Genomic DNA, 60,948 nt, shown 5'->3' on the forward strand with positions numbered 1-60,948 from the left:
CAAGCATAGTGAATGGCCAATGATTATGGGAGCTGCAGTTCATCAACATCTGGTGGACCAAAAGTTCCCCACATACCTGATTTACTGTATTCCACAGAGCCATAATTCTCATATCTGTTTGTGTGTGTTTCTGCCCATTAGAGTCCTGTCTAGTCTCTCCAGCACCTCCTTGGGCTCCCTCACATCCATCAGCAGCAATTGGTCTTTGTCCTCATCAAGCGATGATGCAATAAGCCTCCCAGACACGCCCCTCACCTCCTCACCATCTGCCCCAGAAGAAGATGGCCGGTACTCACCACTGCTTCACAGACCCTGTGGAGCTGGCCTCGAGGAACTCCACAGAGACCCCATGTCAGACCACCAGCCTGTTCAGTTCAACATCTGCCAAAAGGTGCTTCAGGAGTTGTGGGGGGAGCCCATGACCCACTGGGAGTCCCTGAACGAACTGGTCTCTGGTGCACCAAACCTCCAGCAAGCATCTGAGGTCACCAGCGAAGCTGACTTTGACGGCATCTCCAGCAGAAGAAGCAGAGAGGAAGCTTTGAGCAAGTGGGAGAGACATCAGCCTCTGAGCGATCAGGAAGAAGTTCAGTGTAGCAGCTCCTGGGAAATGATCGCTGTTGTACCCAGACCCTCAAGCTGTGAGTAACAGGCCCCATTCTCACCCCCATTCTCACTCTTTTGCCCATCAAGGAGGAAGGTTGTAGATCTTCCAAGCATCTCTGCCTTCTACACAAATGGAACTTTCATGGATAGGGGAACAAGCCATGTTGTAAGCTCTCGCCCTCCCCCTGTCGTTCTAAGAGAAAACTGCTTCCCAAAGGAGTGAGACTTTAACCCAGAACCCTCTGGCCTGAATCACAAGTTGCTGTTGATGGTGGCGGCGGCAATTGCCCTTGTTCATTGCTTACGACATAAAATGTCTCAAAGCAATTGTACAATTCAAAACCCATGCAAATATGAAATTTTAAATTAAACATCAAACAACATTATTTTCTGAAACTGCTCATTTGGGGCATGGTGAGTGATGACCATAGAGACAAATTTGCACATGCCAATTTATTTATTCATCTCCATTTGTGAATCACTTCCCATGAAGCAATTCAACGCAATGCAAAAGGTACATTCTGATTGGAAATATGTTGTTTCCCCACAGATTCTACTCCACATCAGTTTTATTTGCTTTCCATTGTCTCCATTCATTACCCCCCGAAAAAATTTACAAGCCAACCCAAATTAATGTAAAATAAAAAAAATTCCTTCAGTAGCACCTTAAAGACCAACTAAGTTCTTCTGAATAAGTGTGCATGCACACGAAAGCTCATACCAAAATAAAAACTTAGTTGGTCTTTAAGGTGCTACTGAAGGATTTTTTTTTTATTTTGCTTCGACTCAGACCAACATGGCTACCTACCTGTAACCCAAATTAATGTGTTACCCTAAATTAAATCTTACCCACTAAACCCAGATCACTGCCCCCGCAATTCAATTTCCCCCAAATTCATTGCCCAACTTGGGGCACTTAGGGGGGAGATTTAGGTTGGTTCCTCTTAGTTCCCCTCCATAGGGGTCAGTGGAGAGAGGAAACAAAATTTGTCTGCCTTCCCATCACCAGTGTCACTGTAACTAACCAGGAGGAAGAGATGTGAGACAATGTGGAGGTTGATGCAGTGCGAATGCACCAGCAGAGTCAATCCAGCTGCCCCTGCTGGTGTGTTTTCATCACTCTGCCTTCTCTGCTGGCTGCCTCCCTCCTTCCCTTCTTGTTCCTGGTGACACTTGTGACAGGGGATCAGGTAAACAGTTACACTCCTCCCCCAACAACTGCTGCTGAAATGCTCTAACAGGTCAGGGTTACCCTGGTTCCTGAATCCTCACCTTGACAATCTATCTGAGATGTTGTGACATTCTGGAGAAAGAACTAGTCCGTTTCTGAGTGCTTCCACTTCTCTCTCTCAGGTCCAAACTGCAACCCCCAAACCTCCCGAGTGCCTTCTGGTCAACTTTTGACTCTGCCCACATCTGATGGCCTCCGGGACAGGCTCTCACCTTCAGGGAACACCCAACAAGCTCATGTGAAAGCCATGGCCCAGCTTTTGGAGGAGATGGTGTCGGAGGGAGACGTTTCCCGGGAGGAGAGGCCTGCCTTGCCCAAACACCCTTCCCAAAGGGGTCAGCTTCGTCACCGTAGATCCTGCACATCACTTGGGTTGGATGCCACCCAGCGCTTGGACTTCAATGTGAAGAAGAAGATGATCCCAGAGCTCTGGGGGGAGCCCACCCCCTCGACTAAGTCCCTGGCCAAACTGACATGCCAGGCTCCCCCCTCCCCTTCCCCGGTCCGCTCCCCAAGCCCCCCACAGAGGGCTGAGATGGAGAGAAGCAGGCAGTCTGGGCCAATGGGCATCAGTCAAACTAGTGTGAAAACAAAGGCCCAGCTTCTAGAGGCAATACTCTTAAGGGGAGGGACATCTTGGAAGGAGAAGCCTGCCTTGCCCAAACCTCATTCCCACAAGGCCCACCAAGCTCCCCGTTGTCCCAGCACAGCCATCAGCCCAGATACTGCTCAGCACTTGGAGTTCAACATAAAGAAGAAACAGATGCACAATCTCTGGGGGGAGCCCAATCCCTTGACTCACTCCCTGGCCTGCCAGATCATGCGCTCCCCATCACCTGCGCACTCCTGTAGCCCCCCACAGAGGGAGGAGGACGAGGACGACGAGGAGGAGGAGCTGTCTGAGCCAGCCAGGGCCCCCTCAGGGGGTCTTGCATCCCAATCTGTGGGGGGCTGTTCCCCCCAGCCCATTCCCTTTACATCTTCCCAAAAGGGGAGCGCTGTCCTTCAGGTGGCACCCAAGAAAAGAGCAGAGGATGGAAATGAATTCAGGGTGGTGAAAAGGGTCGCCCTGCCTCCCACAAGACCAGGCTTTTCAGAGAGTTCTCTAAGGGGCAGATTTGTAACCAGAGGTAGATCTAGGCGCCCCAGGAGCAGCCACCTCACCAGCAAAAGCAGTACGGAGATCCTTAGTGCCCCAGAGAAGAAAGTGAAGGCTTCAGGCATGAGGGGTCGAGCTGAGAGCCTTGAAAGTAAGGAAGCCCAAAGACGTCAAGCTGGGAACGAGCGTCGGAGGCAGCCCTCCAAGAGCATCAGGAAGGGGAAGGCTATTTCACACCAAGGTGCATCCCATCTAAAAGAGCACGGGATCTCTCCCAAGGAACCTGTGCCCGTAGCAAAGCCTGGCAGTGCCCAGCTGGCGCTTGGAGTCATGCCCCCTTTGCACCCAAGACAAGATGCGTTGCAACAGTTAGAAGTCAGGCTGGCAGAGAAAATGATGATCCCCACAGAGGAATCTGCACCTCAAGCCTCAAGGGCACCCCATTTTTCTTCCAAGGAGGAAATCAAGTTGTCAGAAAAAATGAAGGCCCCCATGCAAGAATTCACACCCCAAACCTCAATGGATGAGTGCCACCAACCTGCACCCCTCCCTTTCTCCAGCTCTGTCCAACGCAAACTAGAAAGCAGTGCAGGCAGAGAGAGAAAGAGTCTTGTTCAAAAAGCAGAAGACAGTCCCTGCTCTGCAAGGCCTGACACTCCTGTGGACAATGTAAGAAAGAGCCTTCCAACTGGGGGTGAGCCTCACAACCCCACAGGTAACAGACTCATCAGCCACGGCGGCATCCTGGAGAACCAAAGCAAGGGTGCCCCTTTCCATGTGATGGGCTCAGCTGAGAGTCCTTGGGAATTAGGAAGCTGCCAAGCAGGAGGAGAAAACCCCCTGGACGACATGCACAGGAGAAAGGAAATGTCCCATGAAGATCCACCCCAATTGATGGGCCACACAGTGAGTTTGGAGGACGACCTCCCCAAGGAACCTTTTGCTATAGCAAAGGCCAGTGCTCCTGGGCAGGTGCCGATTGCCACAGATCCTGGGCACAAATGCCAAGGTGCTTTGCAACAAGATGGGGAAGGAGGGCCACCCATTGCAAAGCCACCCTTGTCCTCTGAGAAGGGCAGCAGGACATCAAAGCAAACAAAGTCCTCCTCACAGAGACTTGCCCCGCAGATTTCAGGAGAGGAGGTCCCCTATGCAACGCCCTCCATTTCCGAGGAGAGTGAAAGCACAGCCCGAGCCATGCTGAAGCCCGAAGCTAGGGAGGGGAGGGAACCCAGGCCAGCTGCCAAGTTACCGGCCAGCCCACTGCCCACGAGCCAAGCAGCAGCTCCGAAAGCAGTGCTGCAGTTTCAAGGCAACAGAGGTGGAACAACTGTGGCCAAGCTGTCCCCAAGCAGCCAGGCACCCCCTGAGCTGCCCTCCCGCCAGCAGCTAAGCCGCTCCATCCTTGCCTCCCTGAGTGTGGAGCAGACAGTGGAGGACCTGCGGCTCAGCCTGGCACAAGGCCTAGAGATGGGCCACGGGGAGCTGCGGGCAGAGTACCCCGTGTGCCGGCAGTGCGGGAGCTGCAGCGCCATGTGCCCTCACCCCCGCACTCAGCAGGACCCCCTCCTGCACATCTTCCCACGGCTGACGGTGCGCAACGGGAATGTGCTGATGGGCCTGGACTTCCACCTGAAGATCAACAAGATCCACGCCAGGAAGTGGGGACTGCCAGAGACAGCAGAAGAGGGCAAGGCGCAGGAGCAGCCCCCAGAGCGATGTGGCGGTGGCAGCATAAAAGATGGCACCCCCAGGGCCCCTTCCAAGCCTTCTGGGGTGATGGTGCAACATCTGCAAATGGGGACCCAAATCGAGGCCACCTCCTCCTCGGTCCAGGTTAGCCTTGGCAAGAAGCTGGCGGGAAAGGGCAAGTGCCTCCCACCACCCAGCTTGGAGCGCCAACTCCAGCAGGGCCCCCCGCAAGCAGGACACCATCCGGGCAGGGGCCCAAAGGAAGTACCCACGGCGGAAAAGCCCTCGAGGAACCCTGTGAAAAGGATGCTGCATGTCATCAAGCAGGCCTGGACCCGCATTCGAGGAAACAAGGAGAAATTGGCACAGCCTCCCGAAAAGCGGGCCGCAGCTGGCACTCGTAGAAGACTGGGGACCGCGCCAGTCAAGGGTTCATCCCGGAAGCGCTCTACACGGGCCACTTCAGCCACTGCAGCTGCCCCTCCTGGGCAGGCTCCCCCTGTCTGCCATGTGAGGCCTAGCAGCTCAGGAAATGTCAAGGGTTCTCTTCCTGTGCTGCCCCCAAGACCTTCCAGGCAACCTTCCTCCCAGTTGGGAGTTGCCCCTAGGAAGGGGGCAACCTCCAGGAACCCCGCAGCCTGCCCCACCGCACCAGCCTTCGGGGGCCCCCAGAAATCAGGGCTCGTTGTCAACCAAAAACCCTCTTTCGTACCCCCCGTGAATGTGGGGATGGCCCCAACGAAGCAGGTCGTCCCCCTGGCATCCCTCAAGAGTACTGGGGAAACAGGAAAAGCCCGCCCCAAGAAGGAATCTCCTGGGACCACCAGGGAAGCAGGGGGTCACCTTCCCAGAAGGGCATCCACTAAGAAAGTGTGGTTCCTTGCCAGCAAATGAGCAGCTGCACCTTTTCTCCCAACCTGCTATTGCTTTGCTGGAGCACCTTAAATGACTCAGTGGAGGCCAACCTCCCTGGTGCGTATCAAGGAATACTTATGTCACAAGGGGGCAGCATGTTCATATTTATAAAATAAATATGTTGCATTTCAGGCTCTGGAAAGGTATGTCTTACAAGTAGGGAGGAATGAATCTGTCCGTTTTTGGTTTCTCTTGGTTTCCCGTTTGTCCTGCCTTAAGTCCACCTAAACATTAGGAAGAACTTCCTGACAGTAAGAGCTGTTTGGCAGCGGAATTTGCTACCAAGGGGTGTGGTGGAGTCTCCTTCTTTGGAGGTCTTTAAGCAGAGGCTTGACAGGCATATGTCAAGAATGCTTTGATGGTGTTTCCTGCTTGGCAGGGGGTTGGACTGGATGGCCCTTGTGGTCTCTTCCAACTCTATGATTCTATGATTCCAAGTTCAGCTCTCGACATTTGCACACGAAAATCCATCAAACTTTAATTACATTTTATCTCTCCAGTTTTGCCCAATACATGCAGTATTTTAGCATTTCCTTCTAATACACCTTTGTACATTCTTTTATACATGTTTGTACACATTACCTGGCTGGAGAAATGTTTTGCAAAATTCAGCGACAAGCGGATTTCAAGGGGTATCTGCATTTCAGTTGGCTGTATTGTTTCAGAAAGTGTGAGTTAGGTAAGTTTGCATTTGTATGCTAACTGAAGCAGATTTCTCCCCCAGTCCCTAATTATAATGCAAAAGGATTTCTTCCCCTGGTGTCAGGAGTGCTTCCCAGTCAACAGGCAGACAGTTAGCTCTCTATTTTCAAAGAGAACACAGTCACTTCTACAGCTCTGGATTACACACACACACACCAATCTAGTGTCTAGGCCAGGGTTTCCCAAACTTGAATCTCCAGCTGTTTTGGGACTATGGCTCCCATCACCCCTGGCCACTGATCCTGCTAGCTAGGGATGATGGGACTTGTAGTCCCAAAGCAGCTGGAAACCCAAGTTTGTGAAACACTGCCCCACAAGGAGAAGCGCCCAGCTATTCTCAATGGCTCAGGACTACAACACCCTCTCTCCATATGAACCTACCCAGACCCTGAGATCATCTTCTGAGGCCCTCTTTTGTGTGCCTCCTCCACGAGAGGTCCAGAGGGTGGCAACAAAAGAACGGGCCTTTTCTGCAGTGGCTCCCCATCTGTGGAATGCTCTCCCCAGGGAAGTTCACCTGGTGCCTTCATTATACACCTTGGGCGCCAGGCAGAAACATTCCACTTCAACCAGGCTTTTGGTTAACATCCTATATCTTTGTAAATGTGTTTGTGGAGGTGGGTATTGGTTTGTGGCTTTGTTTTTTTTCTTCTTGTTTTATTATGTATTTTGTGTTTTTATCTTGTATCTTTATGTTGTCAACTGCCCTGAGTTGAAGCTGAGTATACAGTATACAGATTAAATAAATGAAATGAACCCTGGTCACATTCCTAACCAAGAGTGACATTCAAATGAGAGCTGCTCCACTTCAGTACCTTCCAATATGGTTGTCTCTCTCTTTTTTAATGGCTCCAAGTTGTTGTTGTTTTTCTGCTCTGGAAAAAAAGCAAGGAAGCTGGTTGATGGGCATAGCTGCTGCAGGAGTTGAATCAGTTGCCTCTGTGGAAATGATGTTGTATCGCAAGCCGTGTGCAAAGGACATGGCTTTTTGCAATACAATCTTATCAGCCATCCTTAGGAGGTGCCCCTCAGGAGACGCACCCATTGTCCGAGTCCAAATCCAATCAGATTAGCGGAAGAATGAAAAAACCCATCTGTCTCCCTGCAAGAGAAAATCCTATCAGGATAAATTAAGAAAGCACACCGTTTGCCTGCAGTTTTTTCTTCTTCCACAGTAGCTAAAGTCTGTAAGTTCTTATGCCACAAAGACATCTGCCTTGCAGGCAGAATATCCTGAGTTCAGCCCCAAACATTTCCAGGGAGAAATCCCTGTCTGAAATATCGGAGAGCTACTGCCAGCCAGTGGGGGGCAGTACTGATGTAGATAGACTAAAGGTCTGGCTCTGTATCAGGCAACTTCCTATGTTCCTAATGTTGTAGGGGGAAAATCAGGGGTGGCTTTTGCTGCCCAACTCCCCAAGGGACATTGAGTCCCCTAAGTCCATGATTGGTCAGAGAAGAATGGATGGAGGCAGGATCCAGTGAAAAGCAAGGCGGATCTTTATTTTTCTGTTGCAGCAGAGTTCCTACCTTGCAAGGATGTAAGAGAGACCCATAGCAAAAGGTGTGCAAGCCCCTTTAAAGACTAGACATTGCCCAATCCCCTTAGACCAGAGTTCAGCAACATGTGGCCCATGGGCCAGAAGCGGCCCACGGAGGCTGATTAACCAGCCCACAAGCCGCCCCAGAACCGAGCTGTCTGCTCGGCGAGTCCCGGCGTGCTGCGCTAAACTGCCGCAGCGTGGCGCAGGGACTCGCTTCCGCGGCGCTGGAAATCACATCTGTGCACAGCCCACGGAGGGATCTCTGCAGGACTGATCCGGCCCAGGCAAGGTAAACCTTGCCGACCCCTGCCTTAGACAAAAACCACCCTAAAAGCATCATGCATACACCACAGAAGGAGGCGGTCTACAACAAAAAATTGAGAGTGGCTTCTCTCCTGTCTATCAAAGTGCCTGATAATGTTTTACTGATTGCATAACCCTGGGCAGGCTGGCCATTCTTTTGAGATGGTAAATACTTTAGCTCTTTTGAATCCAGGTCCACAAGCATACATACAAAATATGCCTTTAAGACAGGATCTGAAGGATTTGTAAGTGAAAAGAACTACTAGGGAAGGTTTCTCCAATATATTTCCTTCTGCAAAGGAATATTTAGAGTAATTAGGAGAGCCAAGATGGCTTTTGAGATTGTTCTGTAAATCTGTGTGCTAAAATAATGTGTAGTTTTTCTAAAGGGATATTTCCTAAAAGTTGAAGGGCGAAGGATTGTTTTTTTGTGGCCTGTGTGTTTGCTATGTGTGGGCACCCTAAACACAAATGAATCTAGTAGACCAGGCATGTCCAACAGGTAGATCATGATATACCAGTAGATCACTGGGTGTCTGTGGTAGATCACTGGCTTGCCCCAAAGAAACTCAACAATTTTTGCTCTCCTAAAAAAAGCTCAACAACTTTGCCCTGTCCTTCTAAAATGGGGTTTTCCTCCTCCTCAAAAAAAAGTTTAACAACATTGCCCTGCTGAACCCCTAAAAATGGGTCTTCCTCCTCCCTAAAAAAAATCAGCAACTTTGACCTGAATCCCCCAAAATGGGTCTTCCTCCTCCCTAAAAAAGCTTACCCCCCAAAGGGGGTTGATCGCTGTCAGTTTTTAACTCTATGGGTAGATCGCAGTCTCTTGGGAGTTGGCCACCCCTGTAGTAGACCAAGGAAATGCAACAGAGGGTAGCTGCAGCAGTTACCTGGAATGACCAAAAACAAAAGATCTCAACACCTCTTGCCATCATGACGCATGGAGATTTAAAATGACACATTTCCCATCACCACGATGAGCAAAAGTTTACTGAGCTTTCAGAATTCCCGTCCTCAGGGAAGCTTGTCTCTGCTTCCTTATCAACTGAGTCAAGAAACTCCACCCCATCCTGAAGCCCAGATGACATTGTAGGAAGATTAGTTCTTCTCCAGCTTCACATGTGACCTTCGTCTATTGTCATGTTTATATGACTTTTTCTGTTCAGCAGTGCTGTTCCCGTAGGCAGGTAAAATCTCCAGCTACAATCCAATCCCTTAAGCCACCAGGAAACAGCTAAACTGGTTCCCGTCCCTTTAAAAAGGCCCACAAGCACCAAGATACATTATTTTTCTCTCTCTCTCACACACACACACACACCACATTTTGAGCTGGGACTTGCTCCGCTGCTAAATCAACTGGCCACGAGGATCATGCCATCTCTTTACCTGATTGTGTTCTTGCTTCTCTGCACCTTGACCCCAGGTAGGTGGTAGCTATTGCTATTATTATTTTATGTTATTAAACTGCCATACCGCCCTTCATACGAGGATCAAATGCTGGGTTACAATCAAAGGTCCGATGCAGGGAATCGAGAATGCAGAAAGCACTGGAGGTTTTTAAGCAGAGGTTGGATGGCCACCTGTCATGGCTCCTTGAGCTAATCCTGCATTGCAGGGGGTTGGACTAGATGACCCTTGGGGTCCCTTCCAAATCTAAAATTATTTGATTCTATATAAGTGAGCACTGTCAGTTGACAGTGACTCCAGGTCAGGGCCGGATTTAGGTTTGATGAGGCCCTAAGCTACTGAAGGTAATGGGGCCCTTTATATGTCCATCTGTCCTTTGTCAACAACAAATTGTCACTGTTTTTTGTGTGTTGCATATATGCTATGTGGAAGGGGGATGATTAGAGTAGCCAACTGCTCTCTTATATTTTGTTTGTTGTTGTTGTTTAGTCGTATAGTCGTGTCCGACTCTTCGTGACCCCATGGACCAGACCACGCCAGGCACTCCTGTCTTCCACTGCCTCCCGCAGTTTGGTCAAACTCATGTTCGTAGCTTCGAGAACACTGTCCAACCATCTCGTCCTCTGTCGTCCCCTTCTCTTATATTTATATTATATAAATATCTTATATTTTGGAAATGTACATCCATTTGTTTTTTTCCTTTACATTTTTTTGGGGGCCCCAAGAGAGTGGGGTCCCTAGGCGATAGCTTGTTTACCTTATACGTAAATCTGGCACTGGTCCAGATGTTGTCAGGCTCCATCAACCCTAGGTAGCATGACCAGTGTTCGGTGGTTATTGGGGTTGTAATCCAGCATATTCTGGAGAGCCATGGGTCTCCCTCCTCTGACCAAGTGGGCCATAAGGGCCATTGACCTGATCCAGCAGGCTCGTCTTCTGCTCTTCGTTATAAACACGCTGCTTCGAAGGGCTGCTTTGCCTCTCATGCAGCTCATCCCTTCTGCCTGCCAGTGGGTGAACTGAAACCCTTTTGCGTATCTCTCCCTGCCTTAGGGCACAGCCATGCAAGAGACACCCTGAAGTGCCACGAAGACAGAGGGACCTGCCACCCCACTCTCTGCCCTGCACAGAAGATTGAGAAGGGGAGCTGCTACAGCGGCTTCCAGCTCTGTTGTGTCGGTGAGTTGGTACATAGAATCACAGAACTGTAGAGTAGGAAGGGACCCGAGGGTCATCTAGTCCAACAACCCCCCCCTCTGGAATGCAGGAATCTTTTTTGCCCAACGTGGGGCTCAAACCCATGACCCTGAGATTAAGAGGTCTCATGCTCTACTGACTGAACTCCTGCTTTGTATCACAGCTTCCTGTTTGTGTGTGGAGACCTTTTAGCCACCCCCAAAATAAATTCAGACAAGACTCAAATTTTTGGTTTGGTTTTTGGCAGAATTTAGGCCACAACTTTATTGATTACGATCAAGTGAGTGGTTGCATAGACTCTGGTTCGACTAGCTCCTTGCACCCTTGCAGGTAGTGCTGACTCCTGGGCACGAGCATAGGTCAGCCTAGGGTAAACACCTGGATAGGCGGAAAGGCAGGAATATTCTATGTCCACTACCCAGATGTCCCCCTGGACCCAGCACGGGCACAACCCCTCACAGGGAAGACCAACCATGAGTCCGTGGATTCCTTCTTAAAGGAATACCCAACACATAGGGATGGCTAGGCATCCTGCCACCCCTATTCACCTGAACCAGAGCCTATCCGCAACCTTACAAGTTGTGATGGTTTGCTTTGAAGCAGGCGAAACCCAAGTGGCACCAGCCAATAAGCCAGATGGGGAAAATTCCTGCCGTGCCCCTGTCCCAACGACAGGCGACACATGACAGCATAGCAAGGTCAAGCGCAAGCCCTAAAGATAGGGAGAGGTGGGTGGGTGTTCCGGTGCACTGAGCCCAAACGAGGAAGCTCAGGGACACGTGCATGGGCTTAAATTGAGGTTGAATCCTGACAAGACAGAAGTACCGTTCGTGGGGGACAGGAGGCGGGCAGGTGTGGAGGATTCCCTGGTTCTGAATGGGGTAACTGTGCCCCTGAAGGACCAGGTGCGCAGCCTGGGAGTCATTTTGGACTCACAGCTGTCCATGGAGGCGCAGGTCAATTCTGTGTCCAGGGCAGCTGTCTATCAGCTCCATCTGGTACGCAGGCTGAGACCCTACCTGCCTGCAGACTGTCCAGAGTGGTGCATGCTCTAGTTATCTCCCGCTTGGACTCCTGCAATGCGCTCTACATGGGGCTACCTTTGATGGTGACTCGGAAACTACAACTAATCCAGAATGCGGCAGTTAAAATATAAATAACTGAACTATATAATAAATAAAAACAGCAGGAATACGTGAAGCAACAGAAAAACCAAAACAGCATAAACTCAGAACACAGGTGGGGTGGTGATGGGGAAACTGCTGCCAAGCTGGGGCCAGAAATTGTTAAAAAGTCCGAGGCCATTCCTAGGAACCCAGAACCATGAGAAGGCCACTGAGCTACAGGCCTTCCCCTAAACACATTTATTGGGAAGGAATAAATGTGTTTATAGGAAGCTGGCATATAGGAAGCTGGCATATAATGAGGCTGGATCTACACTGACCTGCTAAATGCTTTTAAAAATAACGTTCCATAGTGCTTAATAGCAGTTTTCCATTGCCGGCGGCTCGTTGTTCTGCGGCGCCCTCTGGTGTCATATTGTAATAGCGCATTTTTAATGTTATATACGACAAGCGTAGATCTGCCCTGAGCCAGGTGGCCAGTTCAGTACTGTCAGCACTGGCTCTTGACAGTCCTCCAGGATCGTAGGGAAGGAGTTTCTCTTAGCCCTCCCCGCAGCTGCTGTGGATTGAACCCAGAACCGTCTGTGGGCAAAACACAGGCAGCAATTTGGGGGCTTGCTTGAACAAAAGAGCCCCCAGCTATACAACACCAGTTGTCATAGAATCATAGAGTAAAACAGGTGCTAGTCAGAAGGGAGGTGGCAGGGGGTGCCAGGGCTATCAGACTTTGAAAATCTGGTTTCACTGGATGAAGCCCATCAGTTTGGTTGAATGAATTAACCAAATAGTTTTAATTGCATTTGGGGGAAAGGTGTAATTTGTTGTTCCTGTTTTGAATGTTATTTATCTTCCTTAGTTGGTCGTTGAAGCCACTGCTGTTGTTGTTGCTGCTGCTGCTGCTGCTGTTTTTGTTGTTGTTGTTGTTGTTGTTGTTGTTAAATTTCTAATCCAGTAATGCTTTTTATAGGGTAGGGAGCACAGCGGTTGAGCTTCCGGGCAGTAGCTCAAAAAAGTTAGGGAACCACCGGATTACACTATTGAAACTGGAAAAGCATAGCATCAATTTTCTTCTTTGCCTAGAAGGGATATTCGGTGCTTGCAAGGCCTTCTGCTCCTCTGATTCTCTCCCCCTCTCTCTTTCTTTCTCTAGATTGTCCTTCTCACTTCCTCTCCTATGAAGGCAACGGGGGGTTCTCTACACCCAGATTTGGCCTGTGTGCCTCTATCAAACTCCTCCTTAGCCTCTGCAGTGGAAAAAGTTTGGAAATGTTGTGAGGAGAAGACGGCAAGTTCTGAAGAGGCTGCAGGGCAGGAGACACCCATCTTCAAGAGCAGAAGACAATGTTGTCCTGCCACACTCCCAGGGTGCAGCCTGGGCAAACAGTGGAAAACCCACGGGCTTTTTTATATGTGTGGTGTGATCGATTTTAAAAGATATAAAGACTCCTGCGGGATCAGACCAAAGGCCTAGCTATCGTGAGCCAGTGTGGTGCAGCAATTAATGTGTTGGACTGAGGATCTGACAGACCAAGGTTCAAAACCCCATTTCGCATTGAAACTCACTGTGTTTGACCTTGGGCCAGTCACAGTCTCCCAGCCTAGTCTACCTCACAAGGTTGTTGTTACAGATAGGTAGCCGTGTTGGTCTGGCGTAGTCGAAACAAAATAAAAAAAATCCTTCCAGTAGACCAACTAAGTTTGTTACTGGTATGAGCTTTCGTGTGCATGCACACTTCTTCAGATACCTGAAGTAGTGTGCATGAAGAAGTGTGCATGGACACGAAAGCTCATACCAGTATCAAACTTAGTTGGTCTCTAAGGTGCTACTGGAAGGAGTTTTTTATTACTGGTATTTTGTTTCACAAGGTTGTTGTGAGGATTCAAATGAAGAGGGGAGAGAAAAGGCCGACTTGAGGCTCCTCAGAGGAAAGTTGGGATATGAATGCAATAAATAAATGCATAAATAAATGCATGAGAAATAAATGCATAAGAAATACATAAGAAACACCACGGACAGAATAATTGTCACACACAGGAAGAACAAGGTTATAGTTTGGAGTGCCTCACTTGTAGATTTATAAATTATTTAATGTGCCAACAGGAAAAGAAGTTATTAAAATAGCAGTTGTTGTATAACGGGATTATGATTATGACTGGAATGTGATTGAAATTAATAAGAGTTTGGAACTCAGAAATAAAGAAAACCATCACCCATCAATTCTAGCACATGGGGGGGCACTTTTTCTAAATTATATAATTCGGTATTTGAACGATTGGAATTTGTAATTGTATTATAAATTGGTATTGTTATAATGAGGCTATTATTGGATTGTAACGGAAAACTAATAAAAATTATTATTAAAAATAAATTGTCTAGCATCCTTTCCCCTCACAACCAGATGCCTCTGGAGAAGCCCAGAGACAGGGTGCTAAAGCAATAGCTGCCCCTGGATCGCTCAGTCAGTTAGAGCATGGTGCTGATAATGGCAAGGTTGCAAGTTCGATCCCCGTATGGGACAGCTGTATATTCCTGCATGGCAGGGGTTTGGGCTAGATAATCCGCAGGGTCCCTTCCAACTTTTCAATTCTATGATTCCTCACTGCTACCGCCTAGCAAACGGCACTGAACTTACATTCATATAGACATAAGAAGACTTGGCTGGATCGCGCCAACGGCCAAACTAGTCCAGCATCCTGTTCTCACAGTGGCTGTGCGAAATCCGCAAATCCAAGCACAAGAGCCCTCTCCCCTCCAGCAACTGGTGTTCAGAAACATTGATGCCTCCAACCGTGGAAGCAGAGCTCAACCATAATAGCTGGTAGCCCTCTAGTCCTCTTTAAAAAGTCATCCATGTGGGTGGCCTCATGTGGCAGGGAGTTCCATAGTTTAATGATGCACAGCATGAAGAAGCAAAGTGTTTTGAATGGTGCATACGCGGGACTGGGGAATTATATTCTCTGTGTGAGAAGTACCACTGATGGTCAGATGATGATTCAATTAAATTTGCATTTAATTGAATCCGTAGATCTCAGGGCAGTTCACAACATAAAATTGTAATAGATGGAGTAGAATAGACGGAACAGTATGTTCGTATGTCTTAAGGAAATGTTCCCCAGCATGGCACCCATGGGTGCAAAGACACCCAAGGAACTCTCTCCCATGGCACCCGTGTGGCTCTGTACTCCGTCTCCACCCCAATACCACTGGTGCTGGCAGTGGAGGTGGGTGACATCTTTGGGGTATCTTCTCAAGATGTCCCAATTTTTAAAAAAACAATAATGAAATGAACATTACATTTATTTGAAACAGCGAGTACCTGGAGATGGCTTGTGTGGTCAACAAACGGCCGATTCGAAGTGAACCATCCTCGGAGAAGAAAACAATGGAACATTCCAGATCTCTCACATGACCTGCTTCAGCCAATAGGGACACAGGACTTTAATTCTTGGGTCCGCTGGTGTGTTGGCTCCTTTCCACCGGGAGACCAATGGACTTTGTAGGTTATGTATGCTGATTATTATTATTTCACCCACCGCTACTCCCGTCTTGTTGGCCAAGCTGTTGACCTCATCTATGTTGATACATTTGTTCCAGTTCCTCAGAGATCACAGGTGACCCTCCAGCCATGAGGTTCCGTAATCTGTTGATCGTTGCCATTTTGGGTGCCTTCCTAGTCTCTTTAGGTAAGAGGAACAAGCTGGCTCGCTTATCACATGGGATCCCTCCTGAGACTTGATGGCCAGACCATGTTTGGTGGATTCCATGCCCTTCCCTCTGAAAATAAGAATGGGGAGGGGGATTCTTGGCAGCTCACCCAAAGGGAGACACCTGTGCAACTCTCATGCTCCACATAATGCTTCCATGTGGCCTGTTTCTTGAGCATTCGTCCACCCTGCTTGTGGGGAGGCCAGGCGACACCAGCTATTTCATGAGCATTCATCCTGATTTACTTGCAAGGAGGTCACGGGCCTGCATCAAAAACCAGTATTATCCCCACAGTGGTACCTTGGTTCTCAAACTTAATCCATTCTGGAAGTCTGTTCCAAAACCAAGGCGCGTTTTCGCATAGAAAGTAATGCAAAACGGATTAATCCATTCCACACTTTTAAAAACAACTCCTGAAACAGCAATTTAACATGGATTTTACTATCTAATGAGACCATTGATCCATAAAATGAAAGCAATAAACAATTTGCTGCAGTCACTGAACTGGGTTCCACACAGTCAAAAAAGCCACACACAAAAAACGCAAAATAAATAGCAAAAACAGATAGACCTCGCCGCAACACTCAAAACGGAGCATGTTCGGCTTCCGAAAAAAGTTCACAAACCAGAACACTTACTTCCAGGTTTGCACTGTTTGGGTTCTAAGATGTTTGAGTACCAAGACGTTTGAGAACCAAGGTACCACTGTTCCTCCCAGCACATTTTCACTTCACTTTCCTTATCCCAAAAAGCCTTCCTTTCAGGAGAGCGGGTTTCCCAATCATCTATAACTGTGCAACCTGAATTTGCCACTGTGCGACTTAAGCCCACCCCAAAATAGTGACAATGTGAGAGAACCCAGGGACACTCAACTGGCACGGTTGTGTCGAGTTCTCTGCTGCACTCATCTATAAGACCCTCTCCACATCATAATTATTATTTACTATTTAATTTTATTAGTCGCTTTTTTGCCATGGCAGCTTAGAGCAACTTACAAAATGACTTACAGAACAACAAAACATTTGTGCATCAAAACTGGGGGGGGGGGGTTTAATATACAGTAAAACATGGCACCCATTCTAAAAGGCTACAGACAGTTAAAAGCCAAAGGGCATGGTTTAAAAAAGAAGTTTTTTTGCCTGGTCCTGAAGATATATAACAATGGCCCCAGGCGAGCCTTCCTGGGGAGAGCATTCCACCAGCAGGAAGAAAAAGCCTGTTCTCATGTTGCTAACTTCTGGACCTCACATGGAGGGGGCAGAAGAAGAAGGGCCTCAGATGATGATTGCAGGGTTCAGGTCGGTTCATATGCACTTTGAATTGGGCCCAGAAACTATTTGGCAACCAGTGTGGTCAGGATAGGATTGGTGTTATAGATCAGACCTTCTTGCCCCAGGTTGCGAAATTCTGCACCTGTCAAAGTTTCCAAACTGTCTTCCAGGGCAGCTCTTCGTATAATGAGTTGCAGTAATCTAACCTAGAGGACTGTGCCTGTCCAAATAGAGGCACAAGTATATTTAATGCATAGAATGCCAAGCGGGGACATCCCTGCCATAATAATAATAATAATAATAATAATAATAATAATAATAATAATAATAATAATTTGTACCCCACCCATCTGGCTGTGTTTCCCAGCTACTCTGGGCGGCTTCCAACAAAGATTAAAACTACATTAAAACATCAGTCATTAAAAACTTGCCTAAACAGGGCTGCCTTCAGGTGTCTTCTAAACATCAGATACCGTAGTTGTTTATCTCTTTGACATCTGACGGGAGTGTGTTCCAGCCCCGACCATCCTTGTTCATATGGCACAAGGACAGAGGAGGCTGCCTTATACTAAGTCAGACCTTTGGTCCAACTTAGCACAGTGTTGTCTACATCACTCGTCTTCAGCTGGTGGATTATTATTATTATTATTATTATTATTATTATTATTATTATAGGTCTCAGGGCGGTTCACATAAAAGATCACAACATACATAATCAGAATAAAAACAACAAACCAATAACACCCTCCCCCCAGAAAAGAGCGACATTTTAAAAGGGCATAGGATGTCAAACAGATCAACCAAAGGCGTCGTTAAGAAGAAACGTTTTTGCCTGGCGCCTAAAGGTAACTTCATGATCCCTGGAATAGCTCAGTCGGTAGAGCGTGAGACTCTTAATCTCAGGGTTGTGGGTTCGAACCCCATGTTGGGCAAAAGATTCCTGCATTGCAGGAGGTTGGACTAGATGACCCTGGTGGTCCCTTCCAACAGTACAGTTCTATGATTCTATGATATACTGTAATGAAGGCACCAGGCGAACTTCCCTGGGGAGAGCATTCCACAAATGGGGAGAAACTACAGAGAAGGCCCCGTTCTTTTGTTGCCACCCTCCGGACCTCGCAAGGAGGAGGCACACAAAGGAGGGTCTCAGATGATGATCTCAGTGTCCGGGTAGGTTCATATGGAAAGAGGCAGTCCTTGAGGTATTGCAGTCCTGAGCTGTTTAAGGCTTACTAGCCGGACCCACAGCCTGATCCAAGGTGGGTAGCCACAGGAACACTACCATGCAAATATCTCTGGTGAACATTTAATAAATGGGTCCCCCAATGCAGGTTTTGGTTAAAGTTGTGTTCTGGGTCTGAAATGATGGCCAACCATCATTTCAGATGGGGGTCTTTCCGAACCCTACCCAGAGATGCCATGTCCCCTACCTGGGACCTTTGACATGCAAAGCAGGAGCTCTGCCATTAGGATACAGACCCTCCCCCATCCTAATTGCATCATTTTCCTTTGCTAAGGAGCCGGTTTGAACTTATTCGTCAGGCGCTGCTGGCGGAGAGCGGGGAAATGCCGAGGCAATCGGTGCTTCTACGATGAAATTGAGATCAGCACGTGCTACCACACGAAAATAAAATGTTGCCGGGAGAAGGACTGAGAGGCGGCGGTGCCGAGACTGTGACGGATGACCTGGGAACCTGGGCGAGAGTGTCCTGAGCGACCCGACGCCTGAAGTCTGCATGCTCTTTTTTAGGAAAGTGGTTTCTTCCAGCTCAACAATTCCACTGTGAAACGGAGAGGAAATCAGGACCGCTGCGTGACTGTGCGCATTTATGCACCCTCTGGCATTGTCTTTCTTTCCTCTTTTTTCCTTTTAAAGCACTCGCAGCTTTTCCAACCCATGGTGTCAAGCTGTAGTGCCAATCCCTCATTGCAAAAACAAATCATAGATTTATATAAGAAATAAATGATTCTTTTTTATATAATAATTTAAAAAATGAGACCTGTGTTGTTATAGGTGGCCAAGAATTGTGGGCAGGCACCTGGGTAGGGTGACTCAGAACATTGTTCTGGACTCCCCACTTCTCTGAGGACTAAGACATTTCAGAGTCAGCAACACTTAGCCCGGTTGGGCTTGATTTGGACGGAAAGCTCACTGGAAATTGGAGTGCTTTTCTTGCAATCCTTGGGTTTTACAGCATGAGTGCATCTTATGCGGGGGTTCAGCTCTGAGAATTCCACATATGCACAGAAGTCACATATACCCAAATCCTCAGAACCATAGATCATAGAATCATAGAGTTGGAAGAGACCACAAGGGCCATCCAGTTCAACCCCCTGGAATGCAGGAAACACCATCAAAGCATTCCTGACAGATGGCTGTCAAGCCTCTGCTTAAAGACCTCCAAAGAAGGACACTCCACCACACTCCTTGGCAGCAAGTTCCACTGTCGAACAGCTCTCCACACCCATGGTCAGTGGGAGAGAGAGAGAGAGTCCATAGTACAGTGGAGCCTATGTTTTTGAGCATCTTGGAAGCCAAACGATTTGGAATCCAAACGCCAAAAACCCGGAAGTAATTGCTTCCATATTCGAATGTGCCTCAGAAGCCGAACAGCTTCCGAGGCACATTTCTCTATTTTTTCCCAATGGATTTTGCCAACCACCCATTGATCCTTGGTTTTCGAACGTTTCAGAAGTCAAACGGTCTTCCAGAACGGACTACGTTCAAAAACCAAGGTTCCACTGTATCCCTGAAGCCAGAGTGCTGAGCAGACCTTGTCCCCCAAGCAAGGAGGAAAGCTTAAAACCTAGGCACTAGGTAACCCAGCTCCTGCCAACCTAGCAGTTCGAAAGAACACCAGTGCAAGTAGATAAATAGGTACCGCTCCGGTATACCTGAATCTGGTTTGCCAGAAGCAGCTTAGTCATGCTGTCCACATGACCCGGAAGCTGTCTGCAGACAAACGCCGGCTACCTTGGCCAGTAAAGTGAGATGAGCGCCGCAACCCCAGAGTCGTCTGTGACTGAACCTAACGGTCAGGGGTCCCTTCACCTTTACCTTTAACCCAAGTGAATGAGGTGCAAAAAGAGATTTTTAAGCTCTCTGCCTTGCTTGGGCATTAAGGTACACTCAACGCACCAGCTCTGGGAAGCTAGCGGTGCTTATGCAAGTTCTCACAGCCAGTAGGAAGAAGCTTTTGATGCCTCAGAGGCTCTGTGTGTTGAATTCTAAAGCTCAACTTGAAGAAAGCAAGCCTCAGCTTCAGGATCTGTCCTTCCAGTGAGCACTCAGGGCTGATTTCCTTAAGAACAGATAGGTTCTATCTATGTTCTTGCACATTTGGAAATCTCATAAACTGTCAGGGGTACCACAAGGTACCCATTTCACAGTAGGAAACTGACAACACTCAGAATGTAAACTGCCTCCAGCAAGCAAAATACTTATACCCCCTCCAAAAAACGAAAACAAAACGCACGCACACACACACACACACACACACACACACACACAATGCCGGCAAAGGAACAAAACAGGTAATATCTCCCAAATGAACAATAAGCAAACCTTTAAAAAGCAAATAACATTGTCTTACTGCACTGGCACATGAATAGGGAAGCTTGTGGTGCTATGAAATGATCCCATATGTTTGGGAGGCAGTGATATCATGCTTGACATTGGACTGAGCAAATACCACGTGAAGGTACCTATGTTCTAAAGCAAGTACTGTACAGTACTTTTGATATTACATTAGACTACCAAATCCTGCCGCCATAGGTGCTTTAAAAATAAGGCACACGTGCTGATGTGAGTCACGATATGAGTCATGTTGCCTAGTTTTAATTTACTGAGCTGTAAACCTGTTGGAAGTGTGCATTGGCTCTGTTTGAAATCCAAACTGGGATGCTTCACAGTGTTTTTATATTTCCCTGAGTTGGGTGGCAATGTTAACAAGGCACCCTGAGTCAGAGGAGCACTCTCACTCCCCAAAACTCTTGTGTTGCTCTGCTGACTCAGTCAAAGAAGCACACAAAATGCTGCAGACTCCTTTGTGTTGTTAAAAGAGAAACCAAGCGGACACATTTTAATGGACAGGTTTAGCTTTTAAACAGAAGGAATTATTTTACCAGTTTATTCAGTCACGGTGCTTTGGGGAAAGTAGAATACTGATGAAATTGTTGGTTTCACAAGCTTGCCTATTGCTATTTTGCAAGTTCTGCCTCTCCAGAGCAGGGTGCTTAGAAGAATGGATCAGAAAACACTTCAAGTCACAACAAGCAGAGCAACTACTTTAATTGTTTTATTTTTATGCTGGGGGTGGGCTCCTTGTTCTTTTTGAGTTTGCATTTGTGCTGAGTTTTAGTTCTAGAGAACTTACAATGTTTAGAGCACAGTGTTGTCACTCTTCATTCCTTCCTTCTGTGGCAGTGAAAAGTTCCTTTTAATTCTTGGTTTTGTAATGTCCTTAACTTCCCCACCCCACCCCAAGAGCAACCTTAAATAGACTCCTGGCGCTATAACCTATTTGTCTTCAGTGTGAAGTTTTCTTTCCCAGGAAACGTCATCCCAGCAATTTTCTGATTGATTTCCCATAAGAAACTCAGAGAGGTTAAGTGATTCCTGTTTTCCCATCCCAAATCTGTAAAGACTGCCTTCCGTCTGAAATTTGGCAGGATTCATGTCCTCAGACCATGGCAGCAAATTTCATCCATTCTCACCAAATACAAATAAAAAATAAAAAGAGATGCCTGAAAATTTTATCCACTTCTGTCAAAAAAGTCCCCCATAATAGTAAATGGTGGGAAACAGAGCTTTGTTTTTAACAAAGCTGCTTCAGACCCAAAACATGAGTTGAATCAGGCAGACAACAGAGCGACTTGGAACAAATTAAGCTGTTTCCCAAAGTAACATATACAAACCAAATTGGTGGTCGGTGCACACCCCTAAAACTTGTTCTAGACCTTAAAAACTAAAGACCAGTTGAAAAGTCAGGTCTCCTTTTCTGCCAATTGAAAAGGAGTCACAAACATATGCAACCTGATTGGCTAATATCACTCTAGAATGAAGCAGTCTTGAAACAAGAGGCTGCTAGACAAACAATGGCCTTGCTTTTCCAGCCTATGGGGAAAGAGAATTTCATTCTCTTATGTCATACTAGGTGTTCCAAGCATGAGGTGGTTAGAACCGCAGTGCGAGCAAAGCACCACAGGGCGTCGAGGGTAAGAACTGTCTGATGGCTGTTTCGTTGTCTGGTAGTTAATAGTATTTGTGATAGAACCTGTGTGTTGAAATGTAGAAATGATCTGTGTGGATCTTCCCCCAACACTGGCCCTTTCATCAACCATAAAAACTAGAGAGGGCCAAAGCTTTGGGTTGTGTTGCCTGTTCTTGAGGGTGTGTTGAGTGGCATTAACAAATTACGGTTACTCTAGTCACTGAGCCCACTTTCTGTGATGATCAAGAACCAGTAATTACCTTGTGGATTTTTGGAAGAACTGCACCTCAGGGGGGTGTTTTTCCCTTTTATCTGTGGAGACAGACAAAATAACAATCAGACCAACACCACTGGCGGTCAGAGGCGGTTTTAGGGTAGCACGAAGGGTTCATCCGCACTGAGGGCCACAGGGGGCACTACAACAATGGAGAATGGAGTGAGAGAGATGGGGGAGAAAACAATTTTTAACACCACACAGGGCACTGCTGGAATTTGACAGCCCAATGTCTGCCAATGGTCCTTGGTTGTCTTTCTGTAAAACTCTTGATGAATGAAGAATGTATTGGATTTATTTGACCTTCTTTTATACTATTTTTTCATGGTTGCTTCTGCTGCTACTAAAATTTCTTAACCACCTGAGCGGCAGGCCTTGGGCTCTCACATTTCAGTGGTGCCCTGTGTAACACCAAAATTTTCCTCCCTCCCCCCCCCAGTCACCTCTCACCTTCCATTCTACATCATAATTATGCCCCCCCCCCCGAGGCTCTGTGCCCAGTGTGACCGAACTGGTCACATTCCTCTAAATTCCTCTGTCCAGCCTTTACCATAAGGTCCCATTGTGGGTCATATCAATGCAAAAAAGAAAACATGAAGACCAGTTAAACAAATTTACAATTGACAGAATAAGGTGCACCCAGTTTATTTGCAGTGTTAGCTATATAAAGCATGGCGTATGATATCTCGCTAGATTTGTGACTTTGAATTCTCAGAAAGTTCACAGCAATGGAGACTTGCATATTGGACTAGGAAACCAAAATAGTCATAAAATAAGATATGCCTTTATAGAAACCTTTTGGCTTCTGCTCTCATCAGGAATTTGAAGCTGTTAAGTGTATAAGACAGGGAGGAGAAGGGGCTGTTTTTGAACAAGGAGGATGGAGAAATGTCCTCTGAAGGCGACACCTGCAAGAGTGCTCTGAAACCCTGTTGAAAGTTATGCGTTGCTTTCCAAACCAAAGCCACTAGATGCTTTTCAACAGAGCTAAACCTGTACCCTATCATGGTGAACATATATCTCTGTCCACCGTTGGTGGGAAACATTTGGATTGTTCATTAGAGACAGAGGTTGACTGGATGTGGGGAGAGGGCTGGTGGGGAGAAGGAAGGAAATAAGAAAAGAGGCAAAAAGGGGGAAGAAAGGGCACAATCCACCCCCAAAAAAGGTTCCATCTCTTTCCCTACATATATACTTTAACTTTCCCCTGTTTCAATTTCTGGATTTATAAGAGGGTGCTTGATTTTGACTGGGAAAAGGCAGGAGATGGAGAGAGGAAGATTCATCTGGCATTTATTTGACACTACCTAGTTGTTTATTTACTGACCCCCTTCCCCTTTTGCATAGTTGCTACTGCTAGCGGTTCATTTTATGGCACAGAAAAGGTTTACCGCTGCCCCAACTCCTTTTATTTCACCTTCCTAGTTACCCTGGAGAGTGACCCAGCCTGACCCAGCCATGAGGAGTTTCCACCTCCTGGTTGCCCTATTCCTTGCAGTGCTTCTGGTGAGCCCAGGTAAGATGCACAGAGATGGAAGTCACTAGCAAAATGCCTCTCTAGCTTATAAGTTACCTAAGGTAGACTCGGAAATCACAATTTAACGCAACAGGCTCAAGGTAATATGTGCTTTCAAATATTAAGCTTTGGTTTCAAATTCCAAAACAGAATGAGGCTTAATAAATCTATGCAGCAGGGAGTCCTTCCTTAGATTGGCACTTCAGGGTTCAGGATCCTGGCATGGTCCTGCCAAATATTGGTGGAGAAATCCATCAAGCTTCTCTTTTACACTTCCTTGCTCAAACTGAAGAGTGGCGGGTTAAGGACAAGCCATTCTGTGTAGTCCCTGCACCTCCTTCCTTTGATCAGCTGCCCTCCTGGTACAGCAAATTAGGAAGAGGCGCTTGATCCTTCCAGATTCTTGGATTTGAGCCCAGCAACAACACCTGACAAGAGAGTATTGGAAAGTGGAAAGGAGATCTCTCTGCAAATCATTCTTGAAACATCTGACTGTGGTGTTTTTCCCCTGATTTGGTAAATTGCATATGGAGTTTTTATTATCTGCTTATTTGATTTCTTACTCACCCTTTGCCCTAAGGTCCCAGGGTGAGTTAAAGCAACAGTGCATACAGTGGTAAGAACACATACAACCGTTCCACCTGGAATGGTTTGGCGTATTTCATCATTGTAATAGAACAATGCAAAAGCGGTGGGTCACACAAAAAGAGAATGCCATAATTGTCAAAGGATAAAGCAATGCATGGTCATCACAGGTCGAAAGAGAGGCAGTGTGGGCTAGCAGTTAGAGTGTCAGGCTAGGACCTGGGAAACCTGGGTTCAAATCTCCACTTGGCCATGAAGCTCCCAAGGCGATCTTGAGCCAGTCACAGAAGATGGTAGACAGACCTCTTTGAGAAAGGTCCCACACTTCTGAGGGGGGCAAAACTAGCACAAAAAAAAAGCCCCACCTGTGGATTTTAACAGTTGAGAAGGTCAGTGGGTCTCCCGTTTATAGAAGCAGCCTATCTCCAAATGCCAGATGTTGAGGATGAATAACCGAGAAGGCGTAGCCTGCCTGACCCAGCAAGCCTGCCTTCAAGACATTATGTTCTCTGCTTCCTTCTTGCACAGGAAATGGGGAGCGTGAGCCCCGCTATGTGAGCCACTGTCTCCGGAGAGGAGGGATCTGTCGATATGATGACTGCAGTGAGGGCGAGGAGCAGATCGGCACCTGCTACCACCACACCATGATCTGTTGCCGGGATGAAGTGGTTTAGTGGGGAGAGGCAAACTGAAGAGATCCCCCCAAAAAGAGAGGGTTCCTCTGCTCCCTTTTTCCAGTTATGAATTAACCTTGCCAAATGTTACACACACACCCTCCTAATTAAAATGTATTTTCTCTCTCTTGCATTTCTGTTTGCTACTCTCTGACAGTGGTTTGCACTTCAATCACCCTTGTTGTTCTAAAATGTTCAGGGACCAGCAGTGAGCTGGCTGCTTGAGAAGTAGAAACGGGGGAAAACAACCACCTTGGAATAAACCCTTCCACCACCCCATCCCCAAAATCATAAAACTTTGTGTTTTGGAGATGGCTGGTGAGTTTGTTGTTGTTGCTACCGTGTTGATTTGTTAACAAACAAACGATATTGCATACATTACGAGAAGAAGGAAGGCAAACAATAAATATATTAAGCCATAAAGAGTCACAGCCTAGGAGGACCATAGTGCAAAAATTAAGCACAGCTCCAAAGGGATAATAAAGTATTAGTTCAATCAAAGATTCCCTTTACAAATAATCAAGATTTATATAAGTATTCTCCACCTGTGAGTCGCAGCATCGTTGAGAATAAATCTTCTATATAGTCTTAAATGAGCCAGACATTTGTATATTGATGGCATTTGTATATAAGTGACCACATGCCTCAATATCTGTATAATATTTTTTTAATGCCATATATTCAAAAAAATGTCACTCGAGCTCTGCCCTTTAGATACTTTCGGTTTGTGAGATATCTTTTCAAGAAGGGCAAGCTATTATTCATTAACTGCTCTTCCACTAAAGCTCCCAGCACAGGTTTCAACATTGCAATGCAATGGTTGGCATTCACCTGTCTCAAGAGACAATGAAGGAGTGCACCTTTGGGGGTGAAGTCAAACTGTTGGAAGGTAGCAGCACCTGCTGTAGTTGTAGAGACAGATATGGGAGAGACATGTTTTGTTGCAGCCGGGGGCAGACGAAGATGTCCAGTTTTGCTGCTGCAGGTACACCATGGCATTTCTTCTCTCTGCATTCCTCCCAGCGGTCTTTCCTCTTCTGGTCACTGCTGTGGATACACAACCTGACTGTCTATCTACAGGCACTGTGGTCTTCTGCAAGCGATTCCCACAGGGCAGGGTTAATGATGCCAGCCTTCATGTCATGCTTGCAGACATCTTTGCAATGCAGAATTGGTCTCCAAATGGGCCTGGTGCCTCAAGCCAGCTCCCTGTACAGCCCATGGGTCCTACATCCTACTTATGAGTAAATACAAAGTTACTCTTTTAAAAAATAGCTTAGATGTGAAAGGGCTTAAGAACAACCAGAAAAGGAGAAAAGTGGTTGCAAAAGTCACTCAACATCTCCCATCCTTTCTGCTGCTCAGGGAAGAGTGAAACAAGAGGAACACCTGCCCAAACAGTTGGAAATCACTACTATTAATAATAATTATATTTGTTTGTTTGTTTGTTTGTTTGTTTGTTTGTTTGTTTGTTTGTTTGTACCCTCCCATCTGGCTGGGTTTCCCCAGCCACTCTGGGCAGCTTCCAACAGAAAAATAAAATAATCGATTAAACATTAAACATGTCCTCTAAAAGTCTAGTAGTTATTTTTCTTTTTGACATCTGCTGGGAGGGAGTTCCACAGGGCGGGCGCCACTACCGAGAAGGCCCTCTGTCTGGTTCCCTGCAACCTCACCTCTCGCAATGAGGGAACCGCCAGAAGGCCCTCGGTGCTGGAGCTCAGTGTCCGGGCAGAACGATGGGGGTGGAGACGCTCCTTCAAGTATACCGTGTTTCCCCTTTTTTAAGACACCGTCTTATATTCATTTTTCCTTTAAAAAACCCATTATGGCTTATTTTCAGGGGATGTCTTATTTTTTTATTAAGTATGGTACAGCAATCTACATTTATTCAATTATAATTGTGTGTTCGCTTATTCCCTAATTGGTAGCAGTCCTAAACATACCTTACTTACTTCAACTAAGACTCACTAAGCTCACAGTAAACATGCATAGGATCCATCTCAATTCTTGTCATCAGAAGCATTTCCCCCTTCCATTCTTTGGGAAACAAATAGAGCCTCAGTGCCTTGTTCTGCCCACAGCAGGGATGAGATGCAAGCAAGCAACAGCCGACCCACTATTTTAGGAGGGGCAGAAGACATTGAGATGGCATTATATATCTTGCCCAGAGAATCTAGGCGCTATGGCTAAACAAAGGGTTGAGGCTTCCAGCTGGAGCCCCACCACGTTCTAACCTTATTTAACGGAGGAAACTTTCCTAGGCTCCAACAAGGCAGTTCGTCCTGAACTCTTCTGTTTAAAACAAGAGGGACAGAAGCCAGGAAAGCTCCCTCAGTTTTGAATCACACATCTTAGGAACCGATTTATTTTTTAAAAAAACGCCCGGATCAGATGGCCCCAAAATATAAAGACGTGCCGCTTCTGCTGCTGCGTTTCCTTCTAAACGCGCAACAGAGGGGCTGCAGAGTCTCAGCCACTTGCAGCGCGATCCTATGGCTCCTAACTCAGAAGAAAGCCCTGTGGAGTTCAGCGGGGCTCTGACAGCCAGGGACCAGCTTTCGGCTGCGATCCTGCTGCTGCTGCTGCCGCCGCCACACACATTTCCCCTGGAGGTAAAGCGCGCCACTGAATGTGCAGGATGGCACTGTGCGCGAGCGAGGGGACGAAAGTTAACTGACCCAAACGGCAGATCCCCAAACCAAAACGCACAGTCGGATCAAACGCCTGCGCCTCCTTTTGTGCATTGCTTCCTCCCTCCAGCCCCGCAAGAGGGTTAAAGGCAATAGGGCAGCCCAATTCTATGCGGAGTGAACCTCCATCCGCCTGCGCTTCAGTGTGCTGGACCCGGGAGCGGGAGACGCTGTAGCGAGGAGAAGAGGCAGCGATGGCAAAGGGGGAGGAGGAGGCGGGGGAGGAGGAGGAGGAGGCGGTGGAAGTGGCTCCAGCTTCACCTCCTTTCCTCCCTCACAAGGCTTCTCAGGAGCCCCGGCGCTAGGCAGAACCTTGGGCCAATGATTATATACTGTAGGTGCAGAGTTGCAGCCGGACGCTGAGTGCCGCTTCCTGGCTCCCCCCCCCCTGCGGTTTCCCTGCGGTCTGCCTCGATCCGAGGCCAATCAGGCTCCCGCATTGCTTCGTTAGATCGCCTTGAAAAAAATCAAAGCGGGGCAATGGCGTGGGCGGCGGCCGCTTTTGCTCTTTTCATCCAGTTCCTCGTCTAAATGCTTTCTTCCTCGTTTTCACTCGGGTTCTTCAGCTTTCCTTTAATTGCTGCTGCTGCCGCCGCCATTGCTATTGTGCTTTTTACTGCAGAGTGGATCCGGCGGCCTGCCGGGTCGGCGCCGATCAGCGCTGCGCTGAGCACCGGATCGAGGAAGTGGCCTGCAGGGTCGGCGCCCAGCAGCGCCACACGGAACACCACCTCCTCAATCCAGCACGGCGCTGCTGGACGCTGACCCTGCAGACCGGCTCCTCGATCCGGCACTCTGCGCGGCGCTGCTGGGCGCCGACCCTGCAGGTAGACCTATGGCTTATTTTCGGGGTATGTTTTAAATTTTACAAAGTTTAAAAATCCTGCCCTGGCTTATATTATGACTACGGCTTAAAAAGGGGGAAACACGGTACTGGACCGAGGCCATTTAGGGCTTTAAAGGTCAGCACCAATACTTTGAATTGTGCTCGGAAACGTACTGGGAGCCAATGTAGGTCTTTCAAGACCGGTGTTATGTGGTCTCAGCGGCCGCTCCCAGTCACCAGTCTAGCTGCCGCATTCTGGATTAGTTGTAGTTTCCGGGTCACCTTCAAAGGTAGCCCCACATAGAGCGCATTGCAGTAGTCCAAGCAGGAGATAACCAGAGCATGCACCACTCTGGTGAGACAGTCTGCAGGCAGGTAGGGTCTCAGCCTGCGTACCAGATGAGTTTATGGACAACTCCAAACATCCTTTTTATTCCACATTCATGATGATTTGTGCTCACAATGCTATTGGGGCAGTCGCAAGTGATTCCCGCTTTCAATACTCTGGGTGCCTGCCAAAGTTTTGGAGCAGCCGCTCTGCTCGCAGAATCATAGAATCCTTATCAGTGCACAATCCAATAACTTCCTGCTGAAATCCCGATCTTTTTAATACCACAAATGCTCTGGTTTAATTTCATCCCCCTTTTGTTGCGCTGTAGCTCCTTTGGACATTGATAACCAGGCAGCATCGGGGAAGCATCACAGAACGAACGAAAACAGGATAGATCCAGCAAAGGTGCACTGATTGTACAGCCAGCTCAAGACATTTTGCTGCCTGAGGCAGAGGCAAGATAGCATCCTCCCTCAAGGTGCATATTGAAGCCAACTGGACTAGTGGTTAAATCTTACTCCAATACAGGTCAAAGGGTGGGACCTTCCACTGCACTAGCAGGCTAGTGTAGGCTGTCTGAGAAAACTGCTTCACTCTGCCTCATCATAGGGCCGGCCCTGACAGAGGGTGCCAAGAGCATGTTTCAGAATGCACTGTTATAGAAAATTATAAGGGGGGGAAGTATCAGGACACCATTATTAGTGAACAGAGAGGGGTGACCGAATTTGACAGCTGCAATACTCAGAATCCTGTTCAACGCCATCTTCCCCATCTCCGCTCCGCTTCAAAGACCCTAAACCCCTCCCGCTTGGACTCAACCCTGCCTTAAGGAAGGCTTAAGGATCAGCATATGCACTCATTTCCACATGACTAGCAACCCAGGTGGCGCTGTGGTTAAACCACTGAGCCTAGGGCTTGCTGATCAGAAGGTCGGCGGTTCGAATCCCTGTGACGGGGTGAGCTCCCGTTGCTTGTTCCCAGCTCCTGCCAACCTAGCAGTTCGAAAGCACGTCAAAATGCAAGTAGATAAATAGGAACCGCTACAGCGGGAAGGTAAACGGCGTTTCCATGTGCTGCTCTGGTTCGCTAGAAGTGGCTTTGGCATGCTGGCCACATGACCTGGAAGCTATACGCTGGCTCCCTCGGCCAATAATGCGAGATGAGCGCGCAACCCCAGAGTCGGTCACGACTGGACCTAATGGTCAGGGGTCCCTTTACCTTTACCTAGCAACTTGGGAGCCATAATTCCCCATCAATGGTATCTCATTCACAATGGAAGACTCCTCTGAACAAAAGACAGTGATCAACCCTTATGAAAATGTTAATTTCTCTTTGTGTTTAGGAATTCACACCTGGGAGGGGTGATAGGAGGACTAGGAGAGGTGTCAAAAGTGCTCAGATTTCTACCTCGAACCCTCCTTTTTTGTGAGGTATTGATTACATAGCTGTGATGTAGGAATGATGTATTGGGGGCGTTTCTTGGTGATGGGAAAACTGATAAAAGTGGAGGTTCTCTTTTGTTCTGGGTTCCTTCCTTGTTCTCCTGCGTGAGGGGAAGGACCCTGTTGCAACAGCAAATAAAGGCTTTGCTTCTCAAACTTCTCTGGTTGGCCTCTGTTATATATTCTCCGACCGATGGAGAACCCAATAAGGCTCTTGTGTACCCCATAAGGGAATAAGAGCAGATTTTTGCTTAGAGCAGCACCTACCACAAAACACCAGTTTGTGGTGACCCTCTCTTCCAACATAAAGATTATCCTGAAGCAGGCAGGCCACCTTAGGCCAGGTTTTGGTTCTGCGGCTTTTGAGACGCAGTTTGCCCCATTTCCTGGATACAATTGAAACCTGATGTAAAGGGAGAATAATTTCTCCCAGGCTCCCAGCCACAGGAACAAAGTGATCTCTGGCTATTGAAAGTGTCACCAAACACTTGGGCATCAGCCAGCCAGGTGGCTGCTGTTTGAAGCTAAGCTTTTGCCAGCCTTTCTCCAGAGTTTGAGGAATCCCCCCACCCACTCAGGGTCAAAATGACCCAGAAGGAGGGAGGAGCAGGGAAACAAGAGAACTTTTTCATCGATACTGCTCCTTCCCTCTCTCTCTCTCTCAAACACACACACAGCTTCTGGTAAGCATTTCTTAGTGAACCCAGACACCTGTTACTTTGGATTTCTCCCATGTCAGACGGCTGGGTTGCCATCGCAATGCAGACATCTGTATTCTTGCTGCTGCTGCTGCTTCATCATCATACCTCCATCACTCTGGCTGCTCCAGGTGAGATCTTCCAAAATGTCCTGGAGAGGTGACATAAATCAGGCTAAGACCAATCCTCTGAGCAGGGACATAGCAAGGGAGTGTGATGGGGGTGGGCCGACCCGGGTGCCACCCTGGGGGGTGTGACACTCAGTGTGTTCCTCCCTGGCCCGCCCCTTGCCTCCACCTGCACATGCACAGTCCGTACGGGCTGGCGCTGGCGCACGGCGGCCTCACGGGCTGCAGCTCTCGCACGGCACCCCGTTACAGGCCGCCATGCGCCAGCGGTGATCCGTTGGGCCACCGCACATCAGCAGCGCCCCTTGCAGACTGCACACGTGCGGCATCCCATGCGTGCGCACTCCGTACAGACTGCGCTTCTGCGGCACCCTGTGCGGAGTGCGCACGTGCGGGATGCCTCCGTATGGGGTGCCGCACAGGTGCCGCACCCGGTACCAGCTGGGCTAGGAACGCCACTGCCTCTAAGGATGTGCGATTGACACGTGTGATGCATATGTGCAGCTTTTGATTCCCTATCCCTCTGTGAGTGCATTCACACTTACGTTGATGGGAGGTGATAAAGCGGTCCCGTCTTTGACACTGGATAGGAACATAGTCACATGGGAAGCCCTGTGAGAGCCAGTGTGATGTAGTGGTTAAGAGTGGTAGACTCGCAATCTGGGGAGCCGGGTTTGTGTCTCTGCTCCTCCACATGCAGCTGCTGGGTGACCTTGGGCTAGTCACACTTCTCTGAAGTCTCTCAGCCCCACCCACCTCACAGGGTGTCTGTTGTGGGGGAGGAAGGGAAAGGAGAACGTTGGCCGCTTTGAGACTCCTTTGGGTAGTGATAAAGAGGGATATCAAATACAAACTCTTCTCTTCTTCTTCTTCTGTGCTCTCCTCTAGTGCTTTTTCTGTTGCAGAGCTAGCATATGCCTTATTCTGTGTCAGGCTATTGGACCAGTACTGGCTCTCTGACTGGCGATTCGGTCTCCTAGATCAGTTGAAGAATGCAATTTCCGTTGTGTGCCTGGACCCCATGAACGGTCTTAATGAATGGATTATGATGAAGTTATCCATGCATCTCGAAAAGTAGGCTATTGTCTACATTATCCACCCACCCCACGCAAACCTTGAAGAATCTTCATGGCTTTTTCTGCAACAGACCAATACAGCTGCTTTTCTGGAATTCACTTCGCCCTTCTAGTAAGTCATTCTGAGCGGCCGGCATGGGCTGTTGTTTCCTAAACTGGCGAGCCTCTTTCTTCTTCCCTGCAGGGATAATTCAAGACGGAAAGCCAGGCTGCGACTCTCTGCACCATAACTGCAGAATGGGATACTGCTCTGAGAATGAAATCCCAAGCGGCGGGTTTTGTTTCAAACCGGTAATTATATGCTGCAGAAGTTTGCCTAAGAAATACAAGAGCTCTGAGGAAACACAGGAAGTGGCTCCTTTTGGAGACGTTCTGCGCAATCTCTTCTAATCGGTAGCATGCGGCACTTCCCAAATTGTATCTCCAACCTGCACAAGATGTTACAGATGGGAAAGCATGACAATTTGTTTCCTTTGACGAGTGTTCCTTTTGACCAGTCATGGAAGTTAAATATGAGCCCTGCTGGATCAGGCCAACCAGGTACCTAGGGGAAACCCACAGGCAGGACGTGACTGGGAAGAGTTGCTGTGACCACTAGGCCTGCACTGTTTAGATTTCTTTGAATAAAGAGTTAACTTCACTGACACCTTGTGACTTATTGATGACCTGCTCCGGGCTCCAGCTCCTAACACCTGGTGATCCATTCACCATTTGCAGGGTGGGCACCTGATGCCAGGTGATTTATTAGGTGGGCAGCAAAGAGTATTCTTACAAACGTTGGGTGCCTGCCGCTCTCTTTGCTGAGCAGTAGCAAGAGCCAAGGGAGTCCCAGGCACCCACAAAGGGTCTGTGTCCCTTTGGAGAATGGAAGACAAGGCGGAGACTGTAATGCTTTAAGAAATATGGTTTATTCACTTACAGTATTTGCACCTTCAATCTGCATGGAGGGAGTCCAGATCTTACAGCAAGGCAACAGCACAGGAATCTTTCTGCCTGCCTGCCCAAGATGGATCTCAGTTCTTCTTCCTCCCAGCAACCTTTGCCCCCACCCTCCAGGAGTTCCCCTGGCAACCTTCCAAATCCCCAGTCTCTGTTCACACCTGGGGTAAGAGGGAAGGCGTTCTCTTGTACATTGTTAATGTCCTTCCATTGTTCTTCTAATAGCAGTAGCTCAGCCCGGTTGTTTTGCATGAGCTAGCCCAGGATTTCCTTTGCAGCTTGCACTCTCTCCCTTCATATCACAAATAACCCAAATCCTAGCATTTATTGCAGCATCTCACGATTTGATAAAGGGGATGAACTGAAGCTAGGAATTGTATTGCAGTTATTTAGCAGTTACAAAGAATGGTGTGCAATTGTAATTGTATTGTATTTAAGTTACTGCAAAGAATGTTTCTGCAAGTAAAGCTTTAAAACTTAATTTTTTGGGATAATAATTTATCTTTGACACAAAGGGTCAGATCAGAGAGAGAACTTCCACTGGGTGCATCTACAAACTGCCCCCTAGAGGAGACGGCAGCCCTTCAAAGAAGGCCTCTGGATCAAAGGTTTTGGAGGGTGGACTGCAAACAATGTTATTCATTGTTACTGTATATTTATCTCCCACCTTTCCTCCAAGGAGTTCAAGGTGGCAAACGACAACCCTGTTAGGTAGGGTCAGCTGAGAGACAGTGAGTAGCTCAAGCTAACCCAGTGAGCTTCATGGCTCATTCGGTATTTGTTATACACCGCCCTGGGGTATTTTGATAAAGGGCAATATTATAAATTGAATAAATTATTAATAATAATAATAATTGAACCTTGGCCTCCCAGGTCCTAGTCCCAACACTCCCCAACTGTCTCTTGATGAAGTGCAGTTGACAATCAGATTGAAAGCAATTTCACGGTGGACACAAACATAGGGCTGCCATATGTCTGGACACTTCTGGGAATCGAGCTGCAAAATGATGGATTTTTGCTGAATTAGAAAACCCAGATGTATGGCAAGTAGGGGAAGAAGAAGAAGAAGAAGAAGAAGAAGAAGAAGAAGAAGAAGAAGAAGAAGAAGAAGAAGAAGAAGAAGAAGAAGAAGAAGAAGAAGAAGAAGAAGAAGAAGAAGAAGAAGAAGAAGAAGAAGAAGATTTTAAAATCCAAACAAAAGGTCAACTACTTTGCCCAAGGGAAAATAAAAAGCTCAACAACTTTGTCCAGATTTTCACTTTTGGGAATATGTCAACACGAAGCGTGTTCTGAAGCCCTTAACTCATCCTGCTAAGAGTCAGGCAAAATAGCTCAGCTGGGGGCGAGTGGGGATCATAGAATCGTAAAGTTGGAAGGCACCCCCAAGGGTCATCTAGTCCAGCCCCGTGCAATGCAGAAAGCTCAACTAAAGCAACCAAGACAGAATGACCAATGGACTCTTGGAAGAAGTCCTGCCCCATTGCGTGTCGACGTCACAGGACATCCCCCCAATAAATCACACATCACACAGAAATTTAAGTTTAAGGTTTTTGGCATTATTTTGGCCACAACCTTATTCAAAATACAGCCAAATGTGAGTGGTTGCTTAGGCATTGGTTCATCCATCTGTCCCCCGCCCTGGGACAGATCTGACATCCCTAGCCGTCTAGGGAAGTCAGTAGGTAAACACCCCCTGAGAGAGGATGGAGCCGTGTGTCAGGCCTTTCACCTCTCTCCGAATGTTCCCCGGGGCTCTTGCTTTTGCATGGCCCTAGCCCCTTGCGGGGGTACAGACGAGAGCTCGTCGAGCCCCAGGATTCCTTTAACGGAATACCCCTATAAGCAGCAGCAATTTTGAGGGGTATGCCCAGCCTTTCCATACCCCTCCACCAACCAATTTTTTAACCAATGCCTAACCGCCAACCTTACAAGTTGTGACGATTTGCTACGCAGTAGGCAAAAACCAAATGGCACACCCAATCAGCCAAATGGACAAAATTCCTACCAGGCCCCTGCCCCAAAGCAGGCGACCCCATGACAGGCATAGCAATGTTAGAAGCAAAAGGCCCTTAAAGAGGTTGGGCGGGCGGGAGATCCGTTGCACTGGCAAAAGTGAAACTAAAAGCTGCACACAAAGAATTTATACCCGCTATCACTATCAATCATTAACTTGCAACATGACCCCCCCCCCCACACACACAAATTGTCCAATCGCCCTGTGGCCATTAGACTATTCTGCCCAGCAACCCCAGGGGATGTCCTATTAACCCCTACCGCAAGGCGTGCTCTCAATGAATAGAGAACCCGATTTGCCAATTTAGCCTGTGGTTTGCGGAGTTCCGCCTTCTCTCCCTGCCAAGGGGAACCTGTCCCTTCACCTCCCATTTCTCTGTTTTGTTGCTTTAATAAACTGTTGCCACCTTGCCTGCCAGTGGGCTGCTGATATGGGAAGCAGGAGTGGGTGGGGGGGGTTATCTTCGGGTAGGTACTATACCTTTGTAAGGCAAATACAGACTTTAGTAGCTGGAGACCAACAGCTATCAACAAACAGCTTATGCAACAAACACACATCTAGGGCCAGATGCGATCAGTGTCCTCAGTTGCCATCTCCTGCCAGACAGGAGACTGGGAGAAAAGTCTAGTCACAGCTACACCATACATTTAAAGCACACAGCTCCCTGGGAACTGTAGTTTGTTAAGGGTGCTGGGAATTGCAGCTTTGTTCTGCTGATTGGTTCCCAGGATTCGTTGGGGGAAGCCCTGTGTTTTACATCCATGGTGCGGCTGTGATCTCTTGTCTGGAAATTCCACAAAACTGGAGCAGGGAATTCATTGGTTAGAGGGAATCCCTGGTTGGCGGGGTTCAGCTTCATCACACACCCACACACCTCCACCAGCACTTTGCCTAGGTATAATTTACGCAATTAATCAATAAGGTATAATCCGATAGAGGCTTGCCCGATTTCTGTTCAACAAATCTTCACAAGTGGAACTGTGGTGGGGGTAGCATTCCAGATGCTGGAGAGAGACCCCCACCAATCAGGAGAACATTGTGACTCCGCGTCGGTTTTCCAACCACCCACAAGCAGTCAGCTCAACCAGTGGCATAGCAGGGGGGGCGATAGGGGTGGTCTGCCCCGGGTTCCACTCTGGGGGGGGTGACAGTCGGCGCCCCACCCCATGACTCCCAAGCCAAGTCCCTCCAGCCTCCCAGTAAAAAGCCTGCTTGGTACGGTGCGGTGCAGCGTGCTGCAGTGCGCCGAACGGGCTTTTTACCAGGGGGCTGGAGGCTTGAGAGTCGGGGGCGCCGACTGTCTTCCCCCTCCAGCTCCAGGGTGGCACCTGCCCGCCATGCCGAGCGAGGCTTTCTACCTGGAGGCTGGAGGCTCCGTTTTGAAGTCGTGGGGGGACGCGATCCCCCTCTACGTTGTACACATGCACAGCTTCGTTACATAGCAATGCATGCGTCATTACGTAGCGACACATGCGTCATTACGTAGTGACGCCACCCCCGGCATAGCAATTTCCCACCCCGGGTGACACAGTGGCTTCCTCCACCACTGAGCTCAACCAAGGCTGGTCGGGGGGGGGGGCGCCTGATGGTTTGAACACACCCAGCTTCAGTCATGTCTGTCGGGAGTGCCAGTTAAATTCCTGCATGAAGCAGAGGGTCATATTGTGATAATGCCTTATCTGCTTGCCTTTTCTGGGTAGCTTGGCCATATCTTTGAGATGGTAAATACTTCCTGAATCTCTTACACATATTGAGAGAGTGCTCAGCTTAACAGATACTTGCCAGACTGTATTTGAAAGGGGAGGTGTGAGCCCCTGCAGTCCAAAGACAATTGGAAAGCTTTTCCCATTTCCTTCCTCCTTGCAGAGAAATATTTGAAGTCAATTTGTGAGAGTCAAAATGGCCTTAGGATTGTTCTCCTGCACTATTTCAGACACGTGGTTTATATCATGGGTAGGCAAACTAACGGTGGGGGGGGGGCAGATCTGGCCCAATCGCCTTCTAAATCCAGCCCACGGACGGTCCGGAAATCAGCGTGTTTTTACATGAGTAGAATGTGTCATTTTATTTAAAATGCATCTCTGGGTTTGAAATATACTCCGAGTCCTGTAGTGATTTCATTGTCTTTATTGCAGCTTGTAAAACAGTGATTGAATTTTCCCCAAAACCTCAGGCTTTTATATACAATATTTACAACATGAGTCCCGTCTGATTGGCTGATTCTGCTTCCCTCCTGGAGCCTGATTGGTCTTTTCCTGCAAGCCAAACAGTTGTTGCACTCTAGGATCCTACTTGCCTATTGTTCTAGGATCCAAGCTTAGTGCATAACAAGAACACAGACAAAAAAGGTGTAATTGCCTAATTCCTAGCTTCCACTAAGCTGTAAAAGCTCCTTCAGTAGCACCTTAAAGACCAACTAAGTTTTTACAGTATTTTGGTATGAGCTTTCGTGTGCATGCACACTTCTTCGTGTGCATCTGAAGAAGTGTGCATGCACACGAAAGCTCATACCAAAATACTGTAAAAACTTAGTTGGTCTTTAAGGTGCTACTGAAGGATTTTTTTTATTTTGCTTCGACTCAGACCAACACGACTACCTACCTGTAACTGTAAAAGCTCATAAGTGTTTCCACTCTGCTGAAAGGGCTTCGCAGCCTGTTAACTCTCCTATTTCTCCCACACACGTGGGGCAGGAGGTTTAAATTTTAATTTAAAGATTTAATCCTCAATCCATCTCCATCGGTATGTGAGGCGAAAAAGTAAACAGGCCTGATTTTGAGACCCTGATAACCCAAGACTCAACCAAGGGCTGGTGGAAAGGAGGAAAAAGTGAAGTTGGAATGAAACCACCTTGCAGGTCGAAGACAACCCCCGGCCCCCCAATAACCCCAGGATAGGCCTGGACATAGCTGAGTCCCCCACCCCCCAAGCAGGGAAGGATAGGGATGACGGAGCCCCCTTGAAGCCACTTCTGCGCAGCTCTGCTAAGGAGTCCAGGAGATCTCCCAGCTCCCAACTGGTTCCAAGCAGATGGCAAGATCATAAAGTTTGTTATAGAAAATGATAGGGGGGGGGAGATCAGGACACCATTATTTATGAACAGAGAGGGGTAACCGAATTTGACAGCTGCAATACCCAGAATCCTGTTCAACGCCATCTTCCCCATCTCCACTCTGCTTCAAAGACCCTAAACCCCTCCCGCTTGGACTCAACCCTGCCTTAAGGAAGGCTTAAGGATCAACAACAACAACAGCAACTTGGGAGCCATAATTCCCTGTCAATGGTATCTCATTCACAATGGAAGACTCCTCTGAACAAAAGAACAGTGATCAACTCTTATGAAAATGTTAATTGCTGTTTGTGTTTAGGAATTCACACCTGGAAGGGGTGATAGGACGACTAGGAGAGGTGTCAAAAGTGCTCAGATTTCTACCTTGAACCCTCCTTTTTTGTGAGGTATTGATTACATAGCTGTGATGTAGGAATGATGTATTGGGGGTGTTTCTTGGTGATGGGAAAACTGATAAAAGTGGAGGTTCTCTTTTGTTCTGGGTTCCTTCCTTGTTCTCCTGCGTGAGGGGAAGGACCCTGTTGCAACAGGGGGGGGAAAGGCTTTGCTTCTCAAACTTCTCTGGTTGGCCTCTGTTATATATTCTCCGACCGATGGAGAACCCAATAAGGCTCTTGTGTACCCCATAAGGGAATAAGAGCAGATTTTTGCTTAGAACAGGTTCTACGTAGAATTGTAGTGTTGGAAGGTACCCTAAGGGACATCTAGTCCAACCCCTGCCATGAAGAAAGGTCACTGCTGCAGGAGGCCAAAGACCCACCAAAGCCCAGCAGCCTGTTCTCTCAGCAGCAAACCAGGCACCATGAATGGGACACCCACGTGCAGGACCTGGGCACAGCAGCAGTCTCCCCATTTGTGATTCCCAGCGTTAAAAACTCACCGGGCCCGGGGGGGGCGGAACCAATCTGAGAAGTCCTACCAGCAATCAGAGTTCCCGGGGAGGGTTCTCTGTCGACCAGGAAGAAGCAGGAGAATTGCAGCCTAGTAATTTGCAACAGACAGGAAGGAGAGAAACTCTGGGCACCAACAGGACTTCTCAAACGGGTTCTCCTAATGGAATTCAGAGACACACTGCCTCCGACATCGACGTAGGACACAACCATTGTGGCTGGCAGCCTTTGATAGCCTTGCCCCCCATGCCACCTAACCAATTCTTTCAGGAGTCAAATCTGTGCTGTTCTCGAAGACAGGGGGCTCTTGTGAGGACCAAAGCGGAAGAAGAGTTCCCTATTGTGGTGGCCCTTGAAGGTCTGGGGCACAAGACCTTCCAGAACCTCTCCTCACATGCCAACTTCCCTCGGGAGAGGGAGGGGCCTGGTGCCAGCTTCCTCCTCCTCCTCCTCCTCCTCCTCCTCCTCCTCCTAATTGATCTTTCAGCGTGCGGATCTGATGCCCACATCTTCAGGTAAAGGAGGTCCCCTGGGATCCAGGAGACACCATTTATTTGGGTTTCTTACAGCACAATTTTTCAGTTTTGGAGCAGTTCCCGATCTGTTCTTCATTTTCTTTGCAAATGTCCGTTTCGCATTTCCCGCCTCGGACGAAGCAGCCCAGGGTCACAAAGTCCGCTATGCCTACCAGTGGAGGGAATAGGAGCATCACTAGGGTGGCAAGAGAGGGAAAGGATCCTGCGCCTTAATTTTAACTGTGTAAGTAGGAGAAGGGCTTTCAGCCGCTGAGGCTTGCACGAAATCTACACACAACTATTAAAGATGTTTGTTGTGTTTGCTTTACTTAATTGCTTTACTTTCTCGCAGCATTTTTACCCTGCTCTGCAGCCAAAAGGCTCCCAGGGGTTGCTTACGGAAATCCATTCCTGCCTGTAGGTTTGCATTCTAAGGCATGGCACGCAAGGAAAGGCGTGTGTGGAGGGAGGAGGAGTGCGTCTTCTACACCAGGGATGGGGAAATGGGAGATCGGCAAGGGTTTCTGACTCCCAAATTGTTTAATGGCAAAATGACGTTTCCCACCTGCTGAAATGAGAAAAGCTAAGGAGGAGTAGACCACTGGATTAAAAGACTGTGGTCATGCCAAAGATTCAAAGCACACAGCTTACCCCCAAGAATTCTTGGATATGTAGTTTGTTAAGCATGGTGGGTAGCTCAGTGTGAGGGGTCAGCCATGATTCTCAGGAGTCTTTGCGGGAAGCCATGTCCTTTAACTGCATGGTGTGGGGGAAGACATGTGCTTTGAACGTCCTTTAAACATATAAAAAAATTCCTTCAGTAGCACCTTAAAGACCAACTAAGTTTTTATTTTGGTATGAGCTTTCGTGTGCATAAAAACTTAGTAAAACTTAGTTGGTCTTTAAGGTGCTACTGAAGGAATTTTTTTATTTTTATTTTACTTCGATCCAGACCAACACGGCTACCTACCTGTAACTTTAAACATATGATGTTGATGTGAGCTGTGAGCTCAACTCAGATTTGGTACTAGAAAGAAATTCCTCAGCTCAGAATGTGCTCAGAGCCCTGGCAATCTGCTCCCAAACAGCGGAGGTCATTGGCCTGAGCAGTATAAGTTTGCTAATAAAGCTATGACTCTTTAATATCATTTAGCCGTCTTGCGTCTTGATTCCAGTGGTTGATCTCATGAGCCCATAGTTAAACTGCACAAGCTAAAAGAACAATGGCCTATTGTCTTGCTTATCCTATGCTTGGAGCCTGGGCTGGAGTGTGCCAACTAAGGTGAGATTTAAGGGATGTGGCAAGTTTCCCTGGACTGTGTTGTGCAGCTGGCTTTGCTGAGTTTAGTTCCAATAGAGATATATGCATATTATTTACGAATATTATTTGTGTGTGTAACTGAAGCATTAAAACAACAACAACAACAACAACAACAACAACAACAACAACAACACACACACACACACACACACACACACAGAATAAAATACTGTTATGAGTTGGAGGGTAGGCTGTATGCCTCAGTCCCTTTTAATTCCTGGGTCCAGCATGGATTTGATTCCTGGAATAGCCAGCTAGCTTCCTGGTGATTTAATGACCCTCTAAAAGTGTGGGGCATTAAGGTAACAAAGGAAGTGGCTCTGTGCTAGATCCTCAACTTGCTGGTAGTTAGAAAGACAAAGTATAGAGTGATTTTTTTTATTTAAAAAAAAGGGTCCTCATTAAAATTTGCCAGGATTTAAGTGGGAATTTCTCCCAGTGTATGCTTTTTGGTATGCAATTACCTCTCACACAGGCTTTGCAAAGCAATTTCCACAAATATAAGTATTTTTTGCATGCGATTTTTACTAAAGTTTGCATTTATACGCACACATGACCCTGTGAGGTGCATTTTGGCTGTGGAACTGCATTGCAAAATCCAGATAATTTCAAAGAATGGCTGTGTTAATAATAATAATAATAATAATAATAATAATAATAATAATAATATATTTATACCCCACCCATCTGGCTTGGTTTCCCCAGCCACTCTGGGTAGCTTCCAACAGAATATTAAAATACAATAGTCTATTAAACATTAAAAGCTTCCCTAAAGAGGGCTGCCTTCAGATGTCTTCTAAAAGTCTGGTGGTTATTTTTCTCTTTGACATTTGGTAGGAGGGCGTTCCACAGGGCAGGTGCCACTACCGAAAAGGCCCTCTGCCTGGTTTCCTGTAACTTGGCTTCTCGTAGCGAGGGAACCGCCAGAAGGTGTTTCAGTTTGCATATTGCTTGGGAAAGTACAAAGCAGATAATTTTGCCTTTCATTGCAAAAACAGCGTTGACTTTCTTCCCTCATCGCTCAATGATCAGGTTGTTAGTTAGTCAGTGGGTGTTTTTACCTGAATTGGGCAGGAAGACCAAGAACAGTCCAGCAAAGAGAAGGCAAAAAATCTTCATGGCAGTTGGCTGGGATGTAATCTGAAAAGGACAAGAAGCAAAAGAGAAATTCTGAGCACTAAGGTCTGGAGCTGGAAAAGAGCACAATTTGCCGGTGCTTCTTATTGGACAGGGCTTCTTCTTCTGCAGCATTAATAGTGAATAGCTCTTTGAGAAATCTTCTCCAGCGGAGTCTGTCTAGAAATAAGCATGCTCTCCATGGTCTCTTCCACTGCAAAAATCTTTGCCCCCGAGTACCTTTATAATGCAGACAGATTGCAAATTATGAGGCAGTTCTGCAGGGGAAAACCAAATAAAGCAAGCAGGCAGGGAAGAGGCAACTACAGTAACTGTTTCAGATTGGTAGAATAATCACAGGATCATAAAACTGTCCGGAAGGGACCCTGAGGATCATCTAGTCCGACCCCCAGCAATGCAGGAATACACAGCTGTCCCATATGGGGATCGAACCTGCAACCTTGGCATAATCAGCACCACGCTCTAACCCACTGAGCTATCCAGCTGAAGGGCATTTTGTATGAGCAGTATATGCTGTAACTCTAAAGGAAACTACAGTACATAAGAATAGCAGACCCTCCAAGTGTCCCTGTTTTCCAGGGACAGTCCCGAATTTACAGAAGCCGTCCCTGTTTCTGGTTTGATCCCAGAATGTCCTGCTTTTCCTTAGGACGTCCCTATTTTCATCAGAGAAACGCTGGAGGGTAAGGAGTTACGCAATCCCCCAAACCAAGGAGATAAGTTAACTATACAGCTATACAACATCTGAAAGCAGCCATATAGTGGAACCTCGGTTGCCGAACGCTTCGGAAATCGAACGTTTCGGCTTTCGAGTACCAGCAACCCTGAAGTGAATGCTCCCATTTTTGAATGTGCCTCAGAAGTCGAATGGCTTCCGAGACGCATTTCTCTAGTTTTTCGATGGATTATTGAACGTTTTGGAAGTCAAAAGGTCTTCCGGAACGGATTGCGTTTGACAACTGAGGTTCCACCGTATGGGAAAGTTTTTTTAATGTTCAATGTTTTTTTATGCTTTTATGTATGTTGGAAGCCTCCCAGAGTGGCTGGGGGAACCCAGTCAGGTAGGTGGCATAAAAATAATAAAAGTATTAGTATTAGTATTAGTAATGAGTAATGTTGAGTAATGTTGCAATTCAAATTGTTGTGATCCACCCTGATCTTAGGGGTCGAGGGCAGGCAACAAATCAAGTCAACAACAACAGGAGCTGAGGTATGGAAGAAAAGAGAGAAGTTAGGAAAAGTAGCGATGGGTGGGCTGGACCAAGCGGCGTTACTTGAACTTAAGCCTTATTTCTGCCAAGAACAACGTCTAAACAGGGGCAGCCCAGGTAGTGTCCTCCATCGCTGTTTGGCCACTGGAGTAAACGGATCTGGAGCCCAAGAACATATAGAGGACTCCATTTTGGCTCCCTAGGCTGAAATATTCTCAGACACGATGGTGTCCAGGAGGAGTTTGAAGGAAGTGGGCTGAGTAGAGAAAGAGGGGATGTCACAGTGGTGTTTGGGGGCAGGAAGCCTGGGCGCAAGGGGCAGGAAGGGAGAAGGGGCAGAGCGAAAGGGCATTCGTACTGGGTGGGGGGCAGCATGAAGAAGAGAATCGACTCCTTGCCTGTAGGAAAGGTTTCAAGGCTCCTTCCTGGGTGGCCGGCTGCTTCTCAGCACTGATGAGTTCTATTAGGTCATAATAGGGAGGTCAAAGAAGCCAAGGTTTCTTCATAGAGCAAGCTGATCCGAGGTGCTTTTTCATGGGAGGGAAATTCCAGTGTGGGCCATTGCTTATTTGTGGACCCAGGAACTTAGAAGGGTCTGCTCCCCCCCAAAAAAAAACCTATCACAAAAACATTCAGCTTTTCAATACTTACCGGTAGTCATATGTATGACTAATTTTGTTCTTATGAGATCCCATAATTCCCCTCTCAGTACCGTACTACAATTCCCAGGTTGAGTTAACAACGGAGGGAACTTTTCCCAAGGAACTCTGGGAACTGGAGTTCTAGGGAGGCGACCAGCGGGGTCTCCTAAGAACTCAGCACCCTTCACAAACTACATTTCCCAGGATTCTTTGGGGGGCATTTTTAAAGTAGTCTTCTTCTTTGGTGATCACTCGTAGCCGAGTAGGATCATCTTCCATAAACACGGTTTTAACAGTGCGTTCCTAAGTGACTGGAGGCAATTCTGGATCCAAACGTCCTTCCACAGTAGTGCTCTAAACATATAATGTGAACGAAGACCTCACTGGCTGCCATTTCAAACGGACGATAGAGAGACCTTTGGTCCAGTTAAGCAGGAGATTGTGGTGTGTTCTTATCTACTCTCAGCAACGTCACACGGGGAGAAAAGAACGCCTTGTGCCTGTTATCAGGGAGGGCATTGCACTGTGTAACTAATGGCAACACACGGTATTTGTGGCATCAACTAGGGAGCCTCTCCGAAAACATCATTCTGCCCACTGAACAGAATTCTGCTATCTTGTAGAATATGCAGAATTAGCAAAATTAACAGATAAATTACATGAAAGGGACAACAAAGACTTTAAAAGAGGATGGTAACCTTTTACAATATATATGAAGAGGCAACATGAAGAGTTGGACGGGGTTGAGTAAACATTCACAAGTGTATATAATAATAATAAGAATAATAATAGATGTAAATGTATTAGGAATTAATTAGGGAAAATAATACACAGGATGAATAAATTGAAAGTAAAACATAGTGGAAGTATGAGGGAAGTCCAGGGGAGGGGGGGGCAAGAAAAATGGAAAATTGTTAGAGAGATATTTCATAAAGGATGTATATATTGAAAAACCAAGAAAAACTATTTTAGGGGGGGGGGAGAATTCTGCTATCTTGTGGTTATAATTTGTTTGTAGTATTTCACTTGCACTCCTGGTCCCCTCGCCTCTTCTTTTTTTCTTAAAGGTGGAATGGCCTGATCCACGTTTGTGTGTTTGTTTGTTTGTTTGTTTGTTTGTTTGTTTGTTTTTAGTATCATTGCCAATGTTCATGTTGCATCCTTGCTCAGCTGTTGAATCCCAACAGAATTCCACTTAAGGGAACAACTTGGCCAGAAGAAGAGGAAAGTCTTGCATCAAACGGATGGATCTGCTCCAGGACGCTCAGAGCCGCCCCATGGCACACCTCCCTTGGTCTCCAGCCAGCCTCGTATATCACATCCCAAAAGGTTATATTTGTGCCAGGCTCAGTTGGGTTGGACTACCGCATTGGCCTGCTTCCTGGCCCACCGTTGGCAAGGTTTCCCAAGCCTACAAACCCTCCATAAACAGAGAGATTGTTCGGCTCACTCGCTTTCTGAGCCAGGAAAGCTTCGCTGCACGAGACTCCTCTCCTCCGAAGCCTCCGCTCACGGATCCAAAGGTGTCATGAAGATGCTTTACTTGCTGTATGGTGTCCTTTTCCTCTTCCTCTACCAGTCTGCTGCAGGTGAGAAACTGAGGCACAGAGGAGGCAACAACAGGGCGAAACAGATCAGAAGCGCTGCTCAGCTGCTTTTGATTCCAGGGACAAAATAGCCACAAGGAAGGGCTGTGGATCAGTGGTGGAGGGTCGACTCTGCATGGAGAAAGCCCAGGTTCAATTTCCAATGGCATTTCCAGGTAGGAATAGGAGAGACACCTGTCTGGGTACCTGGACAGCTGCTGCCATCAGTGTAGACAGGACTGAGCTAGATAGGGGTGTAGCTGGGCTCCCAGCCCAAGCTGATGGAAGGCACTCCACGGAGGCCACCTTCTGCCACCCCATCACCACACCATCTCTTCATCCAGTCCTTGGAAACTCTTACTCAGACCCCCCCCCTTTATTATTTTTACTGCAGAACCCTCCTTGCACCTTATCTGCAGAACCCTCCTTGCACCTTTATAAGGTAGGTTCCTGCTAAACTGGTTCTTGCCAGTAGGGAAATGTAAGGTAAAGGTAAAGGACCCCTGGATGGTTAAGTCCAGTCAAAGGTGACCAAGGGCCGAGGGAACCGGCATTTGCCCACAGACAGCTTTCTGGGTCATGTGGTCAGCAGGACTAAACTGCTTCTGGCGCAACGGGACACCGTGACAGAAGCCAGAGCTCACAGAAACGCCGTTTACCTTCCCGCCACAGCAGTGCCTATTTATCTACTTGCACCGGCGTGCTTTCGAACCGCTAGGTTGGCAGGAGCTAGGACAGAGCAACAGGAGCTCAGCCTGTCACGGGGATTCGAACCGCCGACCTTCCGATCGGCAAGCCCAAGAGGCTCAGTGGTTTAGAGCACTGGTTCTTGCCAGTACCGCGGTCTCGCTGTAAGTGGGTTTTTGCAGTGTTTTGCCTTGTGATGTCTCTGTTTTACTCAAACCTGTGGTTCTCTGAACAGCGCCGGGGGACCTCTACGACAGCCTGCAATGCCACTACAACCATGGACATTGCCGGAGACTTTGCTTCTACAATGAAAGGCCCATTGGCACCTGCACCAACGGGCGGCAGCGCTGCTGCAAATGATGGACCAGAAGGATCCGGAAGCCACGGGAAATTGGAGGAAGCCTTCTTGAGAAGCAGCAAAAGAAATATACGCAATGGCACCCAAAGTGCACTTTTATCTGGAAATAATAATAAGTGGTTTTGTTTTCATTAAATAAACTGTGCATGAAAGAAAACCAGCCCGCCAATGTGCTTTAGTCTTCCCAATTCCAAATATGTTTCCTTGCAAAGTTTTGTTTATATTCAGCATAGAAAGAGCCAGTGTGGTGTAGTGGTTCAGGGGTCAGCAAACTTTTTCAGCAGGGGGCCTGTCCACTGTCCCTCAGACCTTGTGGGGGGCCGGACTATAATGGGGGGGATGAATGAATTCCTATGCCCCACAAATAACCCAGAGATGCATTTTAAATAAAAGGACACATTCTACTCATGTAAAAACACCAGGCAGGCCCCACAAATAACCCAGAGATGCATTTTAAATAAAAGGACACATTCTACTCATGTAAAAACATGCTGATTTCCAGGCCGTCCGCAGGCCGGATTTAGAAGGCGATTGGGCTGCATCCGGCCCCCGGGCCTTAGTTTGGGGACCCCTGGGTTAGAGCATTAAGCTAGGAGCTGGAAGAGCAGGGTTCGAATCCTCAGCCAGCCAGGAAGTTCATTGGGTGACCTTGAGACAATCACACTCTCTCAGTCTGACCTACCTCACAGGGTTGTTGTGAAGATAAAATGCAGAGGGGAAGAACCAGGTATGCTACCTTGAACGCCTTGGAGGAAATGTGGGAGTTGAATGTGATAATAAACAAAACAAACGTGATTTAGCAGTCCTTAGTATATCCCTCCAACGAGGGGCAGGTGGGAACATAGGCCTTCTAGGAAAAGGAGAAGTCTGACCTTCAACCTCTGCTGCCTTGAGGGATATCTTCAGGATAGGCTAAGGAATAAACCCTACACAGGTCCAGAGTGGAGTGCCTAAGATGGGTGGGCGCAAATCCCAAATGGGGTCTCTAAGACAGTTAGATGGCACCTTATACAGTATGCCTCCCTCCTGCAACTCCTGCAACCAAGCTGGTGCCAAATGCCTTGCTCTGTTTTCCTTTGGACCACATCAGTGAGGCAGAAGGGGGGGGTCTTGTCGTCTGGGCAGCCCAGGACCTCCAGACACACTGCCCAGGCTTGCATCCCAGAGAGGTCACTTTGGTGCTGCTGGCACAGTGCTTTGGCTTCACCCCCAGAGGCACACTCCATTGCCTCTTGAGACGGACGCCAACAAGAAGTATCTCCCCATAGCATCTGGCAAACCAGTATTTGAGGTCCTGGCGCCCTCTGGGTTTTGGGGGGGGGCTACAGCTCCCATCCGATCGTGTTAGCAGAACCCAACTTTCCTCCCTGGCCAGGACTGATGGGGGATCTCTGTCCCAAAACTGTTCTCCCGCCCCCTTTAAAGATCAGGGATCGTGAACCTGTGACCCTTCCAATTACGTTGGACTCCAAATGCTCAGAAGCCCCAACAAGCTGGCCCAATGGTCACTAATTGCGTCTGAATCCCCGTTGCTAGAAACCACAGGAAGGGGAAGTGGTCTTGTGTTCGAATCCTGAATTCCACGCTTCCCACAAGCATCTGGCTGGCCACAGTGGGAACAGGATGCTGGGCTAAGATGGGTCATTGGCCTGATCCAGCAGGCTCTTCTTGTGCATAGTGGGAGATGTGGAGGGCAACTGATTCTGCATCCCGGATATACATCAAATATGATACAGTTTTGTGCCAGCAGGTGGCAGTGTGCAACCAGTTTACTTTACTCAGCTGATTCCAAGGGACTAGGTTTCTGCAGAAGGTGGTCAGATGTCCTATTGTACAGAGGCCAGTCCTCTATCTGGAGGGAAAGTCTGGTTTAAAACAGCAGACAGCAGGGGCATCTTACCCATAGAGCCTAGTGGCATGGGGCACCAGGGTGCCAAGTTTTGGAGGGCGCTAGGGAAGAGGCGGAGGCTGGATGTGGGGCCTCCCAGCATCAGCTTGCCGCCCTTGCCCACCTTCACCATGCCACGCCGAAGCAGCGCCGTGCCCGGAGTCTCCGTCTGCCATTGCCACCGCGGCACGAAGCAGCCAGCTGAGCTGGGAGGCGCCACGTCCAGCCTCCGCCTCTTCCCCGCTGGAGGAGCCACCTTCCAGCCACTGCCCACCTCCTCCAGCCCCACCGGCAGTGCCATCGTCCCTAAAAAAAAACCTCTGGGAAACAGGGGGCACCAGAGGGAGCTTTGCACCGCGGCGCTGGATATGCTTAAGACGACCCTGGCAGGCAGCCTTGAAATTCCCAACACACAGCAGCCTGGGCTGGCCACACTCTTCCCGTCACTCTGATGAGATGTCTTGGGTTTCCAGACATTAGGAAGAATTTTCTGGCAGTAAGGGCTGTTCAACTGTGGAACAGACACCCTCAGAAAGTGGTGGACTCTCCTTCATTGTGGGTTTTTTTTTAACAGAGGTTGGATGGGCACCCATCAGGGATTCTTCTGTTGTGATCCCTGCATTGCAGGGGGTTGGACTAGATGACCCTTGGAGCCCAACACTACAATCCTACAATTCTATTGTTCTGTTTGAATTATAGCTGCCCTTTCTAAACATGCATCTATACATATAAACAGGCCAGTGCTCATTTCATGCAAACCACTGTCCTCTTTTGCATAAAAGATCTGGGGCTTGGCGCTGGTAGGGAGGAGATATTTTGGGATGGGGAATGGATCAGGAGGTCAGAGTTCAACCCTTCAGATGGCCGTGCGTATGACTAATAATAATAATAATAATAATAATAATAATAATAATTTATACCCCGCCCATCTGGCTGGGTTTACCCAGCCACTGTTGGCGGCTCCCAACAGACTATTAAAAACATGATAAAATTAAGAACACGATAAAACATCAAACATTGGAAATTTCCCTGTGGGGGTTCAAGCCCAACGTTGGGCAAATGATTGATTTCTGCTTTGCAGATGACCCCCAGGGTCCGTTCCAACAATTATATGATATATAAGACCAGAGGTCCATCTAGCTCAGTACAGTCTACACCAACTTGGCAGGGGATCTGTTAGCCCTACCTGGTTGTGGTGTAGTGGTTAGAGTCTCAGACTGGGAGACACCGGTTCGAATCCCCTCTCCGCCATGAAGCTCACTGGGTGACCTTGGGCCAGTCGCAAGCTCTCAGGCCAACCTACCTCACAGGGTGGTTGTGAATATACTACAAAGGGTGATGAGGACCACGTATACCACTTTGAGTTTGACAAGCTGCCTGTTTGATACACTAACACAGCCAGCTTTCCAGACAAGCTGGCCTTGAAATCGCCCCATGGCTGCCTTGGCTAACGTTCAGCTCGAAACCTCATCCGAGAGGCCCAGAGTTCCCCTTGCGCCGATGACGCCATGGCCTTCTCCTTGCATTGGCCAACAGTTTCCCTCAGGAGATTGGCGGAGAAATGGAGGGAAGGCTAGAGAACCGGGCGATGGAGCCAGCCGCCATTATCTCATCTCCTCAAGGCCATCAGCCAGAGAGATAAGCTTCTTTCAACCCTGTAGAAACTGGTGGGGGTGCAGAGCTAGCAGTTTGTGAGGCTCTTCCACCTTTGTGAAGTCTGGGCCGGTGATGCTCTGCAGGACCGGGCGTCTTTGCCAAAGTAACCAAACCTCTGGCTTGCTTCTTCCCACTTTGCTGTACCAATTTTTCCTGCAGGGTTTGCACCTCTGAGCACATGCCGACTTTTGAGGTGTGTGTGGGGGGGGGGGGGGGAGAGAGAGAGAGATGATGATGTCATGTGTGGTTTTGGCGGATGAAAAGTTGCTGCACGAGACTGAGGGGGAGGGGCGAGACGCAGCCTGGCGCCACGAAGCACATGCAAGTGTTACTCTCACGCAGACCCTCCGAGGCCTTATCATGGTGGGCCTGACATCTTCAGATTGGCCATGCAATGGAGGGGGGGGGTGGATAGTCAGCCAGAGAATGGAGAAGAAGGAGAGAGGGAGGGAGAGAAAAAGAGAGACCAAGAAAAACAGAGGTCTGTGAATGTGCAGCATGGCAGGAAACCCTAACGGAGGAAAATCTGAGGCTCCTTTCTGGCATGAAACAGAAACAGGGCAAATTTTCCGGGAAGATTAAGCGGCACCGGGAAAACAAACCGAGGAAATTCGGCCGCAAAATGCAGCAAAGCGCAGCAAAGCGCCGTGGCCTTGGTTTTTGAAGATGAATCCCAAAGCTGCCTTGAATTGCCATCCTTCCCATCCTTCCTCCTCCTGCTGTCCACACAGCTCATAGATAGGCTCTCCTCCGTACCGTAACAGGCAGCATGGATGTAACAGGTATCTGAAGAAGTGTGCACGCACACGAAAGCTCATACCAATGACAAACTTAGTTGGTCTCTAAGGTGCTACTGGAAGGAATTTTTTTATTTTTGTTTCAACTACGTCAGACCAACACGGCTACCTACCTGTAACTAGAAAGCAGCTTGGATGGTTTTGAAAGATGACTGGGCAGATTCATGGAGGGCAAGGCGATCAATGACTGCTATGCTCTGCCTCCACAGACAGAGGCAGTAATGTGCCCGAATGCCAGTTCCCTGTAACCTCACTTCTCGCAGGGAGGCAACTGCCAGAAGGCCCTTGGAGCTGGACCTCAGGGTCCTGGCTGAGCAATGGGGGTGGAGATGCTCCTTCAGGTATACTGGGCTGAGGCCATTTTGGGATTTCAAGGTCAGCACCAACACTTTGAATTGTGCTCGGAAACGTGCCTTTTAACTCATTTGAAGGCATGCCTGCCCAAGTTGCAGAACACCATTGACAAAACGTAATAATAATAATAATCGATAATAATCGATAATAATAATAATAATAATAATAATAATAATAATAATAATCCTTCAAGAAGGATACTGACAAGCTGGAACGTGTCCAAAAGAGGGCAACCAAAATGGTCAAAGGCCTGGAAACAATGCCTTATGAGGAATGGCTTAGGGAGCTGGGTATGTTTAGCCTGGAGAAGAGAAGGTTAAGGGGTGATATGATAGCCATGTTCAAATATATAAAAGGATGTCCTATAGAGGAGGGAGAAAGGTTGTTTTCTGCTGCTCCAGAGAAGCGGACACGGAGCAATGGATTCAAGCGACAAGAAAGAAGATTCCACCTAAACATTAGGAAGAAACTTCCTGACAGTAAGAGCTGTTCGGCAGTGGAATTTGCTACCAAGGAGTGTGGTGGAGTCTCCTTTTTTGGAGGTCTTTAAGCAGAGGCTTGACAGGCATATGTCAATAATGCTTTGATGGTGTTTCCTGCTCGGCAGGGGGTTGGACTGGATGGCCCTTGTGGTCTCTTCCAACTCTACGATTCTATGATTCTATAATAATAATAATAATTTATTATTTATACCCCACCCATCTGGCTGGGCTTCCCCAGCCACTCTGGGCAGCTTCCAACCGAATATTAAAAACAGTACAGCATCAAACATTAAAAACTTCCCTAAACAGGGCCGCCACACGAGAAGTACCTGGCGGATTGTGCCCTGAGACAACTGCTGTCAATGACACACATGCTCTCTCGGGTGTTAGATGTTTGAACAGCCCGCTTTGAGGAGATAGCATCCTTCTCCTTTTCTTACTCATTTTTGCACTCTGGCCCCTTCCCCGCTGCTGATCTCCATCTCTCGGGGCTGATAGGAAAGTTGTCTGGACTCCTTCTCATTGTCCAGATCTGCCTCTCCTTATCAGGGACTCTTGCATGTGGGAAATGAGATCATTCGAGACAAAAAATTCCCACCCCATGGGCTATTTGCAGGGGAACTGGTGGCCCAGACTTACGCCCCGCTCCTATGCCATGTCCATGCCCTAAGATTGACTCCTCATACACAGACACGTGCTTTGCTCAATGGGAGCATGACGCCCTCCTCCCTCCCAAAAATGATGGGAAAAGCAGTTTACTCCTCACAGTCACAGTTTACTCCTCACAGTCCTCACAGTCAACATTCCCTGCACCAATAACAAACTACAGTTCTCAATTCTCAATACAGTTCTCAATAGTCCCTTGTTCAACAGCTGCGATGTTTGTGACTTCCATTCTTATTAAGAATCATAATTATTGATTAGAATAGCTCAGTCAGTAGAGCCTGAGGCTCTTAATCTTGGGGTCGTGAGTTCGAGTCCCACATTGGGTGAAAGATTCCTACATTGGAGGGGCCCATGGTTCCTTCTTCCAGCTCCACAGATCTGAGATAATAATGATTCTTGGAGTGGGAAGCAATGTGCTTTAAATGTATGGGGCGCACGCAGCCACAGAGCAGGATAAATCCCCATCAGACGTCAACATGAGAAAGAATGAGATTTCAAGCATCGCAGCCTCCATGAGCGAAGGTCCTGGTCTTCCGCAGGAGGGCAAATCACTCTCTCCGTGACACAGTACAAATGAACTGTTTCTGAGGTTCCGCAGCCACAGCCAGATAAGACCTTTTTAGAAGAGGAGAAGGGGCTGTGTAGGTCTTTGACCAGGCTTTGTAAGGATGCGGCCGAGATACTCGAGCAGCGAGGCATTAATCAACCCCGCCATTAATCTCACAGCCGAGGGCCTCACCCTGCCTTCTTTTGCCTGTCGGACGGCAACCCCGTGTCAGCTGCTAAGAATAACCCATTTTTGCCTTCCAAAAAAGGAGAAGGGGAGTGTGGGGGGGAAACCCCAGAGGAGTTTGGAAACTCCCACACTCTTACAGAAAAAGTGATATCTCTGTGTCTGCTTTGGCGGCGAATGTAACATTTGAAAGAAGTGCTTCTCTTACAATGAAGGATAGGCGCACATGCATCTTCTTCATGCTCTCTCTGGCCGGCTCCAAGAAGTGTTGGCTCAAGAGGGAGGCCTACTATTTGTAACTGTCCTCCTCACGGGGAGATAAATCTATTAACATTCCGGCAGGCGGGAGCACCCCGGCTCTCTCCCCACTTCCCCAAGCCCGGACGTCAACCCGCTTTCCCGAGAGCGAGGTTATTTATTTTGCTGTCGTTTCCTTGCAAATTTATCCCAAATGGCCAAGCGAAGCCGTTCAGCCTCCCTCCGAAGGAGGTTTAATGCGCGATTTGTCATTCCTCACCCTCGCCAAAGGAAAACAGCCTTAGAAAATGCTTTGCTAGAAATCAACGAGGCCTGCACAGTTTTAATAATGGCAATTTTAAGAAAGAATTCAAACTGGGTGGAATTGTTAAAAAACAAGAATAGGAAGACAGGCAGCCCCCAACCCTGTTTCTCTATTGCTTTCCGCTGCTGGCATGAAGTTTGTCCACATGGGAATGTTACGACTTGCCGTGTTGATTCATAAACTGCCCATCAGACCCGGCGTTTTGTCTCAGAGCTGATCGATCAGGTCAGTAGCCCATCTAGCCCAGAATCCTATTCACACAGTGGCCAGCCAGATGTATTAATGGGAATTCAGCAAGCAGGATCCAAGCACAACAGCACCATCCTCTTGTGGGAATGTTCAGGGAGGCAGGAGAGGATATATTGTTTATTAATATCCTTCCTAACTTGCGCTGGGACCCAGGTGGCGCTGTGGTTAAACCACTGAGCCTAGGGCTTGCCGATCAGAAGGTCGGCGGTTCGAATCCCTGTGACGGGGTGAGCTCCCATTGCTTGGTCCCAGCTCCTGCCCACCTAGCAGTTCGAAAGCACGTCAAAATGCAAGTAGATAAATAGGAACCGCTACAGCGGGAAGGTAAACGGCGTTTCCGTGCACTGCTCTGGTTCGCCAGAAGTGGCTTTGTCATGCTGGCCACATGACCTGGAAACTATACGCCGGCTCCCTTGGCCAATAATGCGAGATGAGCGCGCAACCCCAGAGTCGGTCACGACTGGACCTAATGGTCAGGGGTCCCCTTTTAATATCCTTCCTAACTTGCGCTAGCAAGTTCTATAACTTAAGAGTTTTACATTCCCCTTTTAAACGCACAGCAGATAGCTGGTCGCAGGTTTGTTTAAGCCTCTCAGTATTAGATTCCTGGTAAATTCCCTTATATCCCTCTTAAAAGAATGAATGAATGAATTTATTATTACGGTCACAGACCAGTTCCGGCTCACTTACAATATCAGGAAAATCATAAAACACGATAGGAGTACATTGAATTGCAATTGGGTATAGCAGGGACAATACAGATATAGCAGCAGTTGAAAATATGTAAGTTAAATCTAAATCCCAATTCTCTTAAAAGAATAAACATGCCACAATCTTGTGTAAAGTATATAAAAGAAGTTTACTCACACCATCAGTTCACAGTTGGATAATAATAATAATTCATTATTTATACCCCGCCCATCTTACTGGGTTTCCCCAGCCACTCTGGGTGGCTTGCAACAAAATATCAAAATATCCCTGAAGGCAGACTTAGTTACAAAGTATATACATGTGGATTTATCCCATATGGAGAGCCAACAGAGCAATTCTAGCTAAAAGAAGCTCCAACGACAGAGGAAGTCAAAGAGAGAGAGTGTGCTGCGTGCCGTGTCCTTTTGTTACCTGGCCAGGTAAGGTCACGCCCACCTCTAGTCACATGCAAAAGGAAGGATGCTCCAGCCCAGGAGGAAACAGGAAGTTTTGACTGGCTGGACGAAACATCTCCTTGCATGTCCACTCTAGGAAAACAAACAAGGAATGTTGTATTTGCCTGCTACTTATGTATCACATCCCACACCTCTCTCTTGCGATTCCTAGGAACAGTTATTCAGAAGCAAGATGGCTCCATATGTAGCCCTTTTTTAAAGACATCCAAGTTGGACATCCCTGCTTCCTGGGGGAGCAAGTTCCATAGTCTGTCCATGTGCAGTGTGAAAAAGTCTTTTCTCAGACAACTATCAATCCCTCTGGAGCAAGACCATAGTGAATAAGATGCTGAGTATAGGCCTCAATCAATCCAGCCTTATGTCACGTGATCTTAATACAGCAAAGACCCTTATTAAACAGAGGATTATAGATATAGAAAGACAGAAGGATTTGAGTAAAGTACCTCACTTTCTAATTGAGCAGGAAAGGAGATACTTGGCCCGCCCAGCCAGATATTTATTCCACCTGGAAATACCCTCTCATAGAAGAGCATTCACTTTGGCCCGTAACCGCATAATGCCTTCAACAGTTCTCCAGGGGAAGTACAAATGGATCCCTTTATGTGAGAGATGCTGCCTGTGCGGATCAGGAGAAATGGAATCTATTGGCCATATACTTCTGCGATGCTGCTTCTACGAGGAGGTGCGAGGCGAGCTTATCCACACCATACTGGCAGAGCTACCTGGACGCTCGGATAATTTCTATATAGAGTGGCTTCTTTCCGACGCAAACTCTAATGTGTCAGCGAAGGTAGCCAAATTTTGTGCTAGAGTCATAAAAATTCGGTCTAATCTAATTAGCAGTGTCCAAATATCTTCAGAACATCTCCAGGACTAGCTAAAGAGGACCCAGTGTTATTAATTGCTGTAGTCTACCTCTCTAAGTAGTAACACTCCTTTTAATCAGTTTTCTTTTAAACAATTGTTAAAACCTATATTTATTGCCTATTTTTAGATTATTACTGTTTTTCTTTTATTGTTTTATGTATTGCATATTTATGTGTGCTGGTCAAGAACCGTAATAAATAAATCAATCAAAAAAAGTCTTTTTCTTTGGCCCCGAGCCTTCTGACATTCAGCTTCCTTGCATGCCCCCGAGTTCGAGTGTTGCTAGAGGTGGAGAGAAAACTTTTTCTCATGCATGGTTTCCTAAGCTTCTACCATCTCACTCCTGACATGCCTTTTCTCTCAGAAACATTGGTTGCCTTTTTTTACCTTAGGTAAAAAAGGAAGGGGGTTACTTTAAAAACCACCTGACAAAATACAGTTCCAAAAACAATGGCGTTTATAAGTGGTCCATGTTTCAGAAGCATACAGTAAGGTTGGCAGTACAATAGCTTTGTAAACAAACTACCCCGTAAGGAGCATGGCATCTCCCCCACCAAAGCTACTACCCCTCCCATAATACCCTACACACCCCTCTCTAAAAGTAGACACCCCAAATGCTGTAACCTTTCCTCATAGGGGAGCTTCTCCATATCCCCCCCCCCTTCCTGTGTGCATTCAGGCCCCACCACGATCACCGTTCCTGGTTCTGAGGGATTGTGAATTTGATGGATGCCTCTGCGTGGTCCCCAGGAGGTGGGGATTGAAGGGTCGGAGGCAGAGGAGGCGATTCTGAATGGAAAGTTATCTGCGGTTTCTCTTTGGGGCACTTTAGCTATCAGGTTGACTATTTCAGTCGGTTAAGAGAGGAGACTTCTCCTGAACCTGCGCCAGACACCGAGGACGAGACTGAGAGTGGGGAAAGACTGGGGGGGGAGCTCTCTGTCGTCAGAAAACTGGGATTGCTGCCAGCATCCTGGAGGGTCAGAGAGATAGGGCCGAATCTCTGGAGACGGGTTTGACCCCGTAGGTCGCACCTCGGCCACTGAGTCGAGCAGGATCGGCGAAAAGTTGCACTTAAGCAGAGATAAGGAGGGGGAAACGGCAACCAAACTCCCACGGTCTCTTTTTGGCATGGCTAGGATGTTCGGGGAGGGGGGAGACATGGAGAGGCCCCCGAAGCTAGGCCACAGGGACCAGCGATCAGGGCCATCGCTGATGCTGCAGCAGCCCATTCGGGGTTCCTCATTCAAAAAAAGAAAAAGGGGGATTTGGGGTGCTAGCGGCTTGAAGATATTTTCTTCCATTTAGCAGGCAGCCTTTGAGTCAATTAAATTTGTTGTGCTCTTTATTTATTGACTAAAATGCTTAACTGAGATCCAGCTCCGAGGGCCTTCTGGCAGTTCCCTCACTGCGAGAAGCGAGGTTACAGGGAACCAGGCAGAGGGCCTTTTCGGTGGTGGCGCCCGCCCTGTGGAACACCCTCCCATCATGTGTCAAGGAAATAAACAACTACCTGACTTTTAGTAGACATCTGAAGGCAGCCCTGTTTAGGGAAGTTTTAAATGTTTGATGTTTTATCCTGTTTTAATATTCTGTTAGGAGCTGCCCAGAGTGGTTGGGGAAGCCCAGCCAGATGGGTGGGGTATAAATAATAAATTGTTGTTGTTGTTGTTGTTAACTGCTCAATCACAAAAGAATGACATCAAAGTGGTTTGCAATGTCAAAAACAGGGGAAAAACTGTTCGATAAGAGTGTTATAAAGTTTAAAACAATTTAAAAGAAAAAAAGAAATAATACAGATCAAATGTCTCTATTTAAAAAAATAAAAAACAATATGTAAAACATATGCATTCTCACTTTCTGAAATGCTCAAGGCAGCTTACCACCTAAGGGCTGTTGTTGTGTCTAGTTCTGCAATAAATTAAGAACCAGTGACCCTCGGGGTCCCTTCCAACTTTACAATTCTATGATTTCCCGATTTCTCAGCCTCAGTTCCCGTGCCTTTGATGCAAATTAACGATATTAACCTAAAGAACACTTGCGAAAAAGTCCTAGTCGATTGAGAAGCCTGTGATCCCATTACTTTGGGAGAAGATTGTGTCTCCTCAGCTCAAACATCCATCTTGATCTCAGCTCTTTGCGCCATGTTCTGCAAAAAGCAGCAATTTTGGGTTGTCCCCTTCGTTTGTCAACCTTCGCTTCCGGGCCCTTGTTTCCTTATCTCCTTCCCCTTTCCTGTTTTCCTCCTTCAATGGGCACCCTTCTGTTCATGCATGTGGGGCTCCCAATGGCTCCCCCTTTCTTGACACATTTCTTCCTGGGATGAATGAGCTCCCTGACACAGCCACCGACAGGCAGTCTGAGGACAGATTTCCAGGGATTCCTCCAGCCACATCCTGTTGGCCATTGGCCACCAACACAGCCCTGGAGGAAGAAGGCTGTGGCCAAGGGCCACGTCGATAGGAAAGCCAAACAGATGAGGTCAAAGGATTTGGAAGCCGGGAATAGCCCCGCAAACAGCGCATAAAAATATAGCAGGGAGATAAGTAACAGGAGGAGACAAACAATACCCTTTGGGAGAGGTTAGAGGGGGTTAATGCCAGCTGTTTGTTTCTCTCTGGGCTTCACGGAGGTCCTTTTTAAATTATTTCTCAGCTTGTCCTGGTATTTTATCTGACCAGATTATGCTGAGCTGGTTGTATTTGTCTGCAGATACCTGGGGCAAGAAAAGGGGACTGAATCCAGAGGACTTTGGACAGAAGTTATGGGACGTTTCTCGGGTCCTGTGACAAACCTCCTTGCCGACGTTGCCAATAGATTATGAGACGAAAGGGTACAGGGGTAAAGCAACCCCCACTCATTTCCTTACGCCTTAAAATAAACCCCTCAATTCTGGGCTTCTCAGTAAAGAGAGTCTAATTCCAGCTTTCGTGGCCTGATCTCACAAACACTCAGGGCTATTTGAATGAACAACCTCTTGCCGACAGAACAGGGACTCCCTCAACTCAGATCCCCACTGTATCAGTCTGCCATATCATCCTGGCAAACCTGTGGCACTCTAGGTTTTCACCATACTGCCCTTCCTGTGTGACTCTAGGACAGCGTTTCTCAACTCGTGTGCCGCGAGACGCTGGCTGCTGTGCCGCGACATGCGGCGACGAGAAGGGTGATTTGCATTGTCACGTGCCTGGCGGCCGCAAATGGACAACACTGACCCGCCGGAAAGCAATATTTCTCCTCCTCTTTCCCAAAGCTCAGTGCAAACGAGCCTGGCGGCCACCAATACACAACACTGACCCGCCGGACGGCTTGTGAAGCCTTATTACAGGAGATTGCAACCAACACAGCAATTGGCAAGTGTTTCTTACAGTCATAATTATATAGCCAATATAGGGCGGCACAGAGTTAAATTTTTTAACTTTTTTAATGGTGGTGTGCCTCGTGATTTTTTTCACGGAACAAGTGTGCCGTGGCCCAAAAAAGGTTGAGAAACACTGCTCTAGGACACACACTATCCCCTTTTCCTTAGGTAAGTTTTGCCCTTTTCTGAGTCTCCACCTCTGTGAGTTTTAATACGCCGCTAGAATAACCAAGACGATACTCTTTGGCACAAAAAGAAGATGAATTTTATTTTCTTGAGAACATAGGTTTTTCTTTTCTTAACAATGCATAAGTTTACAAGCTTAGCTACAGTTATACATTAACTCTGTCAGACTTTAACTTCAAGTTATCCTAAGCCTAACCTAAACCACCACTATCCTGGCCCCACACCCTTCTTCCCTCTTCGTCACCACACTCCTCTTCCTCTTCCAACTCCCAAAACTTTTAAACCGGGCACCATCCCGCCTCCTAAAGATGCGCTGCCAGTTAAACTGGAGGTGGATTAACTCTTTCTAATCCAGGGTGTAATAAATCTTCCATCCTGGGGCTAATCCGTTACAGGTCCCTCCAAATGTGCTTTTGTTCTGCATTCAGTTCAGGATTATTTCTGCTCATGATGGTATCGGGCTGGTTATATGGGTCTTTTCAGTGGTGGTGCCCCCCAAAAAATTCTGGGCTGCTCTTCCCCTGGACGGCTTACCTGGTGCCATCATTACATTTATTTAGGCGCCAGGCGAGAACATTCCTTTTTTATCAGGCCTTTGGCTTTTAACTATCTACAGTATATGGCATTCATCTTTGGCTGATTAATATTCTACAGCCTTTTAAATGTGTCTTTTGCGCATGTGCAGCAGCCAGAATGTTGTTGGCTCAAAATTGGAAGGGGGATAAAATACCATCAATCCAGGAGCGGCATATTAAGTTGGTAGAATTCATGAATTTAACAAGAATGTCGGCGGTAATTAGGAGTGTCCCAAAACAAAAAGTGATGTGGAGGATTATTTTCGCAAAGAGGGTATAAAATTTGAAATGGGTGATTTGCTTAGACTGAGATTCACAAGAAGACAAATACAAAGGCATATAATGAAAGAAAAATATGAGAGGTTTTATTTTTAATTATTTGCAATGAGGAAGAGGCATGGTAAATGTTATATATTGAAAGGGAATCAATATTAAAATGCTTGGAAGTTGATTTTTATTCTTTTATTTCTTTTCTAATCTCTTCTTTTCTTATTCTTCTTTCTTATTCTTTTCTCCTTTCCTTTCCTTTTTTTCTTTTCTCCTTATGATTTGATTTTATATGATTTGTTATTTTATGTTTGTTTGTTATGATTTGGTATGATTTGTTATAATTTGCTTTTGGTATGTGTGTGTTTGTTTGTTATGATTTGCTGATGTTTTAATTAGAAATAAAGTTTATTTTTAAAAAATATGTCTGTGGGAGGGGGGATGGTTATTGTTCTGCTTTGTTTGACTTTTTCACTGTTTTTATCCTATTATGAAGGGCAATATATAACTCTAA

At 47.4% G+C, this 60,948-nt stretch overlaps 1 protein-coding gene and 2 long non-coding RNA genes across 4 annotated transcripts; 1 reads left to right on the forward strand and 2 right to left on the reverse strand.

Annotated features, from left to right (window-relative positions):
• Window positions 1-17,932: 17,932 nt before the first annotated feature.
• On the reverse strand, window positions 17,933-33,252 carry LOC118082982 (uncharacterized). 2 transcript variants are annotated; one of them, XR_004692329.2, is made up of 4 exons: window positions 33,176-33,252; window positions 31,726-32,684; window positions 31,066-31,203; window positions 17,933-22,325 (listed from the first exon to the last, which is right to left on the reverse strand). It is a non-coding gene; the product is annotated as an uncharacterized LOC118082982 (long non-coding RNA). The 2 variants fall into 2 exon arrangements; XR_009557402.1 differs by lacking the exon at window positions 17,933-22,325 and having other exon boundaries at window positions 28,713-31,203.
• Window positions 21,919-25,062, forward strand: LOC118082980 (beta-defensin 11). Its single transcript, XM_035110891.1, is given in 4 exon segments — window positions 21,919-21,959; window positions 21,961-22,017; window positions 23,724-23,803; window positions 24,917-25,062. Coding segments are annotated over 4 exon segments (324 nt in total).
• Window positions 33,253-39,620: 6,368 nt separating the features above from the next.
• On the reverse strand, window positions 39,621-44,545 carry LOC118082981 (uncharacterized). The gene is made up of 3 exons (XR_004692328.2): window positions 44,005-44,545; window positions 42,067-42,145; window positions 39,621-39,853 (listed from the first exon to the last, which is right to left on the reverse strand). It is a non-coding gene; the product is annotated as an uncharacterized LOC118082981 (long non-coding RNA).
• Window positions 44,546-60,948: the final 16,403 nt, after the last annotated feature.

The sequence above is a fragment of the Zootoca vivipara genome, chromosome 3 (assembly GCF_963506605.1).
Source record: "Zootoca vivipara chromosome 3, rZooViv1.1, whole genome shotgun sequence".
In the NCBI taxonomy this organism is placed as follows: Eukaryota; Metazoa; Chordata; class Lepidosauria; order Squamata; family Lacertidae; genus Zootoca; species Zootoca vivipara.